The sequence below is a fragment of the Centruroides vittatus genome, unplaced genomic scaffold (genome assembly GCF_030686945.1).
Source record: "Centruroides vittatus isolate TY-2023 unplaced genomic scaffold, ASM3068694v2 contig_955, whole genome shotgun sequence".
Lineage (NCBI taxonomy): Eukaryota > Metazoa > Arthropoda > Arachnida > Scorpiones > Buthidae > Centruroides > Centruroides vittatus.
The window spans coordinates 1,772,657-1,844,745 of NW_027122634.1; the positions used below are offsets into that span (position 1 = coordinate 1,772,657).

At 25.9% G+C, this 72,089-nt stretch overlaps 1 protein-coding gene across 1 annotated transcript; it reads right to left on the reverse strand.

The window, feature by feature from the left end:
- Nucleotides 1-6,109: 6,109 nt before the first annotated feature.
- On the reverse strand, nt 6,110-37,511 carry LOC136985230 (uncharacterized). Its single transcript, XM_067282464.1, has 9 exons — nt 37,272-37,511; nt 13,313-13,414; nt 12,999-13,096; nt 12,417-12,571; nt 10,046-10,200; nt 9,889-9,967; nt 9,637-9,787; nt 7,801-7,951; nt 6,110-7,683 (listed from the first exon to the last, which is right to left on the reverse strand). Exons 1-9 carry the CDS (start codon nt 37,348-37,350, stop codon nt 7,562-7,564), a joined length of 1,092 nt encoding a protein of 363 aa, XP_067138565.1. The 5' UTR covers nt 37,351-37,511; the 3' UTR covers nt 6,110-7,561.
- Nucleotides 37,512-72,089: the final 34,578 nt, after the last annotated feature.

Genomic DNA, 72,089 nt, shown 5'->3' on the forward strand with positions numbered 1-72,089 from the left:
CGAAAAGAAGAACATTAGCTAAATTATTTTGTTAGATATATGTTTACAGAACGTTTATATTGACATTTGATAGACATTCCGACTGCAATAGCAAACAGAGAAACAATTACTGTTGATGTAACATCAACACAACGTTATGAACATGGAAACGGAAAACTATGAGTCGAGAGAGAAATAGAATTTTTGACAGATATGTCAAACTTACGACAGAATTCTTTCCGTATTCCCTTTAGAATATTAAACTACTCTGTTTTTGACGTATATACATCTTATAAAAATAAATTTTCCACAGATATTATATATATATATATATATATATATACGTGTAATTTTATATATATATACGTGTATAGACTTATATAAGTATATATCTGTATTTAATTCTATGTCAAAAAATGTATTAAAAATTCGTAAATTCATTCGAGACATTTACAATTGACTACTAAATCGTATTTTATCAATTTCTTGGGAAATATTTGTAAGCTGCTGTTTCCAAGCATTCTTCAACTCGCATCTATATAATTACAGTACATATATTTACTGAGATATTAAAATATTATATAAAAAAGCATATTAAAAATTATAATTAACACTTTAAACATTATAAAAATATACCTTTTATAATATAAATTTCGCTTTATCAATATCTTGGTGAGCGGTTATAAGTTTCTGTAACTACAAACATCCGTCAACTCGTTTAATATTAATACGTGTTACTACTTTCAGATCCGATAGTGTCATCGTGGATTGTTGTTATCAAAGCCATCATATTGCCAGGGTTAGTAAGATTCCTCTCAGGTGCAACATAATCTTCACAGATTCCCCGAACTGTCCACATATCGGCAAACATCACTTTCCTCTAAAGTTATCCACCTGGATTTCAGTTATTGACTTTATCCAACTACTATAGTCTTCCATTTTATCCAATTCTCTAAATGGATTCTTAGCATCCCTACTACGATAGCTATTTCGCTTTTATATCGGTTATAATTTATTTGGAAAGCAGTTCACAAATATACTGTATCAACACATAAACCTTAAACTTTTTTCCCCTTCTCCACTCTACCCAAAAACTACCAAAAAATAAACATAGTAATACATATTTTCGACTTTTATATTACATTTTTCGAATGTATTAGATACGTTAGATATGATTTATTACTAAAAATATATCACTTTATCATACGTAAGCTGTAATAAAAGTTTATTGTCTGATGAAAATGAAGTTGGAGGATTAAAACTTTACAGACGAATTAATTTCCCAAGGCAAACTACATCTTGATATAATTCTCTTGAGAAATGACTTATATGAGATTAAACTGTCGAAATAAATAAAAGATAATATGCTGACTGTATAAATTATAATTTAAATTATTTAAATTTTCGTATTTTTCACTAAGTTAAGAAGGAATTAGCATTATTTAATTCGTACAGGAATATTTTGCATTTCAAAAAGAAGAATTACATTTTATTTATTTAGTTTTTAAGGATTTTATTACGAGATATTTTAATGATTTATTATTATAAGATAAAACTTATTCTTTTAAAGGCTAATCTATAATTTAATGTCAATAGAATAGATACATATATAAAGCTAGTATCGAGTTTATATGTATTATAAATTTTTTAAAATTAAATTTAAATTTTTAAGATAGAAACTAAGCTTTCTAACTCATATAAAAGTTATATGTAATATAAATTTTAATTTAATTTACTTAGAAGCGTTGAGTAAAAATTTTCGAAGTTTTTTTAAGCCAAATTTTTATGAATAGGAAACTTATAATTAGATATTGAACAATATTCCCTGGTGCGTTTTTCCTCCATAAATCCATTAAATGATGATTTATAACAAGATATGGAAAGTTCTAAGGATGCATTACTAGAGCGAAGTTCATTAATGTAAAGACAAGAAACTATCCAGATGACTAACAACATCGAATGATGCTGTGCACACTAAAGACAACTGTATTATGCCTTATTGCTTTATTACACCCAGAAGATAAGCCCTTTTCTTATATAAATTGCACTTTTCTTTCATCTTTTCTGTAACGAAATTATCATTTCCAATAAAACTTATGATAGCACATTTGAAGATATTTATCGGTATTTTCCCTTTAGGTTAATTACAATTAATCTAAAGAGCGCATTCAGATGTTACTATTTAAGTTTTTTCAGTTTTTTTTAATTAAAAAACTGCATATAAATTTAATAAAAAACATTACAAAAATTTAAAATCGATATATATTTCTAGAATTTCAATTACTTTTCTTCGTGTAGTTAAATTAAAGCTAGCCTCTTCTCAAACTTCATTAAAGATTCTACATATATATTCATATATATATATATATATATATATATGCGTGAACTTTATTAAATTCTGCTCGTTTTAACAGTTTATAAAAATACCTTTCTAAATATATCATTCCTTCTCGTCACATTGACTAATATACTAACGTTAGTAACTATTTATCTATTGATAGATAGTATCTTTCTTGTCTAAATTTAAAGTCAAATCCTTCTAAAGCTAAGTAAATGCAGTCAAATCTCCTTATTGTTGATTTCTAACCTGATATGAAGTGATAAGAGTTTGTACAGGATGAAGACTGATACAAAATGCGATCTAGTAGATAATTCTCTGCATGAGTTTGTCTTCAGAGAATTGGAAATTCTGTTGAATGTGTAATTTATCCTGATATCACTATTTGCTTTAATGGGATTTTAAGAGCAGCATTTACAGCATATTTCCTCCTAGTAATTACTTAAAATTTAGACTTAAATTTATACTAAAACAAGTAAAGAAAATCTACAAACTTTCGTGTATATATATATATATATATATAGGTATACACAAGAAAGTTTGTAGATTTATGTTTGTAGTTTGTTTGTAGAATATATATATTCTACTCTATATAATAAACTCAAGAAAAAATAATACTAATAATAACAAAATTCAGAAAATAAATTTTTATTTGTTGATTTTTTCCAATTGTAGAATTGAAGATAAAAAATATATATTCTTTATCAGAAAAATCCTTTCAATTTTTAAGATTCACGAAAAGATTTGATCTTTTCTCCTGGAAAACTTTGTAGATATGAAGAATCTTTTCTTATAAAAATTTTACAACTTCTAAAATAGTAACTATATTTGTCGATAGTAACGAAGAAAGTAAGAGAAATCTGGAATTTTTAACAGATAAAATAATTTTAAAATCGATATTAAACTACATAAAGAAATTACAGATATTTATAAATCGCATTTATAATGGAAATTATTAAAGATATTTTTTACTCGTTAATACTAAAACATTGAGTACTTTTTTTATGAATTAGTTGACACCATAAAATTTTTATAGAGTAGAGTTCGCCATCAACTTCTTTTATATGAAATTGTAGTAGTCCATGTTCAGAAATAACGCCAAAAATAAATGGTCTGATGTTAGTTCTTGCGTGACTATTTTCCTTCATAAAATAAGCGAAAACTTTATATATATATATACTGTATATTGTCAACAGGCACTCTCTTGTTAATAAAATGTATGTAAGGTCTATAATATATAATACAAAGAAATTTTATGCTTAAACGATCTTTACTTATTATCTCAACAAATTTTTATAATTTAAAGTCTTTATATAATACAAACTCACCTAAGAACGAATCAAGACATTAGTAAGGAAAACCAAAATAATTTATATATATATATATATATATATATATCTGCGATATTATGTAAAATACATTCTAAATAATTTTATGGTAGACTGACATCTACATAAGCAATAGTATACTTAGCCACGCCTGTTTCTGTTTTTTTAACCAATCACCGTGCGTCTTTGTACAAATGTATTATGATTAATATCTAATATAATCGCTGAAGACTACCTATGTTCATAGTAAAATTTTTTAATAAACTTTTTGATTTTATACAATTTACATCGTTATTATATTTATAATTTAATTCATATAATCAGTAAATTTAATATAGTTTAAACAATGATTTAAAAAAATCATATACTTACCATCAAAAATTGAAATTTTATATATAAATACATTCATTATCTCAAAAGTATTCTCACTATAAGAAAATGATTTAATTTGAACCTTTATTTGAAAAATAATTATATTTCACTTCTAATTTACGATGAAAGACTTTTTTCATAAATATATAAAAAACGTAGAATAAATAAATAAAATTTCACGGAAATTTGTCAAAACTCTTTAAAAGAATTAAATTAACTCGTTGTAATAATTATTACATCTTCTAAAATTTGTTAAATTGTTTGCTTATAACTCATCAACATCGGAATATTTTCTTGTTAAAGTCGTAAAACGAAATTAGATTTTCAGTAAACATAAATCAAATTTAAAGGCGTTAAAATATTAATTATATTTTCCTAATTATTCGTTCTTTTAAAATTTATTCGTTGTAATAACACGTCACGTGGCCGTGCAACAAGATTACAAATTTATCCTTTTATCTCAAAAGGATTAGAAGAGGAAAACTCGTTATCCTTTTTCCACTTGATAACAGCTTGCTCTCTACTTTCTTTCCTTATATAACGATCCCTTTTCTGCATGCGAATTACATTTAACATTTATGATTTTGAAGAATGTTTATCTGACAGAACGTAAATTAAGTATTAAAAATTCTTTTAAAGAATTCAATTTTTAAATTTTTATTTTATTTCATTAAAAAAAATAAAACATGTTCCAACTTAAATACATGAAAAACAATATGGGAACTGTCAGAAATTTTGAATTTTTAATACTGTTTAGGTAAATTTAGAGTATAGAAAGTTGTCTTGGAAACTTTATGTTGTATTATATAAATCAAATTGTCCTTTTTATAACGAAAGGTATTAGTTTCAATATGTTTTTGTATAGTGACAAATGGAAAGAGAATATATAAAAGTTGACAGTCACAACTACTGTTTTACTCTTTTCCAGTTCACAGAGTTTATTTTCGTTTTAGTTTCTGAAAAGAGTTTAGATTGAAGAGAAATAAATATCTTTCCCACGTGAATAATTCTTTGTTTTTTTTTATTTTCAATTCCCTAAAATCTTTCTTCCAGATAATATTTTGGATATATTTTGACGTTTGTTTTTTGTTTAGAAAGGAATATATACGTTATCCCCACTTAAATCTTGTAATTTTTTTTTACCTCTATAAATATTTTGCTTTAGAAAATAAAAGAAGGACGTTGTAAACAATATCTTGTAGAAGATTCTTTTTTAGCTTGGAAATGTCTTTCAAGTATCAAGATTCTCGTGTTGAAAATTTAAATATTCAATTGTAACAAGCTTATAATATTAGAAATGCATTAAAATAATAAAATACTTTTTAACGAGATTGGAAATTGTTATTTTTCTTCTTAAAATTGCTTTTCGTATTTTAAAAATTAAAGATGATCAATTTTGAAAATTGCATTATCAGTTCTTGACTTTTTTCTTCTTTGATCTTTGACCTTTACTTGAACCTTGAATCTCTCCTTGAATCTTTGACTTGTCAATCTCCTTTAATCTTTAATTTTTTTCTTGAATATTCTTTTTCTTAAAATCTTCAAAATAATTAATTTTATTATCTAATTTTAATTTTATTATTATTATTATTATAATTAAAATTTAAAATTTTGTAAACTTTTTAAAAATTTTGAAAATAAAATCATTTATTTATTAAAAACTAATGAATTAAGATCAATAACCTTATATTAAAATTGTAATTAAAGAGCATAAAAACAAATTAAATTATAATTAAAAGTAAATGTTATTTAAATAATTAATTAAATTTAACTGTTTTAAATAAACATTTTAATTATTAATTCTTGAATTATTTTATTTATTTTTTGACATTTCTTCAAGTAAAGTTTAAAAAATTCCCACAGAAAACATTAAAATTTTAAAATATCGTAAATAATTTTTAGAAAAATGTGAGAAGGAATAACGTTTAAAATATTATAAATTGTTAAATTAATAATAGAAAATTGCTATACATTTAATGACCCTATACGACTGAAAAATCCGATTAATTTTCTAGAATTTCAGAAAAATTATTACTTAAAAATGATATAAACTTAGCAGTTATAAAAATACATAACTTAATACACAAAAGCATATATTTAAATAAATGTTTATTAATCAATGTTTCAAAACATACAACTGCAGTTCAGTGTATGCACATTTACTACAAAATAGGTAAATCCTCTATCAGACACGAAAGATCCTGTATATATATATTGATATATATATATATCTGGTTATTGTCTTTATGAGTATAAAACATGATCACCAAACAGCATGACAAAAGGATATGAATGAATAAAAAAATAATAAACAATATTGGACGTTTTGTGTTATGTGAGAAACATGCGTAATATACTCACGTTTAAAACATGTAATATGGAAAAATTCTTTAAGTTATATTATTATTATTATTATTATTTTATGTTCGATCGTTAGTGGAAAAAATATTCTTGGCAGTTTTCATTTTAAAATTTTGAATATTTTTAAATTTTTTCCCTTCTGTTTTATTACGTTTTTCCCCCCTTAAAATGTGAGTTGAGCTACTTTACTAAATGTTGACAATTTACTTAGTTAAAAAATTAAAAAAAATTTTGTTTAATAAATTTATTTTTTATTATATTTTAAAATTATTTTATATATTTTTTTATATTTCGCATTGAATTTTGGTACGAGAAGGGAATTTTAATGATTTATTTAAATTTTTTAAAGGTATTTTTCAATATAAATCTGATTTATTTCAATGATTTTTTTTCTATTTGTTTTGTAAGAATAGTTTGTACAAAAAATAGTTCTTTATTATTATTTGTTTTTTTATTTTTCGTTAATGGAAAATTTGGTTCTTAAAATGACCAAACTTTTATTTTACTTTTGTATTTTTCGATTTAATAATTTGAGGTTTTTAAGAGTAAAAATGCTTTCAAATTTATTGTGTGTTTAACCAGGAAAAAAAATCACTTAAAATCCTATCACAGTTTTAAAATACAGTTATTTTATTCAAATTTTGATTATTTTCATTTGTTATTACTTCGCAAAATGATGATAAAACAATCAAAACTTTTAAACTTTGACTGCCAAGAAATTTTATTCCATATATTTTAATAATAAAAACATGCAAAAGAAGTGAATAATAACTTACAAATTTTTAATTCGAACAACAAAAAATGAAAAATAAAATCAAGATAAATTAAAAATTTGCCCTGTTTAACATCACTTTGTAATTCATTCAAGGCGCGATTTATGATAATATATATTTTTTTTCTTTTTTCTTTATATCCAAATGAGAATCTTTCTAGTAGCCAGATATATAAAATTTGGCATTGAATAATGTCATAATCCTGCTTTATAGTTTTCCAAAAATCCGAATTTGTTACCGAAAGAAATAACTAAACTGATTCGCTTCTTCACCACAATATAGGCCCATGTCTCAGTTAGTTGATGACTTGCACAGCCGAAAGCTTCTGGCTCAGTCGAAATCCTGGCCAAAAAAGGAAAAAAGTTTCCTGCCTGTGTTAAAGTTCATGTCTGTGATTTACCGTTTGACAGTTAGTAATTGAGCAGCACGCAAATGATAATCAAAAATAAAATTGGTGAAATCGAAGATGATGAATCTTCCGTTTGAGTCAGATGATTGGATACCGCATCGTCATATTTTCCAAATATTGAGCCTAGAATAATGATTACATATTCAGGAAGTTTATAAATAAGATTAATGCGATCTTATATAGTAGTGATTTTAAGATTAAAAAAAGAATAATAGTAAGTTCTCCAGTTGCTAACTTTACCTTTATTCAAACTAAAATGATTAGGGTCATATTCCACTTTTAAGAAAGCTGTCATTTCTACTTCAAACACACGATTTGGATCTTGAGGGAGTTCTGCTGGTATCTCTCTCTTCTTTCTACCATAACCAAACTGGTCGTTTCCGCAAGGCACCTACAAAAATTTCGAATTCGTAAAGAACAAATTTTATGTAAGTCTACAAAATAAAAATAAAATACTTGATCCACAAAGTAAATCAATTGATAAGCTGGATTAAGGGTTACTAAATTGGAACTGGTTTGTAAACCATAAGAGTCTTCGATTAATGTTTAGTTTATAAATCACATTAAGAAGCTCTCATCCTGGATTTCCGGTCAGGGAGCGAGTTAAATGTCTACGGAAAGTGTGTTCGATTTTCATAATTTTCTGAACTATATATTGGTTTAATTAAGGAAGATTATTCTATTTATTTTAACTCTTTTGAAAATGGTTAAAAAAAGCAAAAATATTGTAATGTAAATAGCTGATTTTCTCTTAAATATAGGACCCGATTTATATATAAATTAAACAAGCTTAAGATCTTATGTTACGACGCTGCAGTTTAAGGCCTCAAATTTTTAAATTTATTACTATGTGATAGAGGGGAAAGACCTCTTAAACATTATAGCTTAGAGCCACAACAGGTTCAAATCCGCCTCCGCTTAAACACTAAAATAAATTACATAAATAACTTGAAAATAGGCGGAAAACTTCAAAATTTTATTTTATAACCTGTATTTTATTAAAATAATACATTTAACTAACTAAATTCCGAGAATAATTATTATATGAAAGCTTTTAATGTAAACGTCCATCACATTTCACTTAAAATCGCAGGTACATGCATCAATTTTTATAGTTAATTTTATTTTATGTATATAACAAGGTTAATATATTTACGGTCACTTCACTCTGTGGCATTTCATAAATAAAACTTTCATCTTTATTCAAGAGATATTACAAAATATAAAATAAATTATAGTTTATTAATTAGGTTTAAGAATTGCTAAATTGGATAATTATAAACTACAAGTTTAATTAAAATTTGATTAATAAATTAAAGTGAGATTCTCATCTATAATTTTCTATTCAAGTTCGAAATATAATTGAAAATAAAGCCAAAATTTCTTCATTTTTTTCTTATTATACAGGTTAACCAATACTACTTTAAGCGACTAAAACACGAATAATCACACGCAGCAGTTTAAAAATTCGTAAAATTTATTCAATTAACTTACTTTAGACCACTCTGTATTTATATAATGCAAAAAAATATATATTTTAAAAAAATTTATTTATTTATCCATAAATATTTAAACATTCTTTGAGCTTTTATATTATATTATTGATATTAAAATAGCTAGCATTCAGGAATTTTTGGGTATATTATTGTGGAAAAATACATATTTTGAAATTTAAAAATGCCAACTATAAAAATTATAAAAGGATATCTTAAAAAGAGTATTATGTTTATGGAAAACATCAATTTTTCTTATTATTTTTACATTTTAATTAAATTCAAATGAAAAGCATAACAAAAACAATTGTTTAATCAATAAGACAAAATCAAATAAGATTCTAGTAATTATTTACACAATATCTGTACTTAAAATTAATTATTTTTCATGGATCTGTAAAGAATAACAATCGTTCATTTAATCAAAAAAAAATAATAATAATAAAAAGAATACAAGATCTTATTTTATTACTACAATAATACAGGAATACAAGTATAAATAATTTAAAACCAAACAGAAATTGTCCTTAACAGATGTTAACTATAAATAAATAGTAAATGAATAAAATAAATATTTTCTTACTCCTTTACACTGCTGTAGACAAACATTGACTGTACCAACAAACAAAACATAATTGGATTCAGGAAATTTAAATGCTCGAAATTTTGCTGAAAGAGTCTTTCCATTATCATTTGTTTCGAAATTACCAAATATGTAAGGATCTATTGAACATCTAGAAAATGAAAAATTTATATTTCATATAATAATAATTATTTCTCATTAATTAAATTTACATTTTAAATATATTTTGAAAGAGAATTCAAGAATGTTTACCCGTTCATAATTATAATTTCTTCTTGATCCGGTGTATTGTCTGTCACTTTTAAATAACTCGCCAATAGACCATATGTTTCTGTTTAGATAAATAATTAATTGAGATTATTTTGTGTGTACTTTCTTTTATTTTATTTATAATTTTAAAAAAAATTACCTGAGCTTTTCTTATCGAGAAAAATCATCATCTCTAAGGGTGTTCCCGGTTGCACGTTAAGGGTTGTATCTAGAAATCTACCATTCTGTTTTAATGTCAGACTTAAATATGGTACCGCTGCGTGTGCTTCTATGTAATCTGTTATGTTAACGTGTCTAAAATAGAAATAAAATAATTTATAATTAATTAATCACTGCTCTATCACTAATCACGATTAAACATTATTAACTCTGCTTAATTGGAATTTAAATTCGCTTTTTAAAGGCTTTCGTAAATTGCAATTAAATGGAGACGATTTTGCTTAATTTTAATTATAATTAAGTTTTTGAAAAATCTTAATTATGAAATGTTTTTTTTTTTTGTAAAAATAAATGTTAAAATATTAAAATTAATTAATTTTAATCGATTCCAATTAAGCGTCATTATTTTTTTTAAATCGTAATTAAAAATTAACTGAAATTATTTTATTTCCAATGAAATTCACTAATTATAATTGACAAGAAAATATGTGTCTAATTTCTGTTTATTATTAGTAATTATAATTAATAAATCTTTTCTGTTAATTATAATTAATAAAATTCATTAAAATGTCTTTCGGTTATTGTTTAATTGGTATTTTCAAAATTGCAATTTGATTGAAATGAATAAATTTTAATGTTAAACAACTATTTTATTTTAATATTCATCTTAAGAAAGTAGAATTTTTAATTAAGATTTAACAAACTATTTTCTGTTAATTTCAATTCATGAAGCTTAATTGAAATTTATTAAAATTGATTAATTTTAATGTTCAAAAATGTTATTTTAATATTTATTTAAAATAAAATAAAATAAAATAAAATTCAAGAATTAAATCTATTTCTCATCTTGGAAAAAAATAAAAATACAAATTATGATGCTCGAGACGGTAATTATAATTATTGTTTAACATAATTAACAATAATTATATTCAATATAATTGAAAGTTATGTGCTATATTTAGAGTAATAAATATATAACAAGTGAATAAAAGTTAAATTTATATACTAAAACTTAAGTTATAGTTATAATTTCAGTCAATTTAATGAGGTGATTAAAATAAAGTTTAGTTTAATTGTTTAAGTAATTGTAAGATAGTCAAATTATTAAATAACGGTGGTTAAATTAATAATTAAATATTGTAATTTAACAATGGTTTAAAAAAAAAGAAATCAAATAAAGATTTTAATAACTAATATACAGTTTAAATATTATGATGTAAACATTTAAAAGCAGACAATTTTAAATAATAATTAATTCTGTTCGAATAATAGCTAATTATTTAATAATTATACACGTATAAAATTGTCTAGCCACTTTAATTGAGTCAAAATATAAAATTTTAAATACGTTTAAAGATTATAAACTTTAGCAACTTCTATCGAGAGATTCATTAAGTTTTTAAGAATACTTCCTTTAATAATTATAATATTTGTAGTGAGTATAATTACTAAATGATTATTTGTCTACGTTAACAATTAATTAACCATTAAACTGTAAAAGGAGTTAATTTTCAATTCACACTAGATGGCGACACTTATAAAAAATTTAAAAGTATTTGTAGAGCTATTTAAATATTAAATTTTTAATGAATAAAAACATTTTATTTAAACGAAATTAAACTGATTTACATTATTATTATTTTTTAAATAATAAAGAAGATCTTTTAAGTTTTGTGATTTAAATTTAATAAATGTTACTGAATATTTTATTTACTAAACGTTCGGTATAATCCGATTGTCCGTTGTTTATTGACGTTGTTTATTTTGCCTAAAGTTATTAAAGTTTTTATATTTTATTTTTAAAAAAAAATTCATATAATAACGTTTATCTTAAGCCATAGAGGAAGATAAATATTAATTTATTATCACATAAAGAATTTTATGCAGATTATAAAACGTGGATTAGAAGATTTTCTTTTATATTCAAATGATATATTTAATTTAAAAAAAAATATTTTTAGGATATTTGGCATTTATAAATAATTTTTGAATTGTTTATAATACTCGAAATTCTAATTTGAAAACGAATTTCATTGATATACATAACGGTTATGGCGTAGAATGGAGAATCCTTAATCGAACCAGTCCCAATCCGTATAATTTATCATAAATAATAAGACTAGATTATACATTTTTCAATTCCTCAATCAAGGATTGGGAATTGAGGAGTGAGGTCGAATCCATTGAAGGTCGCGGTTAGATTGTTTGGATTTATTGGTGCAAGGAATTCTACACAATGCTGCACCAAATAATCGTCGGTATCTAAACTATAGTTGTATTATGGGCCAGGCCCCAACATAAAGGGCATAACTACGAAAGGTCTCGAGTCAATTAATATGTGAAAATCTTACGTTGGCTCAAAGAAATCTTCTGGTAATGTGTTCCTTGCGTTTCTAATTTTTCCATTTTTGTTTGCATCTCCGGGAATGACACAACGGACTAAAATGACTTCTTTGTCTTTGTTCATATGCTCTAGTATGACTCTGTGATAGTATATCCTTTGACCCTTAAAAGAAATAAATAAAATAATAAGTAAAAATTTTAAAAAGTAATACATCCAAACTTTCAAAAATGATCAAAGTAATTAATTATTTTGCATAAATTATTTGAAAATTTAATTTAGTTTATTTTACATCAAGTGTTTTATAGTCTAAAAGTAATAATTCACTTTAATAGATGTTTTTAGATTTTTATCTATCCTAGAATAACTGTTTATCAAATTATCGTTGATCTCTGATGACTTTTAATGAGTTAGAAGCTAATCAATTATAATAAAAATCCTTCCTAAACTACCTTCTATACGAGCTTTATATCATTTTTGATTTATCGCCCTCATAAAAGAAAAATGATAGTAAAAGAAGAAGAAGAAGAAGAAGAATAAGCTAAAAGTTTTAAAATTTAATTGCTTTTTTTAAAAAATATATTCTTTTTACCGTGAGTTTATTTAGCATTTTGGTAGTTCCACAGCTGTATATGTTATCCAATGGGAGTCTAAAAGATGCGTAACCATCCCTCAGTTCTGGTTCACAATCTAAAGGAATAAATGCGTTGTGTAATTAATATTAATATTCATGGAAAACAGTTAATTTTGGTAATTACACTTTTTTTTCCACATTTAAAAATAATATGATATGGTGATTAAATTAATTAAACGTGATTAAATTCAAGCTAATTGAGAATTTTTGTATTTTGATCCTTCTGCAAATATTTAATGGTTTCGGATAATGGGGAAGAGAAAAGTATTTACCTGAATAACCTTTCAACCTTTCTAGATACACTATCGTGTCCGAATTATTGATGTAGACGGTAACTTTCATCATTTTAGGCGAACATGTAACATCATAAACAGCTGAAAAATAAAAAAGAACAACAAAAAAATTTGGTATGAAAGTTATTTAACTCGCGAAGATGTTTTTGATGTTGCATATATAAAGTAAAAGGTCATGAACATCTCTGTAGGCGTCTAGTTGCCCACACGCAGCCTTCATTGCCATAAATGTCCACAGTCCATCCTAAGAGTTCACTCACCTTCTTGTAGACTGGGTGACAATTCTGTTGTTGTTCTAGCGCAAACGTAGATCCCAAACTAAATACTATCGCTAAAAGCGGTGTTAAAGATTGCAAATGTTTAAGAATGAAAAAAAATGAAGGATTAAATGGACAAGGTAATATTGTTATGAACACTTGTACAGTTGTAATTAAGAGATGATTACAACCAGTAAATTATCGATTAATGGTGAATGCAAGTGCTCTTCATACAATAATGAAATCCAATAGAAGATAAATGAGGCTAATCAGAAAAGTGAATAGTCAAATTAGCATTTTATAGATTCTCTTGTTTGTTTAGAATAGCATTTCCCTCCGAGGACATTTTACATTGTAAACCATTAGGTAACGTTAAAGAGATTTAATCTTACGCAGAATATTTAATGGATATCTTTAGGAGGCAACATAATTTAAGATTCTTTTTTATTTTTCTTCTCTTATATGCTAATAATCAAATAAAATTTAACCATAATAATAATTTAAATTAAAGTCGAGTTTATAACTGTCAAAATTCATTAAAATATTAATTAATATTAAATATTAATGGACGTATATCGTAGAGAAATTAATTCACTGCCATAGCAGTTAGAGGAAGAAAAATTATACGTTTGCAACAGGAAAGCTTATTTATTTATCAATACATATATATTTATTTAATCATATAATTATTTTAATCCTTCGTATTAAGTTTATGGAGTAATTCGCCTTCAACACTCAGTAACCGTGCAACCGTTCATTGCTGAAAATTTGCAATTCAATTAGTGTTATCCAATCATCTGGTTTAGAGAACAGATGACTGCAGCTCAGAAACAACACATTTCTCTCTCTTATGGGATTATTATCATGAGAATTTAACAGTTACGAGTCTCCATCTTAACATATTTCACTTGAGAAAATTTTACGTTAAACAACAAATCCTAATCAATCATCTCTCTGCAAATATATGTAATTTACATTAATTTTATTTTTTAACTTACAAAATTGAGAAATTTCTTATTCTTACTAAAAGCCAGCAAATTATTAAATTTTAATAATTAATTATAATTAAAAATTTCTTAATTTATGCTTAATTAAAATTTAGTTTATTTAGCAGACAGCAGATGGCGTATTATTTGCTTAAGAATATTTTATTAATCATTCAATAATTTTCCTTTTAAATCTTTAAAATATTGATTGATATAATTTTAATAATTTATAAATATGCATTTGGAAATTGGTATTTTAAGTAAATGTTTTTTATAAAATTTTATAAAATATATATATTTTTAAACTTTGTGTTTTAACCAAATTTCATAAAAATAATTTTAAAATAAAATAAAAAATAAAAGAAAAGTGGAAAAAAAAATTTTAACAAGAATTCAAATTCTCGAAAAATTTACGTATTTTTCAAGCGAAAAATTTGCAATTTAGAACAAACAATTTTTATTTTTTAAACAATTATCAACCTACAGAAGTACTTGACATCCTTGTTCGGATCTGTTAAAACTGGATTTTTGTTAGTGGGTATTCGTTTCCTAGTAAAACAGTTGCTTCAGGCATTTATAAGTATTCAATCAAATTTTTAAAAATTTTCCAAGAGAAGAAAAATGATGAATATAATAAATTAAATTCATACAATTTTTTATTTTATTTTTTTTCTCATTTTTATTAAATTTTTTCTTTTTTTTTTACTTGTATATACAATTCAGATATAAATAAAATTATATTCTATTTATTTCTGCTTATTCTAACATATTAAATTTCATTTAAAATTATAAAATTTACATTAAAAAAATAATAAAATAAAATATATAAATTCTGTTTTATATTAATTATTATTATTATTATTATTATTATCATCATTAATAATTTTGTTTGTTTGTTAAATTAACAATTTAATAAACATACGTAATACTTCAATTACAATTAATTTGAAATGGATTACAGTTAAAATGGAATTGATTAAAATTTAATTTGTTCTTAATCAATTTGATTTTAACTGTAATCAATTTCAAAACCGAAATAGAATAATTTTTAATGTTTACAATTTCAAATGAAATTAATTGTAATTAATAAAATAATAATAATAAAAAATTCATTAAAATAAATTCTAACTGTCAATAAGTTTAGTTAAAATTTTTCTATTTTGCAATTAAAATTGAAATTTTTATTAACAATAAAAGTAATGATAAAAATATAAATAACTTTAAATATTTCGAATAAAAAATAATAAAATAAATATATTTTAAAATTAATACAATCAATAAAATACAGTATTTGAAAAATAGAAAATGTTATTATGGGAAATTTATTAGCATTTTATTAGTATAATAAATTGGATTATCATGACTTTTTACCGAAGAAAAGTTATTAAAATGTGAATGAATCGAATTACGTTAATATATTTTATATAAAATCATGTTCTGAATAACCAAGAAAGGTTCTTGTAGGTGTAACGATAAATCACCAAAGGAGTTTGTAGTCGTCTTTAGAGAATGACTATTTTTTTATTTTTTTTTAGCTAGTAATTCGACAGATGACCCAAGGGATCAACTGTACTGGTCTATCCACCTTGTCATGTAAGGGTCGTGCCTCAGGGATTTGTTCTATCTCTTCAGAACATATTAGATCTCCAACATTCATATCTTAGCTCGTTAGAAATAAATAAATAAATAATAATAATAAAGTATAAAGTTTTATGCAATTATAAATGACGAAATTGAATAATATGAATACAATTTACTTGATTAGAAAAATATAAAAAAATTACAGATGAAATAAATTATATTATTGTGTTTTGTTTTTTTATGAGAGTTGAATGTAATCTTGTTTTTCTTTTTTTTTATCATCAAGTAATAAATTTTCTTATATGATTTATGATTTAAACATTTTTGACGTAACTTCCGTGATTATTTTGTGAAGGAAAAGTGAAAATATCATTATAAATTAAGGAGTTTAAATTAAAAATTTCTTTATATTTATAATATTTTAATTAACTTTTTTGTATAAAAGTTTATTTAGATTAAAATAAATATATATGTATATATATTTTTTATTTTAATTCTTTTAAAGAAAGTTAAAGATTTTTAAATTATAGATTTTAATTAAAAAAAAGATATTTTTAATTAAAAAAATTTTATTCGAATTTTTTAAAATTAAATGAATAGTCAAATATTATGAGTCTAAATTATTTTAAAATTTTAAAAAATATAATTAAGTTATATTAAATTATTAATATTTTATTTATTAAATTTTAAAATTCTTTGCTGATTTTTAATTATTATTATTATAAATGTTCAAATATAAATAAATTGTTCAATTTTCATTTGTATATTTTTAAATATTAAATATTTTTAATAAAAATTATTTTTAAATTATTACAAGATATATGGACTGTTCATGGTTCTAATATTATAAATTAGCTGCGGAGGAAAAATGAAATGAGTCAATTTTAATTAAACTTGCGAAATGTTTAATTAAACTATGTTTATCTTTTATTTATTCTTCATTTTCTAGCATAAATAAATATTTAAGACAACAAATTTGTGAATAATTTATATACATTTTTGCCACACTTCAACATTTCTTATAATCCATTAAAGGTGAAGAAAATAATTTCTTAAAGAGGAGAAAGGAAGCATAGAAACAGCATTTCGTAACCTTTTTCCATTTAAAAATCCTTGATTTTATCAATATATGAGCAGCAAGAAAATGAATAAATCGTTCAAATTCTCAGATAAAAGATGTTTGTTTTAGAGAAAAATTGCGTGAATCATTTTTCATTTTTTAAAAATCTAAACAAGTAAAATTCGTTTGAAGAAATGTATTTTTTCCCTCCTTCTTTTTCTTTTTAACAGCGTTTATATATAATAAAAAAGTATATTTATTTTTTAAAGAAAATAAACTATGAATTTTGTAAAGATTTTAGTTTACAATTTTATAAAAACATCTTCAATGTTTTCAAACTTTTTCAACTAAACTTCATATATATATAGTGTAAAATTAATTTAAAAAATACAAGATTTACAAATATACAATCAAAACTTGTATAACATCTTCCATATTTAAAATTTTACGTCGACGAGTCAAAAATTCTATTAATTTTTTTAATACATAACTTTTTTAAACTTTAAACAATATTATATAGCTTTATAGGAAGTCATATCTTTAATGTATCTAGAAATTGCATGGCTGCAAAATATTTTATTTTTGTTATATTGTTTGCCATCTTTTTATTGAAACAGGTTTTTCTCATCTTTATATTGATAGTTATGGCAGACTTTTGTCATTTAATAGAGCAGAACTAGACTGTTTTTCTGTAAATATCTTGCGGATAAGGAAACTAAAAATAGAATAAAGGATTCTATATATCTATTTATATATACATGTATATTATATATATATATATATATATATATATATTGGTTTTCTCTACTGTTTTAAATTTTATTATGGGATGTCGCAAAGCTGAGAAAATATTTCAAAATACGTTCATCAATTCGTGTGTTATACAATTGCTATTTATCTTAGTTTATTCGCTACTTTGACTTATTTCGCTTCGATACATCTAATCATTTGTAACGTTTAGAAAATTTAACTATCTCATTTTAAAATTCCAAAAGAGAGGAGAATAAATGTGTTGCTTAATTTAAAAATTGGAAAAAAATCAGTTTGCGAGAGTGTAAACTTAATGAAAATTACATAAATATCAATTCATCGAAGGAGAATTTCATTTTAAAAAATTAATAAAATCCGACAAATAAATTTCAAAAATAATTCGACTGATTTAAAATTTAATTATATTTATCCTTCCTGCTGATACTCTTCGACTGTTTTATTTTTTTTTCGTTTTAGTTTTAATTGTTTACTATTTTTAACATTTTGTACTTGTAAATAACTTAATAATAACAAATTAATATTCATATCAAAATTAACATGCATTTAACATATTTTAACCTCCAAAACTAGAAATTCTGGGATAAAGAATGTAAATTTACTTGTTTAGTGAGATGAAAAGAATATGAATAAAATAATTAGCGTGTTATCTTTTTTATTATTTACTTATTTAATATTTTTAAAATATATTTTTTATGGTTAATCTAATAGCTTTATCACTTCACACTTTACTTATCACACTCGACATTATTATTAAGGATAAGGCAACTTCATTAACCGCATCCACGAAAAAAACTATATCAAAGTTGTTTTTAACAATATTACAAAAATAAGATCACGTAAGAGCTATAAATCAGTTAAACATTATCTGACGTATATATATATATATATATTTTTTTTTTTTTTTTTTTTCTTGCGTTACTTCATCAATTTTTCCCCTTCTCCTCTTACAAAACGTGAACATAATTCTCTCCAAGGGATTCTACATTAAAACTAAAAGCTTATCTATCAAAAACTTTATAAGCCGGATTTTTATTGTTTATAATGTAAAAGAACGGTATTAAAAAATTTACGAGTTTAAATTATTGATTATTTCTAGATACAATCATTAAAATCTTTTAATGTTCATTTTTTATGAAGTCTTTCTTTGACCTTCTACATTTATAATAAACGTATAAGCCTATATATATATATATATTAGCTTATATAAAGTGGAAGCTTAATCATATTATGGAAGGTTGTGCTGGTGAACATTTAGACCTTGACAGATATCCCATTTAACTCTTATATTTGAATTAATCGTGACTAGGAAGCTAAAAATCTAACCAAAAGTGAAAAGGTAAAGTATTGGGATATATTTTTTTCTATGCTTAATCTAGGCCAAGGTTCTGCGATTAACTCGTTTCTGACCCATGTCACAACAGTCTTGTTGTGACATCACTTCTAGATATATAGATTATCGTTAAAGTGTCTTCAACAGGTTTTTTATACCCCCCCCTTTACTAAAGACGTAGAACTTCAAGCTTCAACTTTAGAATTGTTTAACTTAACTTTATCGAAATTTCCCTTTATTATTACGGCAGCACAAAGCTATATAGATACTCCAGTTAACATTCTAGAATATTATAACCAGCTTATTTGTGCTGACAACATAATAACCACTTAAGCTGCACAGATAGAATGTCTAAATGGATAATTTGCTGATATCATCATAATGTAAATTAAATGACTAAAATGCTTCCTGTGAATTATATCACTAAAGTATCATATTTATCAAAATAATACTTTATTATTATTTTTTTTTTAAGATCTTTTCTTTATAACGTGTCTTACGAAGAAGCTTAAGTGCAGGCGAAGAATGGATTGCAATTAAAAATTCAGTTTAAAATCTTGAAAATTAATAGAAATAAAATTTTTTTCGCTTTTTATTAATAGTCTCACGTCATAGCAGTGATTTGTGAATGACTTTCTGATTTTGAATTCGTTTCAGTAGCAAATTTTCACTCTTTCGTGACTTTGCATGCAAATCAGATGTTTGGTGATGTAAAATAGGACTAGCGCAGGCAGAAAGGATGCTAAATCTCCTGCAAATGCCTTTGATGATACCTAACTTTGTGAATTTAAGCAAACAATTGATCGCATTCACAATGTAAATTGTGTTGGAATTAGAACTATTGAGTTTTGTCTGATCTAAACGCAAATGTTCCTCTTTACTATATATTATATCTATAATATATCGAGCACTTATACACTATTTATGCTTAGAAAAATTGTTTGGTCGAGTGCAACAGATTTTCATAATTCTTTCCAAATTTTTTTTTCTTTTATAACTCGAAAATGCATTTCCAGATAAATTTTTGCATTTTTATTTCCCCTTTTCTTCTCCCTTATTTTCAATTAGAATAATTTAATTTAGAAAAAATAAAATAAAATAAAAATAAAATTTTATAGAAAGAAATTTATTTTTTTAATTTTATAAATATAAAAGAAGTTTTAAAAATATTAGTTTTAATATATTTTTTTACGTCGTTCAATAAATTTCTATGGTCCAGACCATATTTAATAAATTTGATTTTTTTTTTTGCACTCTTCAATAAAAGCCATCGAAAAGTTGAAAGAATTCAATTTTATAATTAAATTTGACTCGAACATTTTAAGGTTTTATATGTCATTTCTTTTCTAAAATTATATTTCTTTGATATCTCAAGAAAAATCAATATATTTATATTATGAAACATTTTATTCAACTTAGAATTTGAATTTTCTAAATAAAGAAAAAAAACTACAAATATAAAATGCATGATATTAATATAAATAGAAATAAAATAAAATATTTTCTTAATTTTCTATAAAAATTATAGAAGAATAAAATTTTATAAAATCTTAAATTAATTTTTTCTGGATATTTTTTTATTTGCTAAATATTACAAAACTTAAATTTTTATCTATTTTTTTGTGAAATTATAATTTTTTTAAGTAAACTAATAATTGCGATTTTACATATTTTAAAGGTGTAATTTATAATTTTATATAAAGTTATTGTTAAAATATTTCTAATTTTATTACAAGTTATCTTTATTTACATATATATTTCTGCATTTTTATAACTTTCTACAACACTAAAATTTATATATTTTTAATATAAATTAATTACTGTACTTTTATTATGTACAGCATATATATTTAACAGAATTTATCAATTTATAGCACACATGTAAATTATATTTTAGTAAAAATTGCAATTTAAATGTATACTGTAAAATGTTTAAATCGTGGATTTGTACAAAAACGCTAAATTGTCAACTATAGTCGGCATATAAATTGTAATTTTTACAAAATAAAAAATTGAAATTCACAAAATTACAATTTACGATTTAACATTTTTTATAAAACCAACAATTTAAATCAATTCAAGTTCATTATCCCCAAGTTTACACCTGAATTTTCATAATAATCCATCACTATCTTTAATAAATAAGAAGAAAATCCAACGTAATAAAAATATTCTTAGTAAAAGCGTAGAAATATGGGGAAAAAAGCTTTAAAAAATTACCATATAATCCTCATTTTATGGTAAAAAGGAAAAAATTCCAGAAATTCTTTTACAAACTTCTTTCATAAACATGGTAACAGTGAGAGATTCTTCTAAGGTTATATTGTTATTTTTGTACGGAACAATAAAGTATTTTATGTATTTCTAGAATATAACAATGAAGTTTATTCCAGGAAACTAGATGGAAGAAATAAATCTGATCTACAATAAGAACTTTGCCTTTTTTATATTCAAAATGCTAGAAAAAAGAACGGGGGGAAAAATATTCTATATATATATATATGATTCGATCCTACATGCATGTAAGATCGAATCAGTGGAAGAAATATCAATCGATATTCCTTTAGCTAAGAGAGAAGAAGAGAGAAAAATAAATAATTTTCCTATACAAATTATTTTTCTCGATAGAAGAAATGTATATATATATATTGTACTTATATTAATTTGAATGTTAAATAATTCTTAAGCATACAAATTACATTAAAAAGAAAAAGCGTAAGAGCGATACAAAAATTAAATTTCAAGAAGAGATTCTTGAATAATGTTATTCTTCATTCGATTGTATAGATGTTTCTGCTTGTCAACTTGTAAGTCACATTCATCAAGTTGTTCCATTTGTCAAGTTGGAATTTCCTGTTCGTTACAGACATTTTGGGTGAAGTGGGTTGATCCCCTAACTGTATAAGTCGTTAAAGTTATGGATTTTTACTTAACCGGAAATAGAAGAATAAAGATACAAAAAAAGAGATTTCGTTATTTTTGACGTCATTTCCGTTATATATCATCTTATTCTCTTTTATAATGAGTACAATGTCCAATTTTCCATCCATCATATATCATTTTTTTTATTTCCTTTCTTTTTATATGGCTCTTCTAAGAAATTTCTTAAATGGTTTCGTGTTTTTAATAGCTTAGATATGCAATTTTTCATTTATAAAAACAAGAATTTTCTTTAGCCATTGGTGCAAAAGCATTGTATACATATATATTTGTATATTGATTTTGTTAGCTTAAAATCCATTAGTTATTCTGCATAAAAAACATTTTTCTAGTTATATCTTAATATATAAAGTGTATGAATCTTTGATGTATCGCGCATATCTCGCATACAAACTGTATGATTTCTGAAAGTATGTTTAAAGTAAAAACTATAGATGTATTTTGTTGTGCAAACTATGTAAGTTTTAGATAAATCTTTGCTCTGAAAACTGACTTTATCTTGAATTTATGATGAAAAATCCATAACTCTCAGTTAAATTTTTTATACTGCAGGGTAAACTTTGTTTCTTCACCCTCTCTCTCTATCTCTTTCTCTCTTCTTCCTCTTCTTTATAAATATATACTACATACTTACAATCATTTGACTTATCCTAAACGAAAATTATAGCTAAAATATTTTTCGATACCTAAAAAATATATATAATTTTTCCATCAATAATAATTTTAAAATTGTGAACTTCTCTAGATACAACTACCGATAATGTCATGTAAATGGCAGTTAATAATATGATCGAAATCATCAATTATCCCGAATGATACGATCAATCGATGCGTGTCAATCGCTACATTTAGATGATGCTTATTATATTAATGTACAAATTCTATAATTAATATTATTACTTCGCACCAATCGTAAATTTATTCTGATAGAAAAATACATTAAATCTACCATTACCAAGTTGTATAGATCTCGACTGATATACCGTAAATCCGTATAATTTGAATCATTCGTGCATAAGTAAAAATATTCGATGAATTTCTGCAATGTTAAAGCTTTGGACTATTCTAGAAGCCGAGGAATTCGTAAAAATAACTTTAAAATTCGATAGAAAAAATGTTTTACCGTTTAAAAAAAATCTCATTAACTCAGTTAGTAATTTAAAACACATTAAAATAATTACGTAAAGTTTAATTTTTGTGGGGAATTTTTTTCTTCTTTGTAAAGTTGAAAAATCTTTCGACTATAAGGCGCCATATTTAGAAAATTGGAGACCATTTTTAGATCAAGTTGATTTTGTAACCGAGAGTTAAAGAATTTTTTTTATCGAAATGGTGAATTGTCTACTTAAGGACATCACTTAAAGACATTTTGTCCTGAGGAAGAGACCACCAGAGTGCTTTTTGGATAGTCTGGATGTTACCGTGGCAACCAAAGATTGTGGGAAGCAAGACAGCAACATCGACCCAGTTGGATATTAGATATATGGACACTGTCGTCTTCTATTCTTGGTCCACATTTGAACAACATCCATCTGGAAGTAGGCTGTAGTCAGAAGTCAAGATACATTGGAAATTGGAAAAACTCGTTTCGGAAGCAACCTTTCCTTTCTTCACTCGATATTTCGGTTTATGCTCCGTTGTTTCTTTCTTCTATTTGTTTATAGTTTATATTGAATTTTATTTCGCTATTGTTTTCCTTTAAGGTAAGAGATTTAGAAAGAAAAATTCGAGAAAACTTTACATTTTAGTAAAGGAAATGGAAAATTAGAAAGTCGCTTTCGATTACTATTGAAAAAACACTGCAAAAAAATCCATCGAAATCCGATATATTTTATTTATTTTTACTTAAATTTATCACGTAAATCATCGAAATGATTAATGAATTCTTCTAAATCAGATGAAGAATTTTATATTTTCCGAATTGGAAAATAAGAAATAAACAGAAATTCTCCACTGATAAATTATTTTCCACGATAGTAACAATAAACGAACTGCCCTTTTTTAATTATAAATTACGCGTTACTAAAATAGAAGCGCACGACCTAAAAAATACTTTAATGCTAAATTTTCCCTTTTTTTTCCATTTTAAATTATACAGTTATAGTAAACATCTTTAAAAGTTCACATTAAATAATTAAAATTACACGAAACTTTTTTGAAATTTTAATTCCTTAAAAAAATCAATTACACTTTTTTTTGCGGGAATGCAAATTAAAAAAAATCTAAAAATAAATATATTAAATGTAGTAACTTTTAAAAACATTTTTTAATTAAAAATGAACGTTTTTTTCAGTAAAAATGTTTGTTGTTTTATAGTAGTTTGGCAAGGATACATCCAATAATCCATCAACTTTCATTAAGTCATGTTATCTGAAAGTATCAAAACGATGTTCATCGATCTAAATGAATCGTATCTGATGTTGGTGCTATGTCAGAAATTCTTACATTTGTGAGAAACGATAACATGACACTGATCTTTGGCGAAGATGCAGAATATATTGCTTTATCTTGTCCAAATGATAAAGAAGGAAAATGGCTTTCAAGTTACATCTAACGCATTACGTAAACACCAAAGAGACAATCTTATTAAATGTAACTTTTTCCACCTTTTTTTCGATATTTTACTGAAGATTTTTTTATCAATTTTTATTAAATCAAACAATAAAAAGTAGCAGATATTAAATTTTTTAAATTTCTATTCTTAAATTTACTTTATTTACATAAATATTTTATCTATACACACACACACACACACACTTATCTCATTATTCATTCAAATTTTCGACTTTCTGCATAAAAAAATTTATTAAAACATAAATAAATAAATATATATATATAAGTGCTTAAAGTAATTTAAATCAATTTTCATTTTCAATTCTTCATAAATATAATAAATTCAATTCAAATAAGAGTGAGGGTTATTACATTTAATGTAAGCTGCCTTAAGCAAAATAATAAATTCTTGTACAATATTTATTTAGAATGGAGTGCTAACAACATATTGAATAGACTTCACTCGCAACATTCAGCCTATGGGCCACATCACGTGCAAGTAATTAACCTTGTGGCGAGTGCATTTGACAATGCAATAAAGGAATTGCGTATGTATGCATTGCTCGAATCTAGATTAACTTCCTATATAAACTTTGAAAATATTATTGATAAAATTTGATACACGGTAAACAAATTTAAATTTCAAATCTAATATATTTGAATATCGACTTAATAAAAATAATATATATATATTATATAGCTTTAAAAAAAGGGAAGAAAAATAATTTATTATTATTATTTTTTTAAAAAAATTCGACTTATTTTCCGACAAGAATTCTTATATAAACGTATTTAAAGTTTAAACATTTTACAATCTTTTCTTATTTTTAACTGACGATTCCATTAAAGAGATCTTATAGCCAGAAACTAGAAGAAATCAATAGTTTGTTGACTTGCAAAGAGATTAGTCGTTGATGTTGAATCTGAAAAAGCAAATGCCAAAACAAGAGAAAGTAAACGAAGTCATTTTTTTCCTTTTATTTACGTCTTCGACTAAACTTTACTTATGTGATAATTTGCATTATTTTGCATTGTTTCCTTTATTTATTTATTTTTCCTCTTCGTAGTTAATTCTGTAATCTATATAAAAATATCTTTATAAGCCATTAACTTATTTTGCAAACTGTCTAAAATTTATATACAAATAGTAACTTATTTTAATTAATTTTTACGTGATTTTATTTCTAATCTAGTTAAAATTTTGGTACTTTTAAATGATTTTTTTGTGTAATATTAATAAAAAAAATGATTGAAATAATCTTAAAATTTATTACGAGTTTAATTACAATAAAAATCTCGAATTTATATCGTAAAAATTTTAAAAAATTTGAATTTTATAACGGAAATTTAGGAGAAATTTTAAAAGTTTTGCATTTTTTGTGAGGAAAATAGCACATTAAAGTAAAACTAGAAAAATTATTATATAATTTAATTCAATAAAATTTAAGTAAAAGTAAATATTTGGCATTGAAATTTACAAATTTTTAATTTTTTTCATTAATTTTTTTAATAATTTAAAAAAGAACCAAACAATTATAATAATAAAAAAATAGAAATCGAATATATAATTTTAAGTTTCCTATGAACATTTTTTTTAATTTGGCAAAAGATACTAAAAATGTTTAAAAATGAAACATGAACTTGGCATCAATTTAAACCTGTATAAACTACACATTTTTATATAAAACTATTCAAAAATTTAATTTAAAATCGTATGCTTAATAATATCATCATCATAAAAAAATATATTCATTTTGTTAGTGTAAAAATATATATATATATATTCGCACTTTTAAAGTAGTTATATTATAAAAATATCAAAGCCTATACCCTTTTATGGGGATTAAAGAAGAAGGAAAAAACTTTGAGCACAGAGAATAAAGGGATGAAAAAGTCAAGGCTGATACTCAGAGTTGTATCGTTGAACATCACCTTTATCGACCTCAATCAGTCTCGCATGTTGGATGCGCTACAAACTTCGTGAAGTCTTTCTAGGGTTTATCGCTCAGTGACATCAGCTATTCACTGGCCAGGAAGTCATCCCGAAAGATGGACATCAACTGGCCAAAATAAGTAACCAATCTATCATCGTCACCATGGTAATGGAATGGTAACCCAGCAGCAGCAGCAGCAGCATCTTCTTCTAGAGTATGATATACTGTACTGTGCATATATATATATATAAATAACTTTACTTTTTATTTTAAAATATATATATTTGCAATCCTTATCTTCAAAATAATTATTTTTTCATTTGAAATCTTAACAATTTGCTACTTAATTTATGTTTTAAAAAAATAACAGATATTACTACATCTCGTGAACATTAATAAAATTTTATTTCTTTTCGTGTCTGAACGTAGTCATTAAAACTGTAATCAGTTTGTTAAATCTGCCTTTAGCATTATGAGCAAGAAATAAAATTTTTGCTATCGTTCGACTAAATTTTAATCGATTTCTCAATTTTTTTTTCCTCCCTCTAATTTCTTTTAGTATTTCCATTTTCGTTTTTGTTTGCCATCTAAAGAGGGATTATACTCGCGCTCTAAACATCTCTGAATTGTGTTTGCAATTATGACACAATTTAAACAGCAGTCTTAAAAATAACTTAATAATGTTTATTAATTATCAATATTTTAACATCATTCGAGATAAATACAGTATAACCTCCGAATAGCGGACACTATCGGAACCGAGAGACTTGTCCGCTATTTAGAGGTAAATACAATGAATGTCCTATTTGAAGGATCTGGGGGTTAATCTGGTAAAAATATCCGTTAAGTAGAGGTGTCCGCTATTCTGGAGTGTCCGTTAATGGAGGTTTCACTGTGTTTGGAATTTTTAGAAAATTCTTAAATTTTTTCTTAATTTTTTTATAAAATTGTGTGTTCCTACATTTATAGGAAAATGCTTAATTTTAAACATTCCTAACACATTTCCTACAAAACTTCGAAAGAAATCATAAAATTTAATACTATAAACATTGAAATTACTGTATTTAACTTTTATCTCATGCATGGCCAAACCGATTTAACACAATCGAATTTAGGAACGATGCACTCGACATACAAATAATTAAAAATAATATTTAACTTTGTTTCATTTTCTAACTTACTAATTAATTACCATTCGATTTCTACAGTTTTATTATTGTAAAAGCCTCATCATAAACACAACTTTAAGCTCTCTCTCTCTCTCTCTCTCTCTCTCTATGAGTACTAAAGCTTAGTACATACACTTTAAAATTACTTCTATCTAACGAGAAGAGGGTTATATTATATTATTTTACGCATAAATCTTTAGTAAAAATGACCAATTTAAATAATTGCAAGAGGAAGAAAGCGAACGGTTGCAGCCAACTATCATAATCACATTATTTAAACAACACGAAGAAATCAATGCACGATATGTCAATGCCTATCATTACCATATTCAAATCCCGAAAGGAAAACTAATTGAAGTGTCACTAGAATTCTTTAACTAATCTTTGAAAGTTCCATTAGTGAAAACAAATCACGTTTCCACGATAGCTACCCCCCATTTATCATATTATCAACACTTCCACTTCAGAAAAAAATAATAATATAAAAAATTAAAACTAAGAATAATGATGTTCTACGAAAAAAAGAAATAGATCAAAAACTTTGTGACGATTTCATCTAAATTTATGTACTACAAAACGAGCAATTATTTATTGTGACATCGTCACAATGCCAGGCTGCAATTTTTAATCATATTTTTAATTTATTTAACTTAAAAAATATATCCTTTCCACCTGAAATTAGTAGTATCTTGCCCCTGTACAGTATACTTTTCCTGATAACAATAGTCATGCCGGTCATCTAACTCCTTTCGGGGGAAGTTTTGAATTGAAATAACGTCACTTCCGGTGAAAATCGAAAGCTCGTATATAGTTAATAGGGGCCTCTTTTTCCCTAATCTTCCCGTATCTGGTCTCGGCTTTCATCTATCTAACTCCATTCTCGAGATTAAGGAAAGATAGACAGACAGATGGACGATAGTGGGAATTTATAGGTCTACAATATTTTTAAACTGCAGCCCAATTACAACAAAAGAATATACTGTATGTGTATATTAAATAATACAATTTGTGCCTTGATACTTTCATTCATTTTCCTTCTTCAAAAGTTTTAAAATTTTGTTTCGAGAAATGTAAAGTTTATAATAAAATTATTATTTCTTTCGTCTTATGATTTTGTTATGATAAATTGAATGTAGCTCATGTTTATCTTCTATCTTTGTTACTAAATTAATTTTTATTTCCTATAATAACAAAGTTTATTTTAAGAAACTATTTGTTTATATAATGAATTTTTAATTTAGTTTATTATATTAAAATTATTATTTTTTTTTATTCATTCGTCTTATTTTAGTCTGGAATGTTGTAATAATTTTTAAAGGTTAATTAGGTTTGTTTTCCTGTATATTTTATTAGAAATAAATCGTTTTTAAACAAAGTTGAAATGAATTTTTAAAATAATAATTAATATTTAATTATTTTTCTTTCCTTTAACGTTACTTTTTATTGTAATTTTTTCGATGCTTTTATAAGTAAAACATGTTTTAGTTATTTTAAATTTTTAAATTAAATTTTATATAATACAATATTTATTAATTATAATTAAAATTCACCGATTTATTTTTAATTATAAAATTAACTTTTTCTTATTTTTTTCATTTTATACTGTGAAATATACCGTCAATTTCCTCATTTTTTTAGGAGGAAACATTTTATATGTAATTAAAAAATTTTTAACATTTTAATTATAGAATTTAAGTAATTTTTTGCATAAAAAATTCCAAAGAAAAAGGTTAAAATGAAGGAGGAAGTTTTGTTATACTTGATTGAGTTTAAACAGTGAAATAACCATTGGAAGTACAGTGACATGTCTATGAATAGTAAATGTGCACTTTCAAATTTAAATGATTTGCATTGTGTAAAAGCTAAAAAATAAAAAAAAATAAAAAATTAGTTTAAAAATTCAAAAATTTCCTATTATTACAGAAAGATTGATGTATATCATTGTTTGAAGGTATATTTAATATTCACAGTTATAAAATGGTGCCTAGAGATTGACTTATATTATAAAGAAATATTATTTGTCATCGTTGACTAAAGTTAATATTCCACAATGGAATTTGTTAATTCAATGAACTGACAAAATATTGTAATTATGTAAATTTTCCTTTTAATTTATTATTATTACATGTTAATATATCAATAGTAATGTTATACAGGAAGAATAAACAAAATTTAATGAGGAAACTTGACAAATTTTCGAATTTTTTCGGGTAATTATTTTGTGTTTTCAATGGCTTAATTTAATTTTAAATTGCTATTTTTTTCCTTTTAATTTTGCTTTACTGAAATTAAAGCAAAGCTGTAAATTATTGCACATTTTTATTGCATTTATTTAATGGAAGAATGTTATAGATCTTATTAAAGTAACATTTTTATTTAAAAATTGTATTATATATTTATTATTTTTATAGTTAATTTTTATATTTTAAGCTTTTAAATTGCTTAAAATCATTTTTAAAATATGCTAAATTGACAATATTCTGTTTCAAGTAACATTTTCTTTAAAAATTTAATCTGTTCGTGTGTTTTTCTGCTGAATTATTAACTATTTATTAAAATATTTTCATATGTAATCTCAAACAAAACTGAACATATTTCTGTATTTAAATAACATTTTTCTAAACAATTTAATATAATAAGATAATTTTTAAAATTATTTTTAGTATTTTTTGTTAACTTTTTAACTTATTTAAAAATACTAAAAAGTAAATAAAATTGATAATTTTCAGTTCTAAATATTTCCCTAAAAATATTTAGTCCGTTCGCTTGTCTATTCGTCCTGTATTTCTCTAAAATATCTTTCAGTTGTATGTAATGCATGCAGATCGAAAATTCTTCTGCTTTAAGATTAAACACATTTTCAAATTAATTATAATATAAAATTATCAATAAAAATTTATACAAATCTCCAATAATAAATTTTCTTTCCAAATTATCTTTAATATTTTAGTAATCAGAAGGAATATTTGAATATAAAATCACGATTAATAAATTATATAGAAGAAGTGGACTTTTACGAAAAATTGCCGAAAATTTAAGACGATTGTCGACAATATTACCGAAATGTCAAACGTGTTAAATAAGCAAAAGAAACGTTCAAACTTTATTTCTATCAGAATCACGTTTGACATTAAATAAACCTTTTTAAAATTTATTTATATAAATGTATACATAAAAAATTTTCAAACTTTTATCAAAATGTCGACACGACATAAAAAATACCAGCATGATCATGGAGACAAGCTTGACATATCGCTACTGTCTACGTATTTGAAATGGATAATGTATACGATTACTTAGTAAGAATAACTTTTATTTTGCATGAATGATGAAACTATATTGCCAACATTTATTGCTTCTCGAATACTTCTTAAACGTTCAACGAAATCGCATCTTTCCATTTCTAGTGGGATCACGTGTCACACCACAGCATCAATCATCAATTATGTAATATTGATTCTACCTCCTATATGACCGCTTGGCATGCACTTAATAATATATGTATACTTCAACCGTGTACGTAAAACAATACAAACACGTACAATTCCACATCTAATTAAGCGCGGATATTTAAATAATCGTTTTTTAATTAATTACTATTGCTCAGTCTGCGTGTAACGAAATTAGAAATCGCACGATTGTGAATGACATTCGAACGATTTAAAGATATTTCTGGATATATTAACGTGTTGTATGTACAGTACGATGCTTTTGTATATAGTCACAAACGAATACAAGTCTTGTTTTCTTCAGCTGTACACGTGTACAGAAGTTCTAGAAGCAAAATGGATGCGATAACTTATACACTAATGTATTCCTTTCCTTGTACCAATATTTAAATAACAAAGATTTTTTAGTTAATTAATGCTGTTCAGCCTGTACACCGTTCAAGATTTTGATTGATATACGTGTGATTTAAAGAGATTTTTAGTTATATAAGATATACACAACACATGTGTTGTGTATATCTTTCCATCATTACAAGCGTGAGTAAATTTTGTTGTTTTCCTTGAAATTGTTCGTTAAAACCTTGAAAATAATAAGTACATCGTTCAAGGATAATTCATAATTAATGTCGACTTTCCCCTTTATTATTAATAGCTTTAAGCGTTCGTTTATTTTTATTATTTTTCTCGTAAAAAAAACTTTAAAAAACTCAAGAGAATGTAAACAATCAAGAGAGAGTTTAATGGTGTCGTCGGATTAAATACTTAATAAAGAAAAATTCTTTTTTAATAAAGTTAAAATGTGTTAATTAAATTAAAATTGGACTAATTTTATACAGTTTTACCGAGAAGCGTTACTTCATTTTTCCATCATAAAAATATTTTAAATAATAAACATCAGAAACGCATAAATATAAAAATGTATTTAAGTTAATAATCAAATAATTAAATTTCCAGAATTTTACTCTTATTTTTAAGTTATTTGATTTTTGAAAAAATGTATTAAAATAGCAACAGTTTTGATATGCTGTAAGTGAGAAGAGCCATCAAAATATAATTAGACAAAACCTGTTCATTGTGAATTCTGGACCGATACAACGAGATATTATTTAAAATCATAATCAATAGTTTGTAGTTATAATTAAATTTATCATATTTTGTAATTAAACTTGACATTTTAACAAACTACAAATTTCCGATGGGATATTTGACAGGCAAATAAAGTTTTGTAGTAATATCCGGTTGATGAAGTATGAACTCCATTGATTTACATAAACAAAATCTCTTTTAATATAAAATTAAGAGAATTTAGAAGGAAAAAAGATATTTTCATAACAAAATAATGCTTATTTTTACGAGAATTTCAAGAAATATCTGAAAGAATTAGCAAAAAATCAACGTTAAAAGTCACTTTAACCAAATTTTGTCCTAGTTAAGAAATGTGTTTATTAATTATAAATTAATTTACATAAAAATCGAACCGATAGTTTAAAAGTTAAATTAGAACGTTGCAATTTCGAAACACAGACTCACGTAGGAGTTTCCTATCATAAAACCAAAAAGAAGTTTCCTCCTTCGAAGTTACTTGATTACAAAAATGAACGAAACCCGATCCATAAAAAAATTTACTTCTTTTTAATATTTTCGAGTTAGATAATTAAATAATTAGATTTTATCTTCGCATCATTCTTCTGCTCTACTCTTAAATTCTCGATAACTGTAGCTCTTGTAAGAATAATTATGGCAAGCAGATAGCAACGATGGAGAGTGAATCAGAACACTTTGTCGCCATTGAAATTCGATTACATTGATTACTCTTTTCCGTATACTATTCTTCCTCTGGGTATTGAAAGAAATGGTACATTCGTTTGTTAGTAATCTAATAATTTCATTCTTCTTTCGATGAATAAGAATTTTTCTTTAGCTAAAAATTCCAACAACTTCTAAAAAGTATCGGGGGAACTTTTTGAATATTTTATTTAAATCCTACCGACCACTTTATTCGTGCCACTTTTTCTTTCTTTTTACTTGCTTCTATTATCTAGAAGAACTAGAAAGATATGCCGCGCAACACAACCAGAAAGATATGCTCTTTTTTATATCCTACTCTTCTTTTATTATTATTATTATTATATTTTCACGTCTTCTGTTCGGCATATTTTAAAACTTTACGAAAAAAAAATTAAATCATAGAATTTTGAATACGTTACTAGTGCAGGAAATAAAATTGCACGGCCAAGTTTCTACTTTTGTCAAGTGTTCGATTACGATCTCTATAGTATACCTTGCGATTTTGATACATAAAATATCATCTGAATCGGGAACATATTATCAGTTTGGCTATGGGATTGCATGTAAACTGTATTCGATAGAGAACCCATGCAAATTTCCTTGCAAATTGGTCCCCCCCATATTTTATTTGTGGTCACCCGACCGGCACCTTACAGGTGATTAGGTGGGGCAACAAGTATTCTACAGGATAACACCCGAGTTCGTTCAACTCGAGAGGAATATCTTTTAACTACGTAAGCAAAACAAGAAAAACGTATCCCGAGTCACGTGATGAACTTAAACCCTCATTTATTCTCTTTTGCTCTCTCTTTATTCCACTCCCTTTACAAATTTTAATAGGTCTGTCGTCACTTTATCGTGCTACTATTCGATAATTTATATTCGACCAGTTCCAGTATCACTTCCAGGAAACCCTATAAAGGCAATTATGGATTGTTATTATATACTACTTATACCTTAGGTTATAAAGGCCAGTGGACCAAGTTTACAACCTAGCATGTCTTAATTATCGAACAAACTTTATTGGCTTCCCGTGAATCACGTGGTTTACCGAAAATTACATCCGCTCTTCGCCGTAATTTTTAGTCCCCCCTTTTTAGTGTCATCTGTCACTTAGAGTTTTTAAAAATAACCATTGCGTGACGTTCACGTGATTCCAAGCAGACCGATGCACCTATGACATAATTATAATATTTTCGCATAGATAATGTGAGAGCTACGAGAACAGTTCTTTCTACTATCGAAGGTAGGATCATAAATCAGTTAGGTCATCTAAATCCCGTTATTCATCCTCCCTAATCGTATTATCCATGAATAAAATCATTATACCAAATCACGCGATCGAAAAGAAGTTACATTAATAAGTCACGCGTCCATTCCTGTTTCTTATTTTTATTTTATTTTTTGTTAAATTAACCGTTGCGGGTCAAGTGATTACTCTTTACACAGATACAATTCATACAAACTACGGGACATTTATTCTAGATTATGCTATCAATACTGTAGTATAACCTTTAACACATCTTTACCCTTGGGCCAATCTGACCACTTTGGACCGATCATAGTTGCATAAGAGAGTAGCTGACACGAGAAGGTTAAATGATAAACAGGCAACAGAAGGCATAATTTAGGTCGGGCAACAATCCCTAATAGCAATTCTTGCCTGGCAACAAAGATAATTTATCATAAAAAAAAATACGAAGATAAAAAATACATCATGTATTATACATTTTAAGCTATGTTTTAAAGTAAATTTATGTCGATGGATGCGTATTTATTTATAGAATTCTTCGTAAAACCGCGTCAATGTAGTACATTCTGATATCAAGGCAACATACCATCGGGAATGGGATTAAATTTAAAGCTCCGAATTCAGTTTAGACTTAAAGGATGATGTTATATTGTGACCCGAACATTTCATTTGACATTATCTTAAGCGATTGCATGAAATGGTGTTTTTCATGTTTATAAAAGCATATCGTGGCATTCAATATCGACTTGTGAAGCGCATTAACGCTTTTTTGAACTAATTGATTCTTTTCTTTTAAGTAATTTATTGCTCGGTTGCACCGATTTAATGACAGTTACATAAACTCATGTTAAGTTCGTAATTTGTTACTCGGATTCTCATTAACTGACAATTATACCAATATATTGTCATTTGCATTAATTCGTCATCATTCTTTGTTGAAGATTTCTCGGTTTTATTTGCTTAGTTTTAAGAATTTTTCGAATTAATTTCCTAAAGTGTTTAATTTCTTAAATTCGTCTTAATTAATTCTTTAATTCCTTTATATTAAATCGATTTTTATCTATTTTTTTCATATTTTTATATTAATTTCCTATTTCTTGTCTCGATTTCTTGAATTCTCAAAATTAATTTTCAAATTCTTCAGTTGTTTTTTAAAAGATTTTCTTTCGATTTCTTGAATTTTTTCTCTCATATTAATTAATTAATTATAAAAATTTCTTCAAATTCTTAATAAGATATCCATTAAATTTTTAGTAATAATTGTTACGTCAATTATTCGAATTTTTTTCTACTCATTATTCGCCTTATTAATTATTTAAAATAAAACTTTTAATTTACTCCTATTATTTTCTCGAATTACTAGCAACAATGACTGGTATTCTTCTTAAGAATTTCTTGAATTTTCTCTACCAATTTTTTAAATTTTTCGTTATAAATTGCTCATATTTTTATATATAACAATTGTCGATATTCTTCAAACCAGTTGCTTAAATGTAACATGGCTATTACGATTACCATTATTCACTCCATCTCGTACAATTTGCCATAACTCATTCCAATTCATCTTCAATTACCACAATTCATCTTCACTCACGCTGATTCATCTTGTCACACAATCTCATTCTCTGCTACACAAAAAAATTCATTCCTACTTATCTCAATTCTTACTTTTATTCAATTCTTCACGTCATCAAATTCATCCTTGGATGTATTTCGATTCGGTTTTTGCAGCTTGCAGCATTTTTTTAACGCTTAAACTCCAGTAGAATTCCTGTTAATAAACTTTGACAAGTCTCACAATTTCTAATTTGTCGTGCTGAAGATGGGACTTATCGACGATTATCCTCAATCGTTTGTAACTTTAGTAGTAAATGATTATCTTTAAATGCATTCGATCCCTTTCGACAATATAAAATTTAAGAATTGAAGGATTTATATTATTCGAACTTAACTCACACAAGACATAAATTTGCTTAGATATTCACTTAATCTAATTTTAATTATGAATTACGTTTCAAGGTTTCCTTCGTGGCAATTAATGGAAGTCAAATTAGACAGTTGGATAATCCATTATAACAACGATTAGAATGAATTCTACTCCCTTGGTGAGTTCGGTATCGCTTTGGTTAGTCATAGGAGAGTGCACATGTTCAATCAACTCCTTTTAATCGTGCTTATGCCTTTTGCATACCATCCACCGATTCAGATCCTCTTTATTCTTAAAAAAATCCTTAATTTAAAGCATTTTTGATAATTTACAAAGATTAATTTGCATAAATTTTGAAAAATATATTCTTAAATATACATATATTATTATACTCTTAAGTACAAGTACACGAACTTTATAAAGCTAAGCACCGCATTACCATTCACTTAATTATAATTATAATCATTTATTAATATACATAAATGAGTGCTTTTGATTAAAAATTAAATATTTAAACAATTGAATAAGTCATAAACTGCACGTATTTAACGTAAATTCTTACAAGAGAACAGAAGGATTGGGACGTTAGAAGCGAAACGTAAGGGGAAAAAAAGCAATAAAAATAATGTCAATAAATTATTTATATATAAGAAAATACATTTTTAACGTCATATTATATGCATTTTATCTCGATATAAGTTAATAAAAAGATAAAGCCATAGAGCGTTTCCTCTGTTAAAACAAAATATTTCGGATCCATCAATCTGTCAATGGTTGATGTACGATACAACACGAGGGTGGAGTTGCAATCTAAGTCCCACGTGTCTAGAACTACATGTTCTGGCATTTCTTTGTCCGACTAATCTTTCTATACTTAAAACTACATTCCCGTAAACTTTACAGCATAACTTTACCGTTAAGTACAAAGAAAAGAGACTCACCTTCGGTAGCGCATCCAGTCAACTGCGATACCAAATACAAGCCAAAGTAGAATAGCGGACGTATTAAATTTAATTCCATTATTTAAATAATTATATGGAAGATTTTAATCTGTAGATATATTAGTAGAAGACATCAGAAACATTTCATAATCATCGTTTGTGGCACAGAACACCGGCTAGAGCGAGAAAACACGTTCAATCGCTGCAATGTCTAGACAAGAACTGGTTGCCTCCTGCCACAACTCAAGTCATAGCTTTTACCTCGAGGGCAACAACTATGCGCATGTGCCATCGAGTCTAACGTCACAGTTGGAGTGAGGAGGGCAATCAGGGTAGGTTTTCGCTGAGTAATTCCATCTTTCCTTGCTTGGTATCTCATTTCTGTTTATATTGGAAATGGAATTGTTGCCAGTTTGTGCTTCTCACCGCTCAAAGAAGAATGCCTGATAGAAACTTATACTATTTTCTTCTTTCTTTTTCATTTCATTCTTCTTTTTTTCATTTTTTCAGAAATAGAAATGGGTATTCTCTTCCGAAACTATCTTTATTTCCTCTCTAGACATCAAAGATCTCTAGTAATATATATATATATATATATATTCGTTTCTGTCTCTTCTAAATATTACTATTGAAGATGATGCGATAGAGATTTTTATTCAATTGTACATCCTTCAATGTGAAATACATTCAAATTCAAGAATATAATACGATTTAAATGAAATTTCTCTAAGAAACAGCGAAGTGGGGAAAAATTGTGTGCATCTTTCGGTAAAGTTTTTAATCTTGTTTCATAGAAAAAGATTTTCTTAAACATGTTTTTATGGAAAATAAAATGTTTTATTAACATGTTTCTAGTTAGGAAATATTTTTCTATGCAAGAAAAAACTTTTTAAATATATTTTTTATACCTGCAAAAAAATTTTAATATTATTTTTCCTATAAGAAAAGAATTTATGAAGCATATTTTATGTGAGAAAAATTTCTGAACCATGCTCTAATACAAGAAAAAAAATACTTGAATTGTATTTTTTACGTAGAAAAAAGTTTTGAAACATGTTTTCATGCAAAAAGTTTCTATATTTTGATTTTTTTACCAAAATTATTTTTTCTAAAGATACGTTTTTTAAATTATATTTTGCTTCAAAAAACTTATTATTAATATTTAATATGATATTAAACATTTAAAATACATCCTTCAATGAGAAAAATTAACTATATTTTTATATATATAAAATATTCTAAACTCTATTTTTCTACAAGAAAATAGATTTTAAATTACATTTTGAAGTAAAAAGAATTTTTCTAACTTATTTTTATATAAAAAGTTTTAAACTGTATTCGTCAGAGGAACAGCATTATTCTATAGGAATATAATTTTGAAATTTAGTTTTAATTTATGAAAAAAAAATACAAAAAAACATAACCTAAACCTATAAATAAAATCTATTTTTTTTATACCGTTTTAATGCATTTTAGAAGCTATTTTGTGCATGTCTAAAGCTATTTTTCTCCTTATAAATGACCAAAAAAAATCTATTCTTGAACTTCTTTACATTATTTCGCTAATTTTAATAATGATGATTAAGCTTTCATAATTATTTTCAAACTTTTGCGTGAGTTTTAAATGATAAAACTCGTTTTCTTCTGTTGACACGAATGAATTGCAAATAAGGTTCTGCTAATTGTACACAAAGCATTGGTTTGTCATTTTTGTTTCAATTGACATTCGGTTAGGGTCATTTAAAACTCGTTAAGATTTGATTTCTAATGAATTCTTCTTTTGTTAGGGAAAAAAAAGGATAAAAATTTTAACTAAATATTTCATGACACGAGATAATCATTCTCTGTTTTCACTTGTAAGAAAGTTAACTTGCGGAATTTGCCTTTTTCTTCCCTTTAATCATTTATTAATGGAAATTTATAACGTAAAAATGTTTAGAATTTTTTCATTTTTAATATTAAATTACAAATTAAAAAAAGGAAAAGATAGATTTTATTAGTTTTTTTTTCATTGAAAATTCCTGACGAAAGATAAGATTTTCTAACGGATATTTTCTATATTTATTCTTAAAAAAATAAAATTTAAGGTATAAAATTGTAAAATTTTTAAGGTTAAAAGCTAAATTTCTCTAACTTTTATCGAGTAAACTTTTTTCTAAATTTGTAAAATTACAAAATATCTGTTTTTATCTTCATTTTTTGCATCATTTTCAACACTCTTCATCATCATTATTTTTTAAATAATTTTTTTTTCTTGAAATTTGTGTGATTGCAACAATGTACCTATTTTTTAATTCATTAAAATCCACAAAATTACATTATATATATTTTTTATATTTATGACTTTTAAACTAATCTCCAGCGGATTCAAATTCTAACATAGAGTCATTTTCTTCAGAGTAAACAAACATACATTTCTATTAGGAATAATGAGAAAATAATTTGTCTTGAGAAAGTAAAGCAAAGAAGGAAGAGAGAGAAGGAGAAAAAAAAAGCTGTGATACAAACAACAATTTCTCTTCTGCTATCCTTTATCTTGATATTTAACATCGTCTCCTAAGATCTAATCTGCATTTCTTTAAGTTAAAAACTTTATTACAGCTTATTACTTATGCTAATGCTTTGTTTATGTTGTAAAATAACACTTTAATAGCTGTAGAGAATTAATAAAGAAAAGTCAAAGTCCAGAAGTTAGTTGAGAAATTATAACAATAATTTTTTTTTTTTTTTCCTAAGCTGTATATTTTACTAGTATGATATATAATTGACTATCTTCTTTCTTCACATCAGTAAGAGCCTTAAGCACACTGTAACGTGTAATACTAAGTCTTTAGATCCATCATAGCTTCAATATTTGAAGAGTAATATATATATATAAACATCAGAATGATCACAAAATAGCAATATTTAGCAGGATATCAGCAGAGTTGCAGAAACTACTACATCCTTTGTCTATGTATTACAGATAAGGAAGATGATAGGAACTAACCCATCATCAATCATTTGTTACAAGTGTCAAAGAGAAAATCTGGGGAAAATAGAAGGCAAATACAATGTACAGTACTTCGCATTATACTCAATACTTTGTACTTTGTATCATTCTAGAAAGTCTACGTTATAAAAAAGGAAAATGAAAAGAAAAATCTTGATGTATCTTATATTATGAAGTATTAAAGTTTTATTTCTGGCATACAAAGAGATGAACGGAAATGAGTTGAAAGAAACTTTTGAAATTTCCTGTTATTTGTTGACCCCCGTGAATGAAAGTGTCAAGGTTGCTACGTATTTATTTTCATTGACAACTTTTAAAATTATTTATGTACTTGAAATATTAATTTGATTTAATTTTATTCTGTTATTTTAATTGTTAAAAATCTGTAATTTTTCTACGATTTGGCTTTTAATTTTACATAAAAAATGACTTTTTTTAAATGTGTAAAGTGTATGCTTTACGTAGTCTATATTTAACGTGTATATATTTATGTAAAATTAAGCATTACTTTATCATTTTCAGGAAATTAATCTTAAGAATTTAAAGGATAAACCCATAAAACATAAATTTCTATTTAGAAGCTATGTTACTTGTTACTCTAAGCTATAACAAACTGTATCTAGGACGAACGAGAGGGAAGGGAAGTCTCCTCTCTCCTAGATACAGTTTAGGGACTGTAGACCTGGATCCATATAGAAGAACCTGGACCAGAATTTGTATAATAAATTTTTAAATTATAAAGTTTAGAAAATCAATATATGTGATTTAAAATTTGTAAAGGGAGAAAAAATAAGTGTAATAATAAATCGAGAATGTCACGTCGGAAGGGGCATCTAGTCGTTTTTTGCGGCCCTAACTCATAACGTGAGGCCCTAAGCCCTACCTTATTCATCATATGCGTAAATCCGGCTCTGGTATGATATAATGACTTTGGTATAATAAAACATTGCTTTAAAATTATTCTTCTGACAAATGATTAATTTTTTTCAGGAATCTCTCACTTCACCAACAGGACAATTCCATAAAAAAACCCTTTTTATTTTTTTGAATAGCGACTCTGTTCTCATTACGCTCATCACATACCTCAGAAATTCTATCATCACCATTATCCTCATTATTCCTATGGATTTATATATATATAAAACCACTCTTGGAGTTTTTGTTAGGGTTTTTTATGCATTTTTTCATCTAGAACTAACAATTTTAAAAATTTTCCTTCATTATACGCTCTTATTTAGTAGCAATAAAGTAAAATTTTCTTATATATTTCCCCCCTCTTTATTTTTATTTTAACTCGATGCTGCAATTGCAGTAAGCGTATAGATGATTAATATGATTGCCCAAATGGAGTATCAAGGGATGCTGAAGAGCTATATTTATCTTACAAGTTTCTTCCATTTCTAAGTTTGACACGAACAATAAATAAAAAGAAGACAAAAATTGGAATTGTTAGTTATCTTTCCACATTAATTGCTTCTTACTTTTGTTAACATTTCTCAGAAATTAAGTAAATATAAATAAAAAATCTTAAGCAAATAAACTGGAAATTTATTCAGTTTTTATAATAATAATAATAAAATTTAAAAGTAAGATTTTTAAGAGAATTTGAAACATTATTCATAAATTCGATTTGCAGCTTGTTTTTAGAAAATTTGATAAATATTTTTATTTATTTTTTCATATTACGATATTATAAGAAACCAACTATTCCCCATTATATCTTATTGATTATTTCTTTATATACAGTATATGTAACTCTTACAAGTATATTTTTTAAAGAAAATTTTAAAGAGTTATTTTTCAAAGTGTAATCCATTGGGAAAATGAATGAGATTCGAAAATATTACAAAATATCTATATAAAATATCAGCATTATAAGAGAAGAGCATCAACAATCTTTAAGTTATGTAAGTGAAGTCTTATCGATTACTTTACTTACCTAGAAAAAAAAATATGTATATATATATATATATATATTACATTCTATCTTATATAAGGACTCATTCGATATAGAATTTCATAAAAAAGTTGATTTAATATCCAAAATTTCACGATAAAATCATCAACATTTCGAATTTTGCATAGGAAGCGCACGAACAATCTCCATATTATATAGTAAAGTTTCATCCATTACTTCACCATAAAAATGTATATATATCAACATTCCATCTTATATAAAAACCCCTTCCGTAAGAAACTGGCATTAATATGTAGAATTTTACTAAAAAATCTTCTTTAAAACTTCAGATTTCATATAGAAGCGTATCAACAATTGCAAGTTATGAGGAAACTTTAGTGTTAGTTACTTTAGTTTCTTAGGAATATTAGAGAAGGATTTTATCTTGTATAAGGACTTCATACACCACTAAATTCCGTATGAAAGTTGTATTAATATGCATAATTTCACGAGAAAATCTTCATCAAAAATTCCTAATATCAGGAAGTGCATCAACAATCTCAAACAAGATCGATTATTTTAGTTTCCTAGGAGAAAAAATATAGGTACACATAAATAGCAACGTAGTCTTTTATACAAGGACCTCATATATTACAGAATTTCATTAAAAAAGTTGCATTAATATGCAAAATTCAACGAGCAAATTGTCTTTAAAAATCTGAATTTCATATAGGAAGATGCATCGACGTTAAGAGATTTCGTGAAGCAATTTCTATGTATTAAAACAAAGTAAGAGCACTTAATTCTTTAAATATATTGATTCAGATAACTTTGATGTTGTTGAATGTCGATGTCTTTGATAGAAGTTATTAAATAAACATTTTGATTGCTCGATAAAGTTTTAACATAGACAAAAATAAAGACTGAAGTGATGAAGAGATTTTTAGAAATAAATTTTTATTAATTTATTTTCCTCTAAAAACACTTTTAAAATTTTATAATAATTCAGAAACATGAAAAATTAAAGAAAAATTTGTTTTTCTTGATTTTTTCATAGAAATAAACAAAAACCAGGCTTCTTTTTTGTATAATAAACAAATTTAAATATAAAAAAAGACATTTAAAAATAGGGAAAAGTAATGTATAAACTATATTTTCTCTTATTTCTTTAATAATATCTTCAAAAAAAAACTATTTTATGGAAATTATTACTATATTTTAAATAAATTATTATTATTTTTTGCTAGAGACATTGATATTTTAACAAAACTTTTAGGGAAACTAAGGCAGCAATACTTTCTTAAAAAATAGTCTGGAGAATTATTAAAAAACAATGTTTTCCTTAAATTGTTTATCTTGATTTCCCTAAACTTTTCTTAAGTTATTTTGAATTATATTTTTCCTCATCTCTTCAATAATTGTTTTAAAAAAACTATTTTAGGGAAAATGTTACTGCCATAATTTCTCTACAGTTTTTACTAACATAGTAATATCCCTAATTTAAGGAAAAAATTATTAAATTAACGAAACGTTCCAATATATATATATACATTATCTAATGCAATATTTTTAAGCAAGATTTTCTTTAAAATAGCAAAAGTTTCCCTAAAACGAGACTTAAAAACCCCACAACTACTCATTTAAAAATAGAAACAAAACAATAGCAAAAGCAATAACTTCCTTGAATAAAAAGAAAAAAAAGCATTAATAATTGCTTTACTAAAAATAGAAGCAAAAAAACAAAAATATTATTTTTTCCCCTCTAAAATATTGAATAAATGCAATAAAAGCAGCAATAACTTCTATAAAATAGATTGAAAAGAGAAGAGAAAGCAATATCTTCTCCCCTAAAATAGGGATAGAGCAATAGAATAGAAGCAATAATTTTTCGTGATGTCGCTTTTAAAAATAGAAGCAATGACCTTCCTTAGTATAGAAATTAATATCAGCACGTTTAGAAGGGAAAGAATAGCTTATAATAAGCTTAAAATAGCAACAAACAAGTTAAAAAGCTTAATAACATCCTTAAAAATGAAATAATTGAGTAAAAAATCCGATAAATTACAATAATTTTTCTTAAAATAAGGATAATAAAGTATATAAGAAATCAACTGTTGTAAAATATCAACATGAAATTTTATAAAAAAAAAAACAATATCTTTTCCATTAACAAAAGCACAAAAAAGTGAAAGAAATTCTGCAATTAAATAGTTTATTTATGGTAATTAATTTTGCTCCAGATTGCACATTCCGTTTGATAATTTGCAATTTTACACCTTCTTAAACATTAAACGAAAGAATAAACTATGTTTTTAAGTTAGAAAACAAATTAAAATACCTTTCTAACAAAAGATATTTTTATATTAAACAGTAAAAAATATATATATATAAAATCATCATCCCGAACAGAATTATATAAATTAATTAATAAACAAGAAGAAGCGATAGGTTTAGAAAAGAATAGGTTTGAAGAGGAACATCATCAGGATCATCATCAAAGAGAACGTGAGGATAACATAAGAAAATCCTCTTCTTAAACGAGAAAACAAGAATAAAGAAATAAAAATGCTACAGTCTTTCCGAGATAAATAAAGTAGCATTGGCAACAAACAAAAGTAGAAATCAGTTATGATATACACCTTGATAACTTCGAAAATAAAAGAAGAGAAACAAGAAAAAAACATCATAACACTCAACCAAGATGAATTATGAAGCATCACAATACTTTTTCCCACAATAAAAGAAATGATTTAAAGAGAGTAATCTATCAATTGCATTTCCCCCCTCATTATCCACTTATTATCCTCATTATCATTATTAGATACACATCGCTCTTTTATCTTACTTTAATTAAGTTCAATTTTTTTATTTATATATATTTAAACTTCCCATTATAAACACCCAAGTTGTTATAGATAAAACAGATAAGAAACATGCTATTACGGTAACAAAACTGTTTTAATGACTATCTTCTTTAATAAAATGTTTCCATTTAAAGTATAGTCTGCTAAAGATGCATTTTTTTCCTCTTCTACTTCACTAATTTTTGCCTTTTTTTCTTTTTTTACTGCTCTAGTAGTAGTAGCGGGTTATAAATTCTCTAATATCGTGACTGCAACACGTCACGTTACATGAAAAATATATATTTGGAGACTTTCAAAGTAGCTTTGTTAATGAATTATTATCATTTTATATTAGTTGCTCGTGTTAATATTTTAAACTTTATATATTTTTTACTGTAGTAATAAAAATTCACTTGATTTAGTGTGTAAGTAAACACTGTGGAAGTTTATAGTTTAAAATATGCAGAATTTAGATGTGACTTAGTTGATCGTGTTTGCATTTTAAAAAATATATATATATATATATATATATATATTATATTTAGATATTTTTAGTGTGTAACTTAACACTTGTAAACACTAATCTGTGAAACTAGTGTCGCGTGACGTGAGGCTCATGCCAGGTGTAGGGTTGTGTCCAGACAGGTGATTATGTCCTGTGATTTGGAGATTAGTGAGAGAAGCTATACCACGTGACCTGAATGCCTAACATAGGTATATTTTACTGTCTTTATTTTCTTCATTCCAATCGTTTCGAGTGATGTCTGGGTTCTTTTATTATATACGTTTGTAGGTACTTTTTAAATTTATATGCAAATTATATGATTTAAATATCGAGTTTATAGCTTCTGGAGCCAAATCGAGTAATTATATTTTGAGTTTTTAGGCTAAATATCCGAAAAACTTAACAAATCTACCGGGATTTTTAGAGAGTAATATGCGGTTTTGCGACAAAATCGTGAATCACTCCTCCCCTTCGACGGTGATTTAAGAGCTTTTAGGCTATTTATATAACGTGATTTTATAGTTTTTATATAAATTCGAAACATTTTAATATGTTTTTTAAAATTCGAGTCGCGTTAGGATCGGTTTTAATGGTGAAAATGGATATTTAAATACCCACTTTGTATTCTCTATTATTGCAGTATCCTGTATAATTCTCTCTTGATTCTATAACAAAACAAAAAAAAAAGTCACGTAAATTTTACATTTAAAAAATCAAATTAGGTGTGAAACAGCTAAATTTTTAAGCAATATGAAAAATATTTTAGTTAGTATCACGAAGTTGGCGATAAATCGTGAGTCACCCCTCCCATAAGAACTTAATGCTGATTCACCACAGTCTAACAAAATTTCCATTTTAGTCCCGGATAGAAATCACGCTATCTAAAAATTCACGTTACGTAAATTAATCGTTTAAAACTCACCCAATTCAAAAGTAACAGGGGAGGAAGTTAATGCCACGTGACGCCTTTTAAACTTGACACGTGACTCTCCCCGTAAGGAGAAAAAAAATTAATAAAATCAGTGATTTATTTTAATACGAAACAGAAAATGACAAACGTAATTAAAGCATAATGAGGGCTATGATACAAAGTGGGAGTCGTACATTTCAATCGATACTAGAAGATGATTATTCCGACGCGACGTTGTCTGTATCTTACATCTCAATTATCATCCGATCACCCGGAGCAATGTCACCACCCCCTCGTCACGTGACTGTGCCCCCCGGTCGTGCAGTGTAAATTACTTTTCGGCCAATGTCCTAAGGGACACGCATTCTAATCTGTAACAGCCTTCGGTTACGTATCGTTTCCTGCAAAATTATCATTATGGTTTGGAGGGTTAGTGTTGAGATCTGTCACGTGATTTATTCATAATATTTCACTATCATAGGATTTTGATTGTGCTAAGAGATGTGGTAGCTAAGGGAGAATGTCTCTTTCTCAAACCATCACATGCCATGCCATTAGTAAAGGATAAAGTAATTAAATTGGTTGCGTGCTTAAAGCAACGCTTGGAGATCTTCAAGGCGTAAGAAAGAAGGAAAATGTATGAATATGACTATTATTATTTGAAAGTTTTACATTTATTCGCCAGTGGTTTAATAGTTTTAACTTAGCAGCGGTAAGTTGGACTGCTCAGGATATTTCCGGGCTGTTAAACAAACTGGAAAATGATGCTGCTGCACGCATGCATGATTGAAGATTTACAGCTAGATGTCTCGAAGTCGGCGTTGCGCGATTTTACAACGTTAAACCGAAGTTTAAAATATTGTAAGCGGTTCTATCCATTGAAATAATGCAAATTCTGGCTGGCGTTTAAAGTTAGTCGATTGTATCATTTTAACGCGAAACGTGTATTATAAGGAATGAGTGTGTAGCACAATATGTTTTCACATGACTATAAAGAGAGTAAAATTTCGTTTAACGCCTCAATCTTGATAAAGATACCATTCTATCTTTTAACTAAATGGAAAAAATCTCTATCTTATAACCCACGAATAACGTTTTTCACTATTAAAAGTGATAAACTTCTAGTTACAAAAATAAGCAGAAGTTACGTTAGAAAGTATTTTTCTCCTGACTTAGAAAGAAAATTTCATATGAAAAATCAAAATTATACGCTATACACAGCCTTTAAATTTTACTCATATATTCCCTTAACCAATTAATAAGTATTCATATGTTATAATATGAATATATTATATATAATTCCAGTTTGCTAATTTGATGACTGAATAGTATTACACACAAATGCCAATTATAATATAATCCTCATCGATTCTTTGTAGCTAGTGTTGTACATCATAGTTACTAAGAGGAACTGAAAATATTTAAACAGTTGTTCGTATGACGTAATTAGGAAGAATCCAGCTTATCCTATTCCGAACAACTTAACAGGAATCCTCCAAAAGTCATATTGCAATTTCAGATTAATCTAATTTATCATTCTAAATAATAATCTGCGGGAGAAATTAAAATCCTTATAATTATTTATCGAAGATTTCATCAAGAATAACCCTATCGAAATCAGTAAGAGAATTTTTCTAATTAGTGAGATGATAATTTTCCTTTTTAAGTTAATTACGAGAAGATTCTAAAATGGCGAATGGTTATAGCGAGGCATCATCACCTTAAGGTAAATTCACACCGTTAAGAAAAGTCTGGAAATCATTTAGCGCGGTGACACGCGACATCATTTTTCTTAGTAGACTCACTTGTTGAATAAAATCGGTTCGACGTCGGCTAAGTACATCCTAAATGGCCCAAAACACTCGAGTCATAAGATGCGGTAGAAGAAAGAATCCCCTGTCGATACAGAAAAAAGAGACAAGTGATCTTTGCTCACACTGACCGATATTGAAAGTTTCTTTTTTTTCTTCTTTTTCAATTCTGTCCCTCTTTTCGGTGAATGGTTGCCTTTGGCAACTATGCTCTACCATTTTCCCTTTACGTTTTACTCCATTAAATTTGGAGAATTCCAAAGAGGAAGAAGCGAATGAGCTCCTATTTGTCAGAAATGAAAAATTTAAAGAGCAATCAATTTTTCTCCAAATAATTCCCTTCGAATTTATTGAAATATCATTGCTTTTTCTAGGATTCCAGGGTATTTTTATATACGTATTTTAGATTTCTATTTAAGCCCCATCGTCCCGTGATTCGGAATTTCAATAGATAATCTTTTCTGACTATTATATCAATATATCGCATGATATTTAAACTGAAAAAAATTAGATTATCTTTAAATTAAGTGATAAAAATTTGACAAGGAACGTGAGAAGCCGAAGCGTGTGCTAAATGGTAATATTAAATCTGTAATGGATATACACTTGTTCTACGACTTAATCTTATTGATAAATCTATATAATCTGATGTTACATGGTAAAATCTTAAGAAAAAATGTACAGGATGTAATCTGTTTGCACGAACAACAAGAATGCAGCTCTTACATTCTCTAGAATCCATATAGCAGTGGCGCGTTATAGCTTCTTGTGGGCCCTGGAAAATTTGAATTAGGGGGCCCTATGAAGAGTTGACCAAACATTTTTCTTTGGGGAATCCTCCGATATCCGCGTTCGTTTTTTAACTCGACCTCTGCGCTGTGCCACTGCGCCCTGCGACTGCGCCACGCTGGCAACCAGGGTCCCTAAAAATACCCCCAAATTTAAATTTCGAAATTCTTACTACAGTATCAGTTTATAAAAGATTGTTTGGATTTCTCTGTTAGTGAGTGTCCCAGTTAATTGCCTTTTATTGCTCATAGGATAATGCGCCACTACCATATAGAATTCATGTAACTAGAATAAATTGTTCAGATTTTAAATATATTTTATGAATAATCAGTTAATCTCCACACCAAAAACTTCCTATTATATGAATATACTACAATATATACAATCTTTATCCAACTCTGAAGTTTACATAAATTCTTCTATACATCAGAGATGCATCATCATATAACGCTTTATATATGATTAAAAATAATCATGATATATCCAGGATTTTTTAAAAATAACTTTAAATAGTCTAGATAATTTCCTTACAATTTCACTAGGAAAAACGTTTTCAAATTATTAAAATTATCGTAAATTTCAGTCGACGCCTAGAGAAATTTCAATCTACTTTAAGATGCAAAGATACATTCTAACCACAATTGTAGATACAAAAGAAAAAAAATCTGCTTACTCCTCTAGAAGTAAGGATTCTACTAATTAGTGATATATAATGTCTTTTTTTAAATCCTTAATGCAACTTTAATGACATTGCTGCTGATGCGTTTCCCTTACAATGCACAAAACCTTTGTTATTCTGAGTTAAAATGCTGATTTAGATCCAAATTTATCAATTCGTTCTTTGGAAAGATAAAGAAAGATTCTCTCCTTCGATACAACGTATATCGAAAGTGCAACATGTAGTAAGGACAGGGAAAAAAAGATGGATAAGGACTGTAATACACGAAGAACAGAAACGCAACATGTACAGTACAACAGAAAATGGAATCTTAGATAAAGAAAAAATCGAATTTATGGTGAAGAAAATTAAACATGCACCTATACAATTGATTTTTCTTTTTAAATACAAATTTTTTCGCAAAAAAATACAATTCTCAGCAAAAAACACGAATTTTAAATTACCCAAACGTATAAAGTTATGTAAATTATTACACGTATTAAAGAAAGATATTCTAATTACAAATTAAAAATTATAGAATTTAAGTAAGGAAAATGATTTATATTCATTTTCTTTTTTAAAAAAAGCATTAAATAATAGTAAATATATTTAGATAATTTTCTTATATTTTACTTCTTATAAAGTTTTAATAGTTTAAATAACAATTAATTTTAAATATTATGTAAAAACTTTAAAGCGGATCGCTAAATTTGGATCATTACACCAATTTTAAAAGCACGCGCGATACGGATTACCATAACACGAGCCATTTCATAAGCCAATACATCACGTGATGTGTGAATAAATAGAGCACGTGCAGTGTGGATTATGAAAATGTGGAGCAAATCGCGTGGTGTATTATCATAGCACGTATCATGTAAATGAATCCCACTACAGCACGAATGTGTTAATCAATTATATATATATATATATATTTAATAGAAGCCACGTGGATTAGATGTGAAATTAGCACGCTATTTTTTATGCTTTTTTCCGGTTTGTGTTTTATATAAAGATGTTTTTAATAAATAATGTAATGAGAGATTAATTCAGTTGATTTAGTAAAGTAAAAAGGTGGAAGGTAAGTTATAAAACCTAATGGAGTTAGCTAAAGCATGGATCCAGTAAGGATCTCATTCAGCAGATTGAAGCGAACAGATTCCGAAATGAAAGTGGCTTTGGAACGAAACAATTCTGATGGAATAGGGAACAGGAGAGATAAGAATTTCCAGTCAACTTGACGGAAACAAAGAAAGTAACACGTGACACTTGACCGTTGTGGGGAAGGTTTTATATCACACGCGAGACCTACTAAAAGTCAATGTCTTTCTTTCCATTTCCATTCGTTATTTCCAGTTCCTTATCAAAAACAGTGGCTTGATGGTGGAAATTATGTCTTCTAGTTGATAGAGTCGATCATCATTATTCGACCTCTCTATGGATAATCGATAGTTTATCCATTTTCTTGCACCATCCCTTCAATAAAATGGCTGGATGGAATTAGCCAGACTCCATGCATCGTTTCTCTACAACTTTTTCTATTCTAGAAAGTTGTTTATCGAAACATTAAAATGTGTGAAATTTAATGATCGTTTTCTAGAAGTCCATCAAATTTGAAGTGAGGTCACGTATCGTATGACATTTCCGGAATATTCTGACTTGATGAGCTATTTTCTGTTTATCAACTATCTCTACCACTAAAATTTTGAATGCATCAGATGGACCATTTAGCATTTCTATATAACAGAAAATTTTATTAAATTTTATTGACTGGAACCATATAATTCCAATTGATATATTTTGTATAACTTATTCACTCCATTCATCTTTAATTTCTTGCGTAAGGTTTGCACGCATTTAAGTTTGAATAATTTATGAAGTTTTATCTTTTTATAATCTATTATTTTTTTATATTTATCAAATTATTCACTAAAAATAATTTAATAAATGCTGCATAAGAATAATAGTCTGTAACGATTATTTTAATGCTTCTGAATAAGTTAAACGTTAAAATTCTCCTTTAAAAACAGGGATTTTTTGTTCAAATTTTATTTTAATAAGAAAAAACCACTTTTATTTTATTGAATAGTTAAATTTTTTACTTTTCTAAAATTTTACTAGAAAAAATTCATTGTCACGACTTTAGTCATTAGCTATGTTTCATCATATAAATGACTCATTATTCTTATCCTCAAATAGTCATTGTCCTCATTTCTATGTTACTCCTCACATAAATAGCCCAAACTTTCTTTTCCTTATTTCATTACTTTCATTGCAGCAAACGTTTTCTTTTCCTCCTTCAACCTCAATTTCTTATCAGTAATTCACATTGGTAAATATACCAGATCTTTCTCGATAAGTGAACAATTAACAAAATCACTTGTGAAACTATAAATATATTTAGAAAATATTGCACTTTTCATTATTTTTAGCTTATAGTTTCAGAAAAATAAGCATAAATCTTATTTTTTTTTGTATTTATATAATACTTAAAGATGTAGCCTATAGTACATAAGCAAATATTTAACTGAAAATTTATTTTTATGCTCATTTTTCTGAACTATGCGAACATTTTAAGTGAATTATAATCCAGAAAATCTTCAAATTTATTATATTATTTCGTGGATTAATTATCGTAATTAAATTTTGCTACTAATTTTTATGTCATTTTTTATATTAATTGTAGTTGATGATGTCCGACTACTGTTATAAGCATGAAATTAATTTGTTAATTTCATGCTTATAACAGCTTTAAATTTATAATTTCTTAATAAAAAATAATTCGGAAGTTCGCATATCTGAAGTCCTAAGCTCCAAATTAGACTTCTTAAATGCTCCGTTTAATATTTATAAATGGAATTTAATGTACAGTTATATCTATTTGAAGCCCTTAAACACGGGATTCAGTCAAGCTCTTTGTTTGTAAGGTCACTGATAATCTTCTGATCATCACTGATAATTTTCTTGATTTCTTAGTCTTATCAATCAACAGGAAGTCCTAGAATATTCAAAATTATAGAATTTTCTATTAAATCCTTTATTATTCCGTGTATAACTCAACTATCTTATAGTTAATGTGCTCCTTAAACGTTCCTATCAACAATCTATCGTTGGAATAGATAATTACTTAAAGCCACTGTTAGAGGACCCTAAGCAATCGCTTAGTTTGCTCATAGAATAATCCTTCATTGACAATTTTCTTAATTTCTCAGTCTATCAATCATCGAATTTAAAAACTAGAATTTTAATTTTTCTTTTCTCTTTTTTGGTCGTGTTTAACGAATGACTTGGAGTTGATAAACTACTTAAAAGTAACCTCAAACGTTCCTACAACAGCTATCATTAAAATAAATAGCTAATAAAAATCCCTTAAGTTTAGGAAGTCTTAAATAACTTCTTAAACTTGTTAGAGGATAATCCACCATTGAAAGCTTCTGGGCCATGATACAGAGGCAGATTTAGGGGGGTGCTTAGGGCGCATCTGTACCGCTCTTCTGAAATTTTTTCCGAGTAAAACCGGGTATCTCAGATATAAAAACTTTTGTAGGGCATATTATTTCCTTTCTGACCACCCGCTAAAGATTTTTGGAACCGCCATGATGGTCTTCCACTCCTGGAGCATTGAAAATTGCGGAATTTACTTATTATATCCTTTAAATTTCATATGTAATTCAACTGTTTTAAACTTAATGTTTATCTAGAAGAGTTATCTCGAACGTCCACACTAGCAATCCATCATTAGAACAGATAATTCCTTATCGCTCGACTTCATTACTTCATTTATCATCAAGAAAATAAATAAATAAATAAAAATTGAACTAAAAATTGAATATACAATATAACCTTCCATCATACATAAATTTTAAATATTTTTCTCATTTTTTTAATCGAAATTTTTTCGATTTTTAATTTAGAAACCGAATAAAAATATTTTATTATCGATTATGATAATATTTCATCTTTCTTTAAACTACCATTCATAGATTTATTCCACAAGACGCTTAACAACGGAATTGTAATGAGGGTCCACATCAAATCTATCCTATTTATTTATTTTAAAAAAATGCACATTTGATGCTAGTAAATTTATATACCTATATCTATATACAAGACCTTCTTATATATATATATATATATAAAAAATAATAAATCTATAAATCATGGATCATAGAAAAGAAGGAAGGAAAAACTATAAATCTTGGATAAATTTTCATATACTTCTCTTAATAAAGGTAGATTTTTTAATAATATTTTGTATAAAAATGTATTTTTTATGGTAGAGAATCGATATAAAATAAAATAAAAGGTCGTGCTACAGCAATAACAATTTCTTTTCTTTCTTTCTTTCTTTTTTTTTTAAATCTTCGCAACAAAAAGCAATTTAACAGGATTTTCGGATAGGAAAAAGTCTTCTTAATCTTTATTTTTATGCATTAAATAGGATAGAATTTCTGAATTGGAACGTCTTGTATTAAAATCTGCTTCGATATTATATATATGTATAGAGAAACTGTCAAGTCCTATATCCAAACTTCTATACAAAAATTCTTGGGTTTTTTTATCAGTATACAAACATTCCCTTTTTTCTAATTTTTACTTTTTTAAGTAAAAAAAATTAAATTACTTGTAAATTGTAAAATATATAATGTAAATTTACTTTAAAAAACACAATTTAAACACGATTTTTTTAAAAACTACAGCGTGCTTCTATAATAACAATATGCAAATTTGAAAATTAAAACAGTAAATGAATTATATAACTGTTAAAAGGAAGTCACAATGGTTCTAGTAGTATTATTATAGTAGTATAGTAGAATAGTAATAGTAAAAGCCATACACACTGACTTTCTTTAAAGAAATCAATAGTAATAGTTATTCCATTAGCATCTCTCAAACTAATATTTTATACTGCTATACAAGTATAGTAATTTTAACAATACTAAATAGTAGATAGCAATGCTATTATAGGATACACTACTAGACTACTATACTACCATTGTAATAGTTATCCTTATATTATTATAGTAACAAATTTTCTTATAAGAATAAAAATAGAAAATTTTATTTCAATTCTAGCAAGAATTGTTTGAAGGAACATACTATAGTAGTACAGGATTATGACGATATAATTACTACTATAGTAGTATAGTAATAACACTACAATAATCTAGTAGTGAGTCCTATAATAGCATTCCTAAACTGTTATTACTATAGTTCTATAGCAGTATAAAATGTAAATTTGAGGGAGTTACTAATGCTAATAGAATAACTAATAACATAGTATAGTAATAATACTATATAGTAGCATTTCTATATTACTATAATATTACAGTAATGTAGCAGTTTGGTAATACCACAAATTATTATGGAGTACACAGAAGTATAGTACATACATTGTACTGTAGTAACTTAGTAATTGCTGCTGTAATAACACTCCTGTAGTATGTAACATATTTGTACTATTATAGTATTATAGTAATTTAGTAATATTACTTAGTAGCATCTCTACTAAAACATTATAGTAGCATATTGTTTAGATATAAGCCCTTTCTATTGACAAAATTAGCCAAGATTCAATTTAGATATTACTGACGTATAATATTTATAAATATCCTCATTGTCTTCTTTAATAACGACTTATCAATTGTCTAACAACACAAGGGATGTATGCTATTACGAGAATATAGTAGCACGTTCATTATATATATATACACTATAATCTTCATTAACGGGAATTTTTTTATCCGTTAATCACGCGATTGTTTTGTGGAACATGCTATTATAGTAACAAGATCGTCTACGTGGAAACTCCATTGCTTCTACAGTAACAATTGAGTGAACAGTATTCGCATTAAAACATCATTAACAGTTTAATAGCCGAAATTATTAAAAGCAATAAAACTTGTTATTTGTAAAGTTTATATTCCTTTCACTCATTAAAGATCGCATTAAGGTCCTGTTTACGCATCCAAATTTCGAATTTTTTTTGTTTTGTCTTCGATGTAACGTGCTTTGTCAACTCTTAACTACGTTTATTGTTTGCAAGATCGATTTTTATCTGTCAAAAAAAAACAATAAAAATTACTGTTTTTCAGTTAAACAAAATTACATAATTGCTAATTACATGTATATATTTAATTTTAATTACTGTTTTGTATATTCTTAATGGTAATTAAATGCTATAACTTATAATTTTATGCAATTAATTTTTATGTCGATTAAAAAAATTAATTAATTATTTTTTTAATATTCCTTTATATGTTTAAAATAGTCTTATATATTGAGATTTGTTTTATTTTCATATATTAATAAAAAAATAAAATATAGAAAAATTGAATTGTATAGCAATTAATTTGAAATATTTTTATTCAAAAAGCTCATTAAAAAAAATGTTTACTTTTATGAAGAAACGTTGCAGATAGACAGACAGACAAGCAAGCAGACAAACAGGCAGTTAAAGGACAACGGACAGATGGTTAAAATAGATTACGAAGATTCAACTTTTTAGCATTTTTATCTAAATATCTTTCGGTCAGACTGTCAGAATAACGAACAAACTATTAAAATTAATCGTAATATATTGATGTACAGACAACCGAACGTACGGTTAACGGATGACAGCCAAACGATTAAAATGAATTACAAATTTTCAACTTTAACGTTTTTCTAAGAATATTCAGGACAGACACTCAGACTAACGAAACAAAATAGCAAAATTTATCAATTTTATCGACAGAATTTATATTTTTAAATACGAATCCTAAATTTATTTTGAAACGTATACCGATTATTTACTTAAATGAGAAACAAATAGATAATGTTAAATTATAATTTTATATTTTTAAATGTTTATTAAGCATAAAAAACACTTATTTTGTCACATAAGAGTTTGTTAGTCAAGAATATCGAGAAAAAATCGATAGAAGAAGCAATGAGATGTCTTTATCTTCAATATTTAAGCGAAAACTACTCGATAAAAAATGTATTTTTTCTTCCATAATTAAGATATAAAAGAAGAAAAAATTATGTTTCTTATTATCTTTAGTTTCGTTGATGAAAAGGTAATAAAGTGTTTGATATATTTCGTCTGACATCCTTCCTATAAATAAAACATCTGATGATCTCATCGTCAACATGTATTACGATTTCTCGTAACTTACCCACCTTCTACACTTTCTGTTCGTCATTAAAACTCAACTTTGATCCCCCTTTGAGTATTTTATAATAAAATAAGACTCTCTTTCTATTAAATTTCTATTTAACGATCTTTCATGGAACGAGAGGTCATTGCTTAGTGTAAATTCTAATACAAACTTACCAACTTTAACTTGTTTATAACAAAACTGCTAAAATGCCATTACATCGTGGTGATTAAATGGAAAAATCTTTACAGTAGATAATATATACTGTATATATATATATATATTTAATTTTAAAATGATGTTAAAGTTTTTATAAGTTATATTTTATTTTAAAATGCTTACTAAAGAATTTACATTTAAATGTGCAGGATAATTTTTAGTATGTCAAGGTCAGTCAGCAAGAAACAGAAAGACTAAGCTTAAAGCTGTTACATCACAAGATTTCAACTTATAAATCTGTAGTGAAAGATGTTAAAATGATAAATGTATAAAATTGATTTTTTTGTAATTTTTTCCTTATTATTAAAAGTACTCTATAAGTGATTCTTTGAGTGATTTTTTTTCAAGATTTTGATGGATTTTTTAAAAGAAAACTTTCCTTGTAAACTCGTTTTTCCTCCTCTTCGTCTTCGTCTCGTTCGTTCCCTCTTCGTCGCGAATAATAATCAATATATTCGTTTTAAATACGTTTAAAAGGGTACTTTAATTTCGTGGGAATCGTCTAGATGTAAAGCTTTTAACTTCATACATCAAAACAACAAGTTATATTCGATTCAATATTCTACTTCCCTTAAAAGATTTCAGATACATCAGAATATCTCTTATGATTTATTAACAAGAGTGGATCATTTATTGTATTTTCTTTCGGAGTAACCTGACATTAGTGTAGAAGAGTCTACGAAACATACATCAAGTTAGAAATTGGCGTACGATCTCTCATTGCCCTAGTACAAAACCGTATTTTTCGTCCAGTTGCATTAACATTTAATAACTTAATTACAGAAGAGAACAAAGGGAGCAAAATTCGTATTACGAACAGACAGAATGGCGTTTAGTGTGGGACTGATCCGCCACACCCTGAAACCCACGTATTTAAGAGTAGGTAGTTTGTAGGTGAAAAGAAGAGACAGAAAGAAAGGTAGTAATCTAGGATGCACTTTCACTGATAAGGTCATTCGCTGATCAGGTTCTCCCACTAATTCTGATTCATCACCTGTGCGGGTTGTATAAGGTCATCTATCTGTTCCAATAATCGTCGAGAAGAAACACTTTAAAGGTGACCTCCCTCTTGATGTATAGATTATAATCTTGTGTAATTATACTCTTTTACAAGAAAATTTTGCATACTGCCATCTAGTAGTATGAATTTTGTATAAATTTTTCTAATTTTTTTAAGCAAGAAATTACAAAGAATTTTGCGTGGTTGAACTAGACGATATGACCTTCACCGCAGTAACCTTTCGACCTAAAGGTGTTGTTTGCTTATAAAAATCCTAAGGTGGAAATGTATTTAAATCACAAAAACATAAATTTAACACAGTTTTAAAATTTAAAACATAAATTTTAGCGACCTAAAAAATATTTATTTATTTAAGAACAAAAAATAAAAATAAAGGAAAAATAGGAAACTTCGTATCCACCCTTCTAACCAAGATAAAGTATTTTTAAAGAAATAAATAATATTTATAGAACCATAAATAAAAGTCAAAGAATACGTGCTATGGCACAAAACAAATGTTCCAAAACTCTGGAGTAAGCTATAATTTTTCTTTATAAATTTATTATTATTTATTATTTTTTTTCTTCCTCTTTCTGTTCCCTTTTTTCTTGTGTAATGTGGTAGTTGCCTTCGAAATATGATTTATGAGAATATTTTTATACAAAATTAATTAATTATACACTAAGATATTGATCCCTTATTATATAAAAAAGTGTTTTTAAGCTTGTTTATGTCATGTACAGAATGTTTTGGGGGGATATTGACATAGAAAATGGAGATGTATCAAGATAGCGTATTGCGTATTTGGTAGATGATGTGAAGAATATGTCAAACACACTCGCATTGCGACTTTCTATGTCTACAGAAGCTGTTGGAAGGCTCTTAGAGATGTTAGCCATTGCAACAGCTGTAACCAGGATTCTTTTATATTAGATACACCCAAAAATGTCGAGATGTTTGTGTATCATTCACTTAGAAGAAAACTTTCTTAGCTTACTACTACCTTAAGAAAAATCGATGTTAAAAAAATATTTTACAACTATAATAATAAAATTTAATTAAAATTCAATTTTATTATCTATTAAAATTAATATTTAATTATCATTTTATTACGGAGTTAGAAAATTGAGCGAAAATTACTCATATTACTTTTTTTAAAGTATATTAATAAATTACGAATTAATTTATAAGAGTAATGAATGTTTCTTTTTTTATTTTGAAAACTAATTAATGTCAAAAGATTTTTAAAAAATGTTTTTTTAATTATTCGTTTTATAAGTTTATTCTAAATTAAGATGTAACAGATTAATTAAAGATTAACAAAAGTTTAGTGAGCGTATTTTAATAGTAAATTAATTTTTTTTTCTTTTGAAAAATGTAAAAAAAGAAGAGATAATTTAAAGATTTTTGTCTTTTTGTTTTTGATATTTTAAAAGATAAAAGAATAATTTAAAAAAATTAGCAGAAATGTCAAATTAGATAGAAGAATTCATAAATTTTTCTTATTTAATGCTACTGTAACGATACTGTTACTACAGTATCGTTACTACAGTATTCAAGCAGGATTCAATCAATACAGCTTCAATCAAATTAATAATTATAAACAATATAGCATCAATAGTATCAATTAATAATGTAATTGTATGTAATTGTACCAAGCAATATTAATTGTTTCTCTAGTAGCACCGAGCAACATAGCATTAAGCAATGCTGTTACTAGTAGCGATATTAACTTAATTGTTACTGTAGTAGCACAAAACAGTTTAATAACCGCTTAAAATGAATTTTATAATAATTTATGTAATTAGAAACAGAAAAAAACAACATATATTTAACCTTTTTAAAGATTTATTTCGAAATTAAATTCTAAAAAATGAAATAAAATTTAGGAAGAAAACAGCAAAAAACTCAATAAAATATAAAAAAATAAGCTGTATCTTTGAAATTATTTGTGTAATAGCATCATCTTACATTTGATTTTATATCATCAGATTTCAATTTGTAAATTTTTATGAAAGTAAAAACAAATATTTTATCGAGTTTTAGAAAGAACTTTTTAAATTTATTCCATTATAAAAGTAAATTTTAAACAAATTTCTTACTCTTAAAAATAGATTTAGGAATATTTTAACTTCAAAATTGGAAATAAATTTTAAAAACGTCCAGAAATATTTTAAAATGAACTTGTTTACAGAATTGTTACTATGGTAGCACCGTGTTATATTAATGAAATATGAGGTACTATATTTATTAAATTGAGATTTTTACTTTAAAGAAAGTAAAAAAAAAAAAATTATTTATTGAATTTGAAACATTTTTTAAAAGTTATTTTAATTTAAAACAATTTAAGTAAGAAATTTTAAAAATAGCGAATTAAGTAATTAAATGTAAATAAAATTATATTAAATAAATAAATATTCAAATTATAATTGTATTGTAAACTCTTATAAGATCAGAGAACTCGAAAGAGAAACACTAATTGAGTTCTATTATGAGTTTACTCTATGTTACCATTCTTTCAAGAGCAGAACTGTAAGACTAGACTGGTTCCAATTTTTAAAAATTTCCATATTTAACATGTATAAAATTGTAGTAGCTCTTTATTGACTGCAGCGTTTTGGTTTTATTTGATAAGGCAACACAACATCAGGGCCATTTGCGGAGGGAACTTTTCACAGAAAACTATCTTCTGTTTAAGTAGTACGTTATAGCTTCGTGGGGTCTAGGCGAATTTGAATTAGGGGCATCACGTACAGTGTTGACTTCAGACATTTTTCTTAGGAGGAATTTTTTCGGTGGAATATTTTCTTATAAAAGATTGGTTTGGGGCCCCTATTGGTGGGGGCACTAGTCAATTGCCCTTTTTCCTCGTAGGATAACGTGCCACTATGTTAGACACGCGAAGAAAACCCGGAAAACCCCACGCGGCTACTCCGTTGGTCAGATGAGAACCCACGACCTGTGCTTAGTGGTTTTAGCCACTAATGGGCGTCATTGCTGAGTTAAATAAGAAAATTCCAATTGGTTAGCATCGACTTAAACCAGAATACCGTTATATCAAGAGTTTATCGTATCATTTCAATCAGTGAGATGTTAACCAATCTAGTCATGTAGTGCCGTTCTTACAGGAGTTCATTGTACTATCATTTCAAACCAGTTCGATGTAAAATAAGGAAAATTTTAAAGAGTGATATCAATTTCAAATGTCGTTTTTTCAAAACTTTACTGTATATGATATTGTTATTTTAAGAATTTATCGTGGCATCACTTCGAATTGAGTGTAATGATAAATACCATAATATATCGATATTTTTGTTACTGTAGTAGTATATCAGTAGAAGAGGAAAAGGAAGAATTTATTTTGTTAAAAGCTTTTTCTACCTTGAGGCACTAAGAGGGCCTTTTTCCATGCCCATCATGGGTTCGGTCAGGCCCACAATGGGGATGAGGTTTTATAGTGATGAAAGAGGGACTTATCACCCATAAAAAACTTCTTGGTGGTCCGGATTCCTCAGAGGAATAGGCTGACGTCATATCCGCCTCGATTATCCAGCCTATGTTAACAGAAGATTATTTTTAAATAGAAAATTAAAAATTAACACTTCCAATTGTTACTAAAGCAGTCTCATAAACTCAATTCAATAATATTTTAAACAATTTCTACATTTATAAAGTTTTAAACATAAAGAAAGAAAATGTTTACAGAGTTTAAGAATTAAAAAACGAAATTATTTTTAATTTTAAAAATAGATTTACGAAAATTTCTAATTATTAAAAGGAGCTTTTAGTAAAAGAAAAAAAAATTAATAGAAACTCAAGTTGCATCTTCAAATTTCAATTTATAAATCTGTCAAGAAAGATGAAATATTTATCGAGTTTGAAAGTTTTTCTAAATTTTATTTTAATTTTAAAACAAATTTAAATAATGTTTAAAAATTTAAAAAATTATTTTAAACAATAAATATAATTTTTAAATTATTACTATAGTAGAAACACTTCATAATAATTATTTTAAGTTGGTGTTTAACTTAAAAAACGTAAAAAATAATTAAAATTTTTTAAATGTAATCATGCTTAAATTATGCATCTTTAGAGAATATTTTATTAAAATTTTCGAAAATAAAATAAAGTATATTCTACAACAAATATTTGTACTAATATTTAACATATTTTAAAATATTAAAAATTGAATTAAAGAAAAATAGAGAAAGAGGAAAGAGATGAAGATGAGAGAAGGAGAAAGAAGGAGAAGAGGAAGAATAAAAGGAAGAAGAGATGAGAAAGAAGAAAAAGAAGATAAAGTGAAGGAATAATAACAATAATAATTTATTTTATTTAAACAAAAATATTAAATATATTATATAAAAATGTACAAAAAAATTTATTTTACTCAAATATATCTATAAATAAAAATAAAAGAATTAAATTTTAAATTATTTATATTTTATTTACTAAATTTATATATACATATTTAATGAATAAGCTGTAAATATTTTTTATTATAATTAATTTTATATATTTTTTTTAGAAAAATAAATTTAAAATATATAATTTTAAAGTTAAGAGTTATATTTATCCTTCAGTAAAGTTTCTTAACATTAGGAAGAATTTATTCGTTCAAGAGGAAAAAAAATACAAGAAAAAAATATATATATTTCTAAGAATAAAACAATTCTACAGTTGATTCATAGAATAAGAATCTCTTAAGAACTTCTATAAAATTTATATAAAAACAACTTAATTTTTATTTTAAAACGTTTATTTCTTGAAATTATTAAAGCAATTCGGAATTTTTTCCGGTTATTTATGATTGAATATTTCGTACATTTTCTTCTTTTAGTAGAAAAAAAGATGTGGAAGAATTGGCTTTCATGACTTCATCACAGCAGAATGTTATCAGGCAGAGGTAAAGCCAATATAACCCTAAGTCATTATTGCTCAAGCTGATTTTGGGAATTAACGGATCCTGAAATGGGAAGATGAGAATTAGGTTAACTAACGTTTCTTTCCAGACGAGATTATGTGCTTAATGTTGTTACACCTATGACAAAATAATGTTTATAAATGGCACTTTTATAATTATACCTTTAAATTTATCTATTTCAATCGCTTTTTTAATAAAAAAAAGTTCTAATTTGGTAAAATTTTGAGAAAGAAAAAGACAGAGAAAAAATATAAAGATTTATGTTCTTAATACTTCAAGAATTCTAACGGTTTTTTCTGTTCTTTTTTGTGTGGTATTTTAAGTAGAGTATGCACATTATATGAATGGCGAAGACTGAAACAAAGATGTCTCCGGAGCCATAAAAATTTGAAACAAAATCTGCAGCTTAAAGCAATAAAGTGCGCTTTATTACTGATCTGTCTGACATAGAAAAGGGGATTGTCGATAAGGCCTGTAGGGAAGGTCGTCGATAACCAAAAAGAGGATGTTAAGTGGCAAGATAAATTCTACGACACGTTTTGCACAGCCAGAATCGAGTTTTGTCCCCAAGGAACTTCCAGTCTGATTCATTTCCGATATCAACGTGTTAGGTCAACGTCAATGATACTTTTAAGATGAAATTTTCAACAGGAGGCTTTATTTTTATAGTTTCGTAAGCTTCATCAATAATTCCGAGTGTAGTTTTGTTTCTCCGTGCGAAGATGCCACCCGAATCAAATGCTACTGTGGAAGATATCACTCTTCGACCATATCTTTCCTGCGTGTTAAGAATTCTAACTGCCACGAATGAGACTAGTCTAAATCATAGGTGTGAGACTTGCAACTTTATATTTTCTCCAGAAGTGTATGTGAAGTTTTAGATAAGTCATAGCAAATTCTGAATAGAATTTATAAAATTCTAAACTTTTTTCATCTCTGTAATGCAAAAAATTCAATTTATATCTCAAAGTTTTAAACATAAAAGTCAATTTAAAGTTAATAAAGTGGCACGTATTTCAATCGGAACTCTTATCTACTCTCTGTTTTCTAATTAAAGTATTAGATTTAAATTTAAAAATAATAATTAAAAAATAAAATATTTCGTTTATACTATATTGAATACATTTTTCTCCTTTTCTATATATTTTTAAAGGCAAAAATTTCGAAAAATATATGTTTAGGAATGTGAAAACCGTATGTAATTTCTTCACTATTTACGAACTAAAGAACTGAAACGGCTAACATTAAAAAAAAAAATTAAGTTTATACATTTAAATTTAAAAATAATTATTAAAAATAACAAAAGTATTATATTTATATTCTACTACACACATTTTTTGCAGTCTTTTTTTACATTTTTAAAGTAGAAATCTGGAAAAATATGCATTTGGAAATTTGCCAGAGATTTGCTACATTTTTATTATTTTTATGAACTGTTTCTCAGTAAATCAAATTATTATTCTGTATTTTTAAATAACAAAAGAAGATCGTAATTCTTTTGTCAATATTAAAACATAAAAAATGCCAAATGTTGTCTTAATCCGAGCGATACATCTTACCCAATTGCCATCTTTATTAAAGAGGAAAATTTTTAAAAAGAGTTATTCAATAACTTAATGAAACGTTCTTTACTCTCTTTAATAAACTAAAAATTATATGAAAATCATAATACTAAAGTAAAACGTTGAGTCAATATATTGATATACAACGTTGATAAACGACATCACCTCGTAAAAACTCCTTTACTTTATAATAATAAATATAAATATAAAGCTTAAAAGAAAAAATAGATATATTTTGAAACTATTTAGGTAGATTTTTTTTATTGATAAAATTTCTAAATATCACTTGTTCACGCTGGAAGATTCATACAACATTAATTATATTTATTTAATTACAGATCTTATTCAGTAGCCCAGATATCAATAAAGAGGAATGAAGATGTGCAAACAAATACCGCTGACATATGGGTAATTGCTGCAATTTCTTGTTGTATCCACTCAATATCCTTGGTAACAAGTATCTACTAATCGATATAACCACATTACCAAGTACATAAAGTAAGCTTAAATAGTTACGACACTAAGTGCAAGCTAGTTTTCCTCGACGATAGATTATACATGTCTAGTAAAAGCATAGACGAGATATTTCCATAATTAAATTGGCATCAAAGTAGAAAGTCACTTTACTAATATGTATGCATATACATCGAAACTAGTATTATGTCGCTACTTATTTCTCTCTCTACTTGTTAAACTCATCAAACTTGATATACCCAGTGGTGATTTTAAAGTGTAAATATATCAAAAATTGTATATCAGAAACGAAGAGTTTTCTCTTTAAAAATCAAAATTAAAAAAAAAAACTTGTGAAAGTTTTGCAAGATATTTACACAAATGCCAAGTTTTAATGAAGTATCCCCATCACTGTTTGCCTGTCTTCTATTAATAGTGGTGGCTTTCATTCTAGCCAAGGGGCAGTTAAGTTATTTTGTTATAGTTTAAAACCTCTCGTATGAATTCTTCTAGTGTTTAGAATATGGGAACATAACGGGATGTTGTTATTTAACCTTCAGGCCAAGAAAAAGAAAGTCTAATTAACAAGGTCATGGCAAGTGCACGAGGAAGAGAACGGTTCAATGTCCAAAGATAAGAAGTTTTTTTCGTCACGATGATTTAACCTTCCGCATTCCTTTACCTGTTTGATCTTTCTACTCGGTTGTTTTCTTTAAACGAAGTTGTTTTTTTTTTCCTTCTTCTTCTGCTTCTTCTTCTTGTTTCAAATCTGATGTCGTTGAGTTCGAAGCAACCTTGTTTACATTTTGCGATTAGTCATGCTTGCTGTTTTCTGTTGTGGAAAGAAAAACTTCCTTTATAGACCGAATATTGTTTACTCACTTGAAGCGGAAAACAAGTTTAATTGTCAACGGATGATAAGTCTGGATAAACTGGATTTTTATTTTATTTCTTCTATCTTTATTATTATTATTTTTTTCATTCTTTAGATAATTTTTATGCCCTCCTAACGTATTAAATCTATCGCGGAACTTAACAAAAGTCGCATCAAGGAAGTTAAATTTATCTTAGATACAATGTATTTTTTTGTTTTATTTTTCGTTAATTTATACGTTTATAAAGCGATGCAATGTTAAACCTTGCGATATTTTAAAAAATTATTCTAAATTTCCTACATTATCTCAACTATATTTTAATATTTTAAACCATATTTACTTCATTTTAGATGTAATTTATATACTTTTTTATACAATTTTAAATTTTAACGATTTTAACAAGAATTTATTATTAATCCATTAAATTATCTTTAAATGGATTTTTAAAAATTTTTAAATAAATTTTTATCTTAAAAAATTAATTAAACATTATTGTAAATAATTACAAAAATGAATCATAATTTTTTAAATTAATTTTAATAGTTTTTATACAAATTTTTATCGAGTGTTACTTACAGAAAATTAATATTAAAATATATATGGAATGTAAATGTAAACAATTGCTTTACAAGGTAGCAAATTGTGGTGTTAGATTGAAATTTTTTTATATTTATATTTTATTTTCTCAACCAAACAGCAATCATGTCAGTAAATGGCAGCCGTTTCAATAACTTCTGTCATTTTTGACGCAGATAGGAGAAATTCAGTGGAACTAGCAGATAACCTGTATACCCTTAGGGCGAATAAATCATCCAATATTATTGTTGACAAGAAACTGCCAATCAATTCTTAAACATCATTTTGCACATATTGCCTCCTCCATCTAGCATCCATTTTACTATTAAATTAAATTGATAAGGGGGTGGAAAGTGCGGTTTTAGATAAACACACTCTATTCAAATTGAAATATATATATATATATTAAACTAAGAATTGTCTAATTAATACTTAAAAAATTCTTCTTAAATAAAGTTGTAAAAATGGTTTGGATATTCGGAATAGTTTTAATTGCGATGCAGTAATTACGATCTTAGATGCTGTAAATCATAAATGAAACTCGTAAAAACATTATTAAGTTGTAAAACTGCATTTCAGGCAAATTCTTCTCTAGTTTTAACACGAAAACTAAAATCAAATTACCTTATTTATCGTGTTTAAACAGTATAAAGTGTGTCAGATATTTAAGAAGGAAGGAAAATTTTTATAAAAATCAAACTTCATTTCGATATTTAAAAAGAACAATACTAATAATGTAAGGAAGAAGAGAAAAGACAGCTTTCTGAACCATCTATTTTACATATGAAAATTTACAGAATAAAATTGAAATATAGTAAAAGAGTCTCCTGACAAGTTTGCAGCACAGTTGTACATAAGTTGCCATATGGATAATATCGATTTTTCGACTTGCACTTCTTTCCTGCATCGCTAACTAGATAATGCAATTGAGAAGTAACGGTTTGGCCAAGCGTACAACATCTAATATACATTCAGTAGACTACAGTTGTGAAATACAATATGATAAAACCCTTCTATTTTAAACCGAACAAAAACTTTTTTTATTCCTCCTCATCTCTAGAGAATTTATACTCCAAGATTGACGAGAAAAGATAAAGAAAAATCTTTAAAATTTTCCATTTAAAAGCTTATTTTTTAAAATTTCCATCTACTTTGAATATTTCTAAGTCTCCAAGATTTTCATTAAATGGAAGTAATAAAGATAATGGTAAACATATTCGTTATTATTTTTATAATAAACGCTTTGTAAATGTTTGTTGAGTAATATAATAAGCACTATTCATGTTTTCGAGTGTATTGTTATTCATCGTCATACTTTTAAACGTGTTTATCCAACTACTTTTTGAAGATTTTGCATTGCTTTGCTATTATATTTATTTACCATTTTGATTCATTTTAAATACTACATAAGAATCGGGAAATTTTGGATGCATTTAAGTTATAAATTCTTTAAATATTTATTTGTTCATTTCTTAAATATTGTACACAGCATTTGAATCTTTATTTAACTACTTTTATTTAATATATTTATATATTATTGAAGTAATTTATACTTTTCTATATCTATATTCCTTTTTACGACTTTATTTAATTTTACTTTTTTAAAACACTTTTTAATCGAGTTTTATACTAAAAGCAACTGTTTTAAATGTATTTAAATGTACATTTTAACCAATTATTTTTGAATATCTCTTCAAGAATTTGAAAAACGTTGAAAAAACTTGGAAAAAAACAGTTAGTTTTTGAGTTTACTCAATATTTTTTCCAGTTATTTGTTGTATAACTGATCATTTTTAAATGTCTTTTGAAGTACTTAACACGTTTGGCCAACCATTTTTTGGAGATTTGAGGCTCATTTTTTAATTTTTATACTCAAAATTTCTTAATATTTACGTTTCATTTTACTAATATAAAATAAAAGATATATTTTAAAACAGTTTACAAAATCAGATATTAGTTCTTTCTTGATTGAAAACGTCAAAACTGTAATAACACGAACTCTTACATCCGAAGAGATTAATAACTTTTCCAAGTCTATAAACGATAGAATAAGATTTAAAATAAATTTAACGACATTGCATTAAGTTTTTATTTGAATATTAATCAATAAACATTTTATAAATGTAAATCTTCTCTTGAGAAATCTAAAATTACATTCAGAAGCTTTAGAAAAGAATCTATGACGCGTATGAGAAATAATGTAATCTCATGTTTGTGACCATGGGGACTAAATTTCAATTAACAATTTTTTTTTTAAATCATTTCTTGATAGACTAGCCTCTAGTATCTACTAGAATAATGTAATCAAACTTACTACAGGTGCCTTTGGGGCAGTAAAGTTGACGCTGCTTAATTGTTAATTACTGTATAGTTTACACAATTTTGTATATAACATTTATATATTAAGTATATATATATATATATAGACTATATAAAATTAACAGTAAATAAATAGAGAAATATTAAAAGGGAGAATTAAACTATAGAAATTCATAATGTTTCTGTTCTTAGTATGATTAAGTTATATGATTAAGTTTAAAAAAATATGCTGTAATTAAATAATTAATATACGAAGCAAAATGAAACAGTATTGGAGTTATTTCTACTATGTTTTTTGATTAACCAATGCCAGTTAAGTTTAGAATGTCGTCATTAAAATTTTTTATTCTTGATATCTTACCTATATCACATAGGACGACATATGTTTTTTTTTCCTTTCTTCTTTCTTTCTTTTTTATCTTCTCTTCCATATTTTAAGATTACTTACAATTCATCTTGTACATAAGGAAGATAATGTATTAAAGCACATTTATACAAACTTATTATGTAAATTAGAAACCGGTAAAAATATACATTGAATCGTTCTTTATTTATTGTTCTTGTTCTTCTTATGCAAATTTATATAACGAGCGTACAAAAAACGCTAAAAAAACTTATTTAAGGCATAAAAAATTAATACAAAGATTAAATTAGTATACTCCAGATGTAAAAAAACAGAAAAATAAGTTTTTCTTCTTATTATTTTTAAATAAATGAATTTAATAATAATAGTAATAATATCCGAGTTAAAGAAAGAAAAAAAAAACTTACGAATCAGTGGCTAATAAATATTCGAGGAAAAAAATATTATAATAAAATAATAATAATTTGTATTAAAAAATTTAGCTCTTCTGCCAACAAAGAGTTTGATTTATGAAAATGACAAAAAGATTTGCCGCATCAAGCTAATTACGTACTATATATGATGGATTAGGACGTCTTATATATGATAAAGTAGAAGTTGCACAAGAATCTTAGTCACAAATAGACACGACAATACCCAGCTTGTCGAAGTCATCAATCATCTTCTACTTATGGCATCTACTGTAATTATGGTTTTCCACTTACAATTACAGTGTCGATACCCTCTTCACTTTTACGGCTCTTTTTATTTGTATTGACTTTAAACAGAACTCCATTATTTCTTAACTAAATTAAACACCGGACATGTTCTCGAATGGTTTATAAAAATAATGGATTTCCTAACCTTTTAATTGAATCTTGTACTGGAAAAGAACACTTTGTTGCCGATCAATGTGTTTCGTTGGCGTATCTTATGACATTATCGAGAAAATATATATTTACGTGTATAAATTGTCACATCTTTTCCTATACTTAGAACACTTTGCCTCATTAAAGCCTTCTTTTCCCTTTAAAGATTAAAGATGTCTCATTAGTTTGACTCCAGACTCATTGTTTAAAATGCTAATTATCTTTTAAGATAGTGCCAAGTCGTTGGGTTTATTGAAATTCGAATTATCGTCATCGGGACATACGTCGATAATTGCATTGTAACGAGGTTTTGTTTGACATCTGAATTAATATTATCCCTTTGTTACGTCTAATAAGGAATATTATCTTTTTCTTTTATCATTTGCCAAGGTCTTTAAGAAGTTTTCCTTTTTTTAACGCTTAATATTTATAAGAGAATCGATGTTATGCTAGTGAATTACTTCAATCAATCAAGTTCTAGCTGTCAGAAGTCTAGAAATAAATAAGAACAACTACACTCATAACCATGGAACTGATAAAATATATCCGGTCTCATATTAAATTCGCATTTATTAGCATATTATAAAACATTTATGAGAGAAAAAATTTAAGTAAATTTATACCGTTTTGATTGCATTTATGATTTTTCTAGTTTTCAATTTCCTTTACGTAAAAATTAAGGAGAAAAAATGCATTGGAAAAATCAATCTTGAATAATAATAATATCAGACTTTTATTTTAAAAATCTGATCTTTTATAAAAACAAAATTAAATGCTTAGAAATGATTTTTTCCCCTTCCTTCCTTTCTTCTAAGCATATATAAAAAGAAATTTTATTTATTTAAATATTAAATTTCGCTAAATTATTATTTGAATTCCTAATTTTTTTTCCTTTGGAGTTAGAGAAGAGCAAATGCTAATTATGCTATTGATTTATAGATTTCTTTTTTGATAAATTACCTATTTTATATCTTATAAATTCACTATAAATGAATACAGTGTGCATTTTACATATTTAGGACATTTTGGATAGAATATTTCCTTTTTTATATTCTCTAAACTTTTATATTCTACACTTTATATCTAAGTTATGCAATAAATTGCATACCATTTCCTGTCTATTTTTTACTGTATATATACGTTTTGTGAGCATTATAGATATGTAACGTGCAAAATACTTGTCAGTTTAATATTTTAGAACCTATATTTTACTCTTTAATGTATTAATTTAACAAATTTCCACATGAAAAAGCGAGTCATTTTTCGAATTTACTATCAACTGATTAGTTTACAGCTCATCAACACCAACAAATATATATAAAACTAACCATAAAGTATACAAATTTACAATTTTACGAGACTTCTAATACACAATTGATTAGAAAAGTTACTCGATAAAAGTGTCAATAGATTCTAAAACATAGAAGGTGATTAACATATTACACCATTATTCTGGACTGAACGAGTCATAAAATTTCTCAAATAACTAACTTTAATCTTAATAACACGTAACGAGTTTCTAGCTTAGTCACAATAGATTTAGTGTACATTTTTTTAAAAACTTTACACAATTATTAATTCTTAATATAAAAAAATAATATTCTGTAACGATCTTCTACATTCAAACCTCGATATAGCGCCCTTCCAAATTGTAAAGCACCAATGTAAACGAATTTACATTGCAAATGACATTGTTGTCATTAAAACAGATGATCGGTTATTATATGTAATTCTTATTGTTGGAGATACTTCGATTTAGCGCCACATTTTATTTAATGCCAATTTCATAAGCGAATGATTGGTGCTAAATCGAAATTTGACTGTATATTAACTTAATAATGTGTTCTGCGTATATCTTCTATCTTCAAATAAAATATAGTAAAACTTTTATATTTTTTAATAATTAATTATATTTAAAAAAGGCAGTTAAGTTTAACGTTTTGATTCTGTTAAATTGTTTCTTATACATGATACAATTGTAGTGTATGAGAATTATGCATTCGATCCTACGAACAATGAAGGATAAATTGATTCTACGAGCAATAAAAAGGTTTAGAAGATAAGGTGAGGTGATTAATTTTTCATTTGCATATTTATTTCAGTTGATAAAATAGTGTAAACCATGACAAAG

What these genes read in the sequence shown, in the direction of transcription:
- LOC136985230 (XM_067282464.1), bottom strand. Translation starts at nt 37,350, where the DNA reads ATGGAATTAAATTTAATACGTCCGCTATTCTACTTTGGCTTGTATTTG. An exon ending in AAATGCTAAATAAACTCACG is followed by an intron (nt 12,572 to 12,998) that starts GTAAAAAGAATA and finishes ATTTCTTTTAAG; the next exon opens with GGTCAAAGGATATACTATCA. An exon ending in GAAGATTTCTTTGAGCCAAC is followed by an intron (nt 10,201 to 12,416) that starts GTAAGATTTTCA and finishes TTTCTATTTTAG; the next exon opens with ACACGTTAACATAACAGATT.